We start from the raw sequence: 72089 nt of genomic DNA on the forward strand, positions 1-72089 counted from the left end.
GTCAGTACAGGATATGAATGAGAAATTCAATAATGAGATAGAAATACTGAATAAAAACCAAACAGAAATACAGGAAATGAGAGAGATGCAAAGAATCAAATAAAATGTACAGTTGACAGTCTCTCTAATGGAGTAGCCCATGCTAAAGACAGAATCTCATAACTGGAAAACCACAGTGGCCTGCCTTAAACATTCAGACAATATGAAAGAAAATGAGTAACCATGATCTGAACACTCAAAAACTCTGGAACAACATTAAGAGATTAAAATAATTAGAATCTAGGAGGCTTGTGAGATGCAAACTAATGACATGAATAACTTCTTCAAGGAAATCACAACAGAAAAATTTCCAAATTGTGAGAATGAGGTGGACATCCAGATATACAATGTATTCAGAACCTCAAACAGACAAGATCAAAAAAGAACCTCTCCAGAATACATTTTAATCAAAATGCCTACCATACAGAATAAGGATAGAATTTTAAAAGCCTCATGAGAAAAACACCAGGTCACATCTAGACATGAGTCTTAGAAATACTTGTGGTTTCTCAGGAAAAAAAAATGCTAAAATCTAGGAGGGTTTGGAATGATATATTCCAATTCCTGAAAGAAAATACCTGTCAACCAAGAACACTGCATTCAGAAAACTATTATTCAGAATGTATAATAAATAAAACCTTTCAAGACAAGGAGAAGACAAAAGAATTCATGACTGCTAAGCTGGCACTACAAAAAATACTGAAGGAAATACTATATGCATAAGAAACTGAAAACAAATCCCAGAGCTTACAAATGGACAAATCTCCTGTCAAAAGTAGCTAAGCAAATGAAAAACAAGACCAAATTAAACATTATAAATAAATCAGTATGGCAGGAATGAATAAACATCCCTCTACAACATTGGATATAAATGGTCCCAACTCTCCAATTAAAAGTCATAAGTTGGCAGAAAGGATTAAAAAACAAGACCCAACTATATGTTGTTTTTGAGAGACTCTTACAGGAGAATGTATTCACTGGCTGAGAATAAAAAGATGGAAATCAAAGACTCAGGCCCCAATAAAATAGTATTGTATGATTTCAACACACTTTTCTCATCAATAGATAGATCATCAAAACACAAACTCAGTAAAGATTCTTCAGATCCAAAAAAATATTATATATCAAATGGACTTAATGAATACATATAAAATATTTTATTCAACATTTGAGGAATTCACTGTCTTATGGAAACGTATATAAATTAGACCATATTTTAGGCTGCACAGCAACTCTTAGCAAACAGAATGATCAAAATAGAATGAAATTAGAAATAAACACATGTGTGTATACACACACAATCTACAGAAACCACATAAATACATAGAAATTGAACAACACACTTCTGAATAATGAAAAGTTTACAGAAGAAATAAGAGGAGAAATTTAAAAATTCATAGAATCCAACAAGAATAGTGATACAATATACCAGAACCTCCAAGAGGAGGTTGGCTTTAAGAAGAAAGTGTACAATTCTGAGACCCTGCAGAAGAAAATCAGAAAGATACAAATAAGCCAAGTAATGATGATTCTATAGGCCATTGAGAACCAATTTCAAAACAATTAAAAGGAAGGAAATAATTAAGATCAAAACTAAAATCAAGGAAATAGACAATTAAAAAATACAAAGCATCAATGAGTGAAGGAGTTGGTATTTAAAAATTTTTTAAATATTGATAAACATTTAACCAAACCAACTAAAAGAAAATGAGAGAAGACCCAAATTAATAAAATTAGAGGTGAAAAAGGAGAAATTACCAAAGATGTCATAGAAATTCAGAGGATCATTAGGGACTATTTTAAAAACTTATTCTCTGCTAAATTTGAAAACCTAGAAGAAATCAATACAGTTTTAGATGCATAAGACCTGTCAAAATTCAAGATAATAAAGAAAAACTAACAATCCAAAATGTAGCAATGAGATAGAAACAGTAATTAAAAAGACTTTCCACAAAGAAACACCTAGAACCAGAATTCTCAGCTGAATTCTACCAGAACTTTAGAGTAGAACTAATTTAACGCATCTCAAATTATTCCATGAAATAGAAAAGGATGTGACAATATCAAAAGTACTCCACAAAGTCAGTATCACCCTTCTATCAAAATCAAATAAGGACCCATTGAGGAAAGAAAACCACAGACCAAAAATTCTAATGAATGTAGATGCAAAAATTCTTAACAAAATATTAGGGAATCATGTTCAATGATATGTTAAGAAAACTTGTACATCATGACCAAGTTTATTTTATCCCAGAGTTTTAAAGAATGGTTTAACATGCACAAATCAATATAAATAGAATTAGGAACAAAATTACAGTTATCTCAATAGTTGCAGAGAAAATCTTCAAAGATTTTTCAGCACCCATTCATGATGAAAATGCTTAAAGAAAACTAGGAATAGAAGAAATTTACCTCAACATCACAAAGACTACATGCAACAAAACCAAAGCCATCATCATATTGAATGGGGAAAATCTGAAAGCATTTCCTTTAAAGTCCAGAACAAAACAAGATTGCCCATGCTCACCACTCCTATTCAAACAGTAGTAGAAATTCTATCCAGAAAATTTAAGCCAGAGAAGGAAACAAAAGGATAAAAACGGGAAAGTTAGGGGTCAACTAGTCACTATTTGCAGATCATATGATTCTATACTTAGAAGATCTACAAAGGTCCACCAGAAGAGTGCTAGAACTATTAAATTCAGCAAAGTAGCAGGTTACAAAATCAATATATAAAAATCAATAACTTCATTATACACCAATAATGAATCTGCTGAGGAAAAAAAAATCTGGAAAATAAACACATTCACAATAGCCTGAATCAAAAATAACTAGGAACAAATCTAATCAAGGAGATGAAAAACTTCTGCAATTAAAATTAGAACTTCAAAGAATGAAATTGGATAGGACATAAGAAGATGGAAAGATGCCATATTCAGAATATTGGATAGTCAGAATATTGCTAAAATGGCTATACTACAAAAAGCCACATGCAGATTCAATGCAATCCCCATCAAAGTACCAATGACATCCTTCACAGAACTAGAAAAATCTGTCCTAAAATAGCCAAAACCATTATAAACCAGAAAAGCAATGCTGAAGGAACATCAAAATGCGTGACTTCAAATTATACTACCAAGTTATAGTAACAAAAATTGTATAGTACTGGCATTTACACACACACACACACACACACACACACACACACCAATGGTACAGAGTAGAAGATATAAAGACAAACACAGTTACAATAATCTGATCCTCAACAAAGGCATAAAAAATGTCCATTGGAGAAAAGTTAGAATTTTTAATAAATGGTGTTAGGAAAACAAGTTATTCATATGTAGAAGAATGAGACAAGGTGCTTATATCTTACCCCACATAAAAATCAACTCAAAATGGATCAAAATTCTAGGAATTAGACCAGAAGCCATGCAACTTCTAGAAGAAAACATAGGATCAACATTCTGTCATATAGACACAGGCAACTACTTCATTAATAGGACACCTAAAGCTCAAGAAACAATACCAAGAATTAATAAATGAAATGCAATCAAATTAAAAACTTCTTCACAGCATAGGAAACAATTAAGAATGTGAAGAGAGAATCTAAAAAGATACTAAACAGATGTTTCTCAAAAGAATAAATACAAATGGTCAACAAATAAATGAAAAAATGTTCAACAATTATGTTAGCAATTAACAAAATGAAAATAAAAACTACATATTTCATCTCACTACAGTTAGAATGGCAGCCATCAAGAAAACAAGCAATAATAAATTCTGGAGAATATATGGGGAGAAAAGGAACACTTTTATACTACTGGTGGGATTCAAGTTAGTACAATGAGTATGAAAATCAGTAAGAAATTCCCTAAAGACTAGGAATGGAACCATCATATGGCCCAGTTATACCCCTGCTCAGTATTTATACTAATCAGTCACAATACTACAGTGAAATATTCATACCCATGTTTATAGCAGCATTATTTATTATAGCCATACTGAGGAACCAGGCTAGGTGTTCATCAATGGATGTATGGAGAAATAAAATATGGTACATATGCACAATGGAGTTTTATTTAGCCATAAAGAAGAATGAAATTATGTCATTTGCAGGAAAATGGATGAAACTTGAGAACATTATGTTAAGCAAGGTAAGCCAAACTCAGAAGGTCAAGGGTCATATGTTTTCTCTCATACGTGGAGGTTGGAAAAAATGAAAAGAAGGGGAGGGCAGAGCTCATGAAAATCAAAGGGATATCAGTACAGTAGAGGAAAAGGACCAAGGGATACATGTGGATAAAGAAATACTGGAGAATGACATGGGTCTCATTGTATTGTTATATTGTGTGAATGTACGAATATATAATAATGAATCCCACAATCATGTGCAATTTTAATGCACCCAATAAAACATGGGTAAAAAAACTCCTAATAGAAGGGAGGAGTAAATTTTTTTTAAAAAAAAACAAGCAATTTTATACAAAGTCTAGATTTGAGCAAGATATTTCTTATGATACATAGTAAGTTTTAACAGATATTCTTTTTCCTCTGATGCTCAGAGGAAGATTCATCAATTTGCTCTATCATTATGATTTTAAATGAAGTTTACTAAATGAGTTGATGATATTTTCAGAAATCAATGAGCATTTCATGATGTAGTCTTCAAATAGCATCTTCTTTGCAAAGGCTTCATGAACTCTCATAATTATTTACAGAGCATTTTTGTTAAATGTAAATAAATTATGAAAGAGAAAAATAAAATGATCTTAAAGCAAATATTCACAAATGGATGATTATTTTTTATAAATGGTAATTTCCTTGTAAGACTAGTAGAAATTCACTTACAATTATAAAGAAATGTGCTACCAATAAAAATGAATACATGAGCACTGTCTTTATTATCTAGCAAACACTGGCTTGATGTAGGTAACAGGAGGTTTAAATGAGAGAAGTCAGAAGTTCAGAAATATAGAAAATAATTTATTTTAGGTGATTTCTACTGTCAAATTCTCTGAGAAGAGATCAAGCAGTTGTAAGCAATGTTACATAAAGAAACAAATCTTTTAGACCTATAAACTCTATTATAACCAATCTGAAGATATAAGCATATAAAAATGAATATGTCAATCAAAATAGAGTTGGTAGTAGCACAGAAAGAGAATTATGAAAGAAAATATCCAAAGCAAACATTAAGACAACTGCCTTTGCATATGCAAGGATAATTGGCATTCCTAGAATTGTGTAAATAAATGAATTGAGATTAGCTTTAAACCATTGTACATTTAAATCTTATGGCTAATTATCCCTATTCTATGTTTGATGAAATGCACTTTACATTTTGTTTTCCCAGAATGGGCTGGTTCTGTCATCATCAATAGTGTGGTCCATGGAACAATTAATTTGCCTGTTACAAACAAATCACTTGGCTTTCAGGGTTTAAGTACTAGTTTCAAAGACTCTGATGAATTCATCAATATTAAATCTGCTCCATGTGAAGTTTGGTGAAAGCCAGGCAGCAGCCTTCTCCCTGATTAGCAAATTTTCCCAGTGTGTTATGATAAAAACCAAGCCTTTTAGATATTTAAATTACTTCATCTACAGTTTAATCTATCAAATCCTACAATAAGCTGTCTAAAATGAGAATAATTATAATCAATTAATCATTCTACTCTAAATTTAATGTATTACTTTACCACTCCTCTGAGAAACTATCAGACATCATTTTTAGAATTATAAAATAGACTTTATAAGAAAACATTTGTGAATTTTAAAATGTAATGGGTGACTTGTGAACATGTTTTCCATGCAGGAGGGGATGGGAATGCTAAAATCAATTCACATTCAGGTGCCTTACACACGCATGATCAAGCAGAAAATGTTTGCAGCCTATGTGCACATTGTCAACAAAATATGTTGACCCTTTGAGTGTCATTAGAAGACTACTAAAATCATGAAATGATTTTGGCAAGCTAGAAGGCTACTTAAAATTGCTCTGTCCGTGTGTAAGTCAGGATATGCAGGGTTATGCTACAACAACAAACAATCCTGAAAATCTCAGCACAGGCATGTTTCTTATGTTATTTTTCCATAAGTTGGCTGGGTTTCTGGTCTTCAGACTCCTCTTTCTTACTCCATGGCCCAGGCTGATGAAGCAGCTATTCCCAGTTTACCTGACAGAACAAAAGGCACATAAAAAAATATCCACCAGGGAGAAGTGAAATCCTACCAGGTATCCTGAAGGAGAAGAAAACAAAATGTTAACAGTATATAATAAAATGAAAGGCAATAATAATATCCGCAATCATATATAATAATTTCAAAAAGTCTATCAAATAGAATAGAAAAAGCTCTAGAAAAGCAGAAAGACGGTTGTTGTTTAAATAGAAGCAAAATAAACAGTGTCTTTCTTTTTTTAATTAATCAATTTATTTATTTTACAGTAGAATGCAATTTGAAGTATTGTATACAAATGGAACACAACTTCTCATTCCTCTGGCTGTATATGTTGCAGAGTCACTCTAGTAGTGTAATCCTACATGTTTATAGGGTAATAATGTCTGTCTCATTCTACCATCCTTCCCATCCCCACAATCCCATCCCTCCTCTCACTCCCCTCTACACAAACCAAAGTTCCTATGTTCTTCCCTATCTCCCCAACCAACTATGCATCAGCATCTGCTTTTCAGAGAAAACATTCAGCTTTTGGTTTGGGGGGATTGGCTTATTTCAATTAGCATAATATTCTCCAGTTCCATCCATTTATCTGCAAATGCCATAATTTAATTCTTCTTTTTTTAAGTCTTTTTTTGCAATTAATTTTTCTAATATATTCATTTTAATATAACACATCTAAAATATCACCTCAATATATAATAAATACATTATTATTAATTATGAATTCTGCAATCTGTATTTGGGGTAAAAATGGGAGTTCATAACCCACTTGAATCTAATGTATGAAATATGATATGTCAAGAGTTTTGTAATGTTTTGAAAAACCAATAAAAAAAAAGGACTTGGAAAAAAAAAGAGTTTATAGCCAATTCTTGGCCAGCCATGTGTGGCAACTGAGTACCTGAAATGTGTGAATAGGCATGTGCTGTAAATGTAAAATACACACTGGACACCAAAGAATAATCTGAAAATAATTTTAATGATTCATAACAGTGTCTTTCTTGATGTAAAACAATGTACCGGGTTAACATTTTATACTAGGTAAATGTAGCACAGGGAAGAGAACAGGCTTCATATGTATCCCAAGCCCTGTCAGAGTTAAGGCTATTTATATTCCATCCTTAGGATTACCCTTGATTCTTTTAATCTCAGTAAGGTAGACTTCCTAAGAAATTTAGAGACAGCTATATGGTTTCCCTCTCCTTTTATTCCCTGACACATCAAATGCCAACTCACTGTCCTCTCTGCTGTAGGTGCTCACCTGGAGTGGTATTCACTGATCTTCACAACTTCCCTGGGCCCCGTGCATGTCTTTTCTCTGGGCTTGGATCACAGGGGACATTGTCTAAGCTCCTGAGATGAGACACAGCCACCCCGACTTTCCAGTGATGGAAGACAGCAGGTGTTCATTCCCTTATTCTTATTTCTGCCAGAACAGAAATTATAAATGGATTGTAAGCAGCATCTAGTCAATTTTATTTTTGCCTCTATTTGAGATATCGAGGAACATGTGCCTTACCAATTTTCTATAGGGAAACAAGCAAACAATCAAGAGTCATTTCTACACAAAGAGATTCTCAGTGAAGAACTTGTAGGTATTGTATATTTTCTTTCATTCAAACATGTAGCTAATCTTTGGGAAGGTGCACACAAATCTGGACATACCTATCTAGGAAATAGATAATACTTGGAATCTGTATGTTACAACTACTGCCTTCTCACCATCCCCCCCCCACACACGCCAAACAAGCAACCCAGAAGAAAGAAAAAAAAAATGAACACTGTTATATAACATTGTGTTATGTGTCAATTACCACTCATAGAATTGTTCCAACACTCACTCTTAAGGTAGCTCAGGCAAATTTGATCAGTTGTAAAGAAAAGATCTCAGAGTCAGGCATGATGGTGCACTCCTGTAATCCCAGCAATTCAGGAGCCTGAAAGCCAGCCTCAGCAACTGAGCAAGACCCTGTATCAAAATAAAAATATGAAAAGGGCTGATGATGTAGCTCAGTGGTTAAGAGCCTCTGGGTTCAATGTCGAGTACCAAAAAAGATCTCAGAAATATTCAAAGAAAGGATGAAGTGGTCAACAATGATACTGTCTGTACATAAAGTTCAAGGTTCAGAAAATGAGATTTATCCCTGAAAATTCCATAAGGGACACTATAAAGCATAAAACACTCTCCCTGAGTACTAATCCGTGTGTGTGTGTGTGTGTGTGTGTGTGGACATTGCTCTTGAGTATTTACTAGGAGTGACTGCAGTTTTACATAGTGTACATGAACACTGTTCTATTCTATAGTATTTCAGCACACCAGTACCAGCTACCTCCTTCCATTAATGTAACAGTTTCCATGGCTTTTACATCCCCTTGCACACTTGGTATTTTTGGAGTTACAACAATCAAGAAGAGCATGCTGTCTACAGAAAGCAGAAATCTAAAACAGCCCCATAATCTCAGGCATGGCAAAACCCCTAGGATAGTGTTACATTACATGTTCAAAAGCATTTGGCAGACGTGATGAAGACAATCAGTTGACCTCAAAATAAGATTAGCCTGGTGGTCCCAAACCAGTCACATCAGCTCTGCAAGGAGACTTTAGAGAGATTGAAAGCATGATAAGGATTTACCATGACAGTAATGTACCATTATGGTCTTGGAAGATGGGGAGACATAGAGAAAGGAGCTGAGTAGCCTCTAATTGCTGAGATTCACCCCTGACAGGTAGCCAGCAAGGAAACAGCAGTGCTAGCCCTACAACTGAATTTTGCCACCAATCTGAGTGAACGTGGAGGCAGATTCTTTCCCAGAGCCTTCAGATAAGAGCTCTTCCTGGCTGATATTTTGACTGTGGTGCTGAGAGTCCCTTAGTAAGAGACTCCATCCATGCTGGTGAAATATTGACCTCTGGAACTGTGAGCAAATACATGGGTGCCGGCTTAACTTGCAATCTATGACAATTAATCTATAGCAATAGCAAACTGCCCTTGACTAACCAGGTCACATGAGACCCATCAGCAGTAACCAGCCTCTCCTCAGCTCCAGCTGATGGCATAGGCCTAATGCTGCCTTTGGTAAGGTGCTGGAAATAGCTACTTTTAGTTTGGGATTTTCTAATTTATAATCAGTTGGCAACAGATTCAATCAAAACAGAGAAGAAATTGCTGTGCATATCAAATGAATCTCATCTGCTTAAAACATGGCCTCAGTAATAGTTATGGTTCTTTTCAATTCCAGGGTTCCACGGGTCTACTAAATGAGTGTTATAAAGTCCTTTCATTTTGTTTTAAATAATAAATATTAGGAACATGGTAACACTCTAAGTGGCCTCTAAATTTCCTTCCAGATGAAAGATTTATGATTATTAATGCACTAGTTTTTACTGTTCTACATGATATCTTCCTGTGCAGAAGACTATGGGAATTGAAGGTTACACTGAAAATTTGCTACAGTAAATCATCAGACAAATAGTTTAAAAATAAAGAGTAAGGGTTGGGGCTGTAGTTCAGTGGTAGAGAACTTGCCCCTGCCCCATGTGCAAGACCCTGAATTCAAATCTTGGCACCACAAAAGTTAGTTAATTAATTAATTAATTAGAAATAAAAATTTTGCTTTGATGTATACCCTTTTCTTCTAATTAAAATATGAAAATGCTGTATATTAAGAAGGGAAACTATGTGTTTTTATTCCCATCCACACAGGTCTGTCCTTGGGCAAGTTGTGTGACCTTGGGCAAGTTCCCCAACTTCTTGGTGTCTAAATTCATTTTTAAGGGAAGCTGATAGTAATAAGCAACCAATAGGGTTTGGATATATCTGCAGCATTTAGAATGTTGACTAGACCATGGAGCTCAACAAATGTTAGTAATTTGCAGACAGAAGCATGGGAGTTCTAAAGCAGAGGAAAGATTATACATGTTGATTATACATGTTGTCCAGGAATGTCCAATAGCCAGTGTTACTTGCATGTTACTTTCTGTTTACAGTTTAGTCCAAGTCTACCTTCACGGTCCCTTGCCTGCTTTAGTCCAACTTAACTTCATAGGCCAATTATCTGACTGCTCAACATTTTCTAAACTTCCAATGCAAGTTCCTTATTTAAATCTTACCTATTTCCCTTTGTTTGTCCACCTTAAAAGGCAAATGTGTAGGGAGTTTCTCCACAGAAACTCCCCAGATTCTGCCAGAGAAACTTAGCTGCTTATTTCCATAGTCAGTGTTTAAATCTCAGGATAAATAATGTGACTGATATATTGAATTATACTTATTTACTTATCCATCTGCATTATTTGTAGATAAAATTCTTACAAATGTGAAATTCATTTCAGTTGTGCCCCCACAGAACTTAGTATGATGGCTTGTATGAGTTAAAAACTTAATAAACACTAATTGACTTTGAAATATGCAAAAATAATGCTTCAACAATTGTCAGTTCTGAATAAAAATAAAGAGAGAAACTATTTAACCGTTAAACGTTACAAATTTAAATAGGCTTTAGACTGCCTTTCTTTAGAATTTTGTTTTTGTTTTATTGTGTGTCCATGTGTGAATATTACCTTTTCAGGCTTATAAACAAAACAACTACTGGGATAAGAAGCCTGTCAGGTACCATGCCAGATAACATAATCATGCTTATATTTTCTCAAAATTAGGAAAGTTTCCTATTCATATGTAAGGCAGATTTCCATTGCAACACAATAACTTAGAGATCCATTTATAAAACACACATAGACTTTTGGCAACAGGAGGATACAAAAAAAAAACTAAAACAATAAATAAAAAGGAAGCTTGACAATTTATTTAAGAGTATAATACTTATTATAATATAAAATGCTGCATTTATTTACAAAAGAACAAGCTCGAAGTTTTCTTTAGCATATAGACCTGCTGTATAAATAGAATCTCAAATTCTACAAAAACCCTTAAAACAAATGGGCCAAAGACCTGAACAGACACTTCTCAGAGGAGGACATACAATCAATCAACAAGTACATGAAAAAATGCTCACCATCTCTAGCAGTCAGAGAAATGCAAATCAAAACCACCCTAAGATACCATCTCACTCCAGTAAGATTGGCAGCCATTATGAAGACAAACAACAACAAGTGCTGGAGAGGATGTGGGGAAAAGGGTACTCTTGTACATTGCTGGTGGGACTGCAAACTGGTGCGGCCAATCTGGAAAACAGTATGGAGACTCCTGGGAAAGCTGGGAATGGAACCACCATTTGACCCAGCTATTGCCCTTCTTGGACTTTTCCCTGAAGACCTTAAAAGAGCATACTACAGGGATACTGCTACATCGATGTTCATAGCAGCACAATTCACAATTGCTAGACTGTGGAACCAACCCAGATGCCCTTCAATAGATGAATGGATAAAAAAAATGTGGCATTTATACACCATGGAGTATTACGCCGCACTAAAAAATGACAAAATCATAGAATTTGCAGGGAAATGGATGGCACTAGAGCAGATTATGCTTAGTGAAGCTAGCCAATCCCTAAAAAACAAATACCAAATGTCTTCTTTGATATAATGAGAGCAACTAAGAACAGAGCAGGGAGGAAGAGCAGGAAGAAAAGATTAACATTAAACAGATACATGAGGTGGGATGGAAAGGGAGAGAAAAGGGAAATTGCATGGTAATGGAGGGAGACCCTCATTGTTATACAAAATTACATATAAGAGGTTGTGAGGGGAATGGGAAAATAAACAAGGAGAGATATGAATTACAGTGGATGGGGCAGAGAGAGAAGATGGGAGGGGAGGGAGGGGGGATGGTAGAGGATAGGAAAGGTAGCAGAATACAACAGTTACTAATAGGGCATTATGTAAAAATGTGGATGTGTAACCGATGTGATTCTGCAATCTGTATTTGGGGTAAAATTGGGAGTTCATAACCAACTTGAATCTAATGTATGAAATATGATATGTGAAGAGCTTTATAATGTTTTGAACAACCAATAAAAAAAAAATTAAAAAAAAAAAAAAAAAAACTAAAGGATTAAAGTGAACAGTTTCTTTTCACCATACCCAAAGACGAATTCATCAATCTTCATTTAACTTAGAATGCTAATACACCGATTTAGCAAATAGCTGTTGCTTCTAAATTTCTACTTCTACAAAGCAGTCATGTAGCAGAATTGTCTGACAGTTGAGGCATGAGTGGTTAGTTCTTCACTGATTGTCTTTGCTGCCTACCCACCACAGGCATGAGAAATACTTGATTTTCACTTGTCAAGGATTTCTAGTGAGGACTCAGACACAGACTCACCATTCAGTGCTGCTCAAGGGAACTAGACATGAGTTTGCAGAGGATTTCTAGGAAAGTTTTTCATCCCTGGCAAGATCTACTTCTGCTTCTGGATGTCTGGCATGAGGATATACCTGTGACCAGCAGTTATTTTGTAGCTACTTGAAGACTAAAGACAACTTACTAAAACTGGAAGATGAAAGAACAGGGAGATAACCCAGTGATAACATTGATTTGATAGAAGTTAAAGTCAAGGCCATTCAACTCTGGATTTCTTTTCATGTCAGAAAATGAACCCATAGAGTTTAAGTCATTTTAAGTTGGTTATTCTTTGTTGGCAGCTACAAACATTTCTGAAATATATCCATATTTACTTTCTCTACATAGGATAAGTCTCAATCAATTTGTTCTGCTAAAACACTCTATTGTAGACTGGATGGCTTCAACAACAAACATGGTTTTCTCATACTTCTGAAGGCTGAAAATCTGAGACCAGGGTGCCTTCATGATGAAGGCTTTCTTCCTGTTCACTGATGATCATTTCTTGCTTTATTCTCTCATGATGGAGAGAGATGAATCTTGCGTCTCCTCCTCTGTAATAAGGGAAATTAATGTCTTCATGAGTTCTCAAGACCTCGTCTAGCCCTATTACCCTCTGAAGTCCCCACTTCCAAATATCATCACATTGAGGATTCGGTTTCGAACTACTTTGGGAAAACATAAACATCCTGTTTACAGTATTGCTAATTTTGCAACAAGAAGATCATGTCTAAAGTATTTCCTGAATAGAACAATTATAAATAGAGGGCTCAGTCCTGTATTTGTCAATTGGCATTATTTTCTATGAAGTCTCAGTTAAGAGCAAGATTAAGTTATAATAAAATGATGACTTCAGGGACATTCCAATTGAAATTATGTGATCATTTTCATAAACTAAAATGCTTGAGAGACAAAGCTAATGCTAATCTTGTACAGTTCAAGATTCATATCATGTGAATTCTGGATCCCTCATGATTTACTGCTAATAAATATTCCAGTGTACTGCATGTTGATAGTATGGACTGTGTGAGAGGAACTGTATTAGCTTACCCCAAATCAAATAGCCAGAAATCTTTCAATTATTCTATGACAAAGAAATAAAAGAGTCCATTTCAAAAACTTACCTGATGTGATACCCAGTTTGGGATTATCTTCCCTGAGGATTTACCAAGTCAGACTAAAAAAAAATGAAGACCACTTCTTAAGTATAGAGTAAGGCCTGTGCGCTCTGTGCCACTCTAGGTGACATAGTAAGCCTTCTTAGAGTCAAGGACACATACCACTGGCCTGTACCAAAGTACACAGTGTGGATATAAGATTCAAGAGTGCTCAGTATATATCTGTCTTAAATAAAAAACAACAGATGTGTAATTAGCACTATCAGGGTTTTATGTTTGTGTATTTTGCCTATTAACACACCTCACTTCACCCTTTTTATAAGGAATGTAATGATATAGTTGATCCTGGTGGAATGTGAGAACAGTGGCTAATTAGATATATACAGTGAGTGGAATACATGGAGTTTGTGTTTGGGAAGGGATGGGTAATGAAGAATTTAATCTCTCCCTGAAAACAAATGCAATTCTGATGCACTAGGAGCCGGAATAGATGGTTTCTGCACTCAAGTGTATGAACTGAGAATAAAAGACTTTTCCCCTAAAATAAAATTGTGGATTTATTACTAGAAGGAGAGAGAGAATAGATGCTGGGCACCAAAACCAAAAATGTTCATTATTATCTTTTTTTTCCATTATCATTGAAATAAAACTAAACTGACATACATTCTTTGAATACACAAAGAAATAGTCATTAAGTTGTCATGTGACTAAAATTACTTTGTTAAATGCTGATTAAAATCACTCTTTATTCACCAAAATCTTAAGGTAAAACTAAGTATGTATTTTGCACCTGTGATTTAATAGTTTTACTCATTTTCAAATAACAAGTTATGTTTTTAATATGAGAGAGTCTATCATGACCCCACTTGGAAAGGCATTTTCATAGACGTATGGAATAAAGGGTTCTCGATTTCAACCTAAGGGAGAAAAAAATTATAAACTGGTGTTTATCAGTGGAAAGGTAGATAAAAAACTAAAATTGTATTCTTGCTATGGAATAAGAGAATTGAGAATGGAGCTGGGTCTTCAAGAAATATTAGGATATAAGTAGATGAGGTTGGAAGGTATTCCAAAGGAAGGAACAGAAGCCTCTTCAAACAAAAGAGTGACTAAAACTGATTTTTTAGTAAAACAACAAGTACACTCATTTTGTAAGAGCAGAAGAACACGTGAGACACAAGGTTCTATGTCAGAACACTGTACGGTCCTGCAAACCAAGTGAAGGTTTGCAGATAATCATACAGACGTGGGTTCTGGAATCACACAGAAACTTAAACCCAGATTCTGCTGTATGCTAGGTATGTCACCTTGAGCCAACAACTGCATCTCTCTGTGCCTCAGTTGCTTTATCTATTAAGAAAAGTTATTAAAACCTACTTGAAAAGATGATAAGAATGAAATGTCACAATATATTTAAACTTAGCATGGTCTCTGGGACTTGGAGTATATATGATCATTCACATTGAAGCATAAATTAATAAAATGAAAAGCAAAACCCTCAAGTTGTGGTCTTCTAGGAAAAAAAATATATATATGTATATACACACACACACACATATATATCCTCCTCATTTCCTTCAAGTAGAATGGAATTGCATTTGTTTTCCATTGTTGTTTATTTGTTTTTTAAGATTAACTTTAGAAATGAAGATATAGTACAGCAAGAACTGAGGGACCATCCCAGATGATAGAAACAAGTCAACCTGGCTTCATAGTGACCAGATCCTAGTACCCAGATGTAGTACAGATTTCAGGGCTCTGGGGAGACAAGGCTACTGTGTCCTCGGCTCAGTCACAAGAGTTAATGTGCTTCCTTCTCATAACTCAAACTAATCCTATTCTCTGACTAACATTTTTATGAACTTCTCCACTCTGTTCCTACCTTCCCGGAGCTGATGAGTACATTCCTGAGAGAGAAGCTTGTTTTGGAAAAGCATTCTTTGGGTGGCAGTTTCACCCCATCACCCCTCCAGTTGCTAACCTCCTGTGTATTGCCCATCCTTGGATCAGACGCCCATCCAGTCAGCACCTGCCAGTTAGATTGGAATTTCAGGATCATGCAGTCATAGCCTGGAATAATTTTCAGAAAGAATCCTGTAGATGGAGACTGTGCATAGAAATCAGGCCCAAATATTTGAGGTTTAGCCTATATAGGACACAATAATTAAAAATAATAGTTAAGAAACTGATAATAAAAATTACAAATTAAAACAATTATTCAGGTATCAATATGCTGAATGCATCAAAGAGATGAATGCGTGGGTAAGGCAAGTCAGCAAAGAAATTGTTATATTTTTTTTGCCCTTATGAAGTTCAAAGGCCTGATTAGGATTAAGAGAATAGAAATAGAGACACTCAGACCTGCAATGTATAAACCACTTTAATAGAATTTGATAACCAACCAGGAAAATGGAAAAGAAATATTAATAGCAGAGTAGTGAAGAGCATATACTTAGGTGTTTTGGAGATCTGAAAACCTAACTGTGAGTTGATATTTTGTCACGTATTAACTGTGTGACCATAATGTTAGGTATCCAATCTATCACCTGTAAAACAGGGTTATTTATAGCATCTGCCACAAGTGTTTGTACAAGAAGTGTATGAGATAGAGTGCAGCATGTAGGTGAGGTTCCCTGCTTTCATTAACTCTACAAAAATGGGCCTGAGATCTCTAAGAAGTATAAATTGAATCTATGAAAAAGGCAGAGACCTCAGGGGGAAATTGATCTGAATGCGCCAGAGATTGGGTTCTGCTTTAGATGTGTCGGGCAGATTGTGGTACAAAAGGGTATCCAGCTACAGAGAGAGATGATATAGCCAAGAAGAGAATAGAGGAGATTTCGTGAGACATGTTTTGTGATTCATTTATAGGAACACAAAACCTAACATAATTTAAATCATGTTTAATACTGTTTGTCAGTAGCATTTTACTGAATATAATACTCTGAAATTAACTGGAAAGTTCAACAGAAATGATTTTGATTATATAAAAATAAATCCTGCATAATTAATTTTCCTGAAGGGTTGCTTTGTACATAGGACTATTTAGGGGACTCCAATATGATAATACATCTTTTGAATGTACTTACTTTCATATGTTATGTCATATACTACTATACCAGAAAACAGAATTCATTCTATTTTGGAATTTATCTAAAATTTTATAATACTTGATAAGGCTCTTGCTTTCCACCTAATTCCTCAAACTACAAATCTAATCTTTCTTTTTTCTCAATAACTTCACCCAATACACACACACACACACACACACACACACATGCAGTCTTAATCCTTAAGACTCACTGTTTCTGTAGCTTAATTATTGCTCAGAGTTTCTCACATATCTCTATTTCCATTACCATTTCCCTAATCCAAGTGAAACCACCATCTTCCCTTGTGGGGACCCCTGTGTGGCCTGTCAATCATTTCCATACTTGTTGCCCAATTTTTCTCCATGCTGTTATCCAGAGACAGCTCATAAGGCACAGATATGATCACAAATGTTCACTAATTAAAAGTAACAATTACTTTCCACAGTCTTCAGTGAAGTTGGATCCCTTTGAGGCAGCTGATGTGGCCTCCATGTCCGTCCCCCATCTATATCGCCTTCCACTGCTCTCAGAATGTCCCAGCCATACTGGATTCTTTTGGGTTTGTGACTCATCCCCAATGACCTTTCTCACCTCTTCACCTTAAACACACTAAAACAAACTGTTCTATTTAGGCATTATTTGAGTAAAATCTCTTCAATTTCACCTTTCCTCCAAGAAACTCAGACCCTAAAATAGGTCTGTAGTGCTATATATTCTATTTTTGCTTCTTATGACACCCAACAAGTGCATTATTACCTACAATTGTTTTTTTTTTCCATTAAGCTGCAAATTCATGGAAGCCTGGGACCATGTCAGTTTTATTTGCTGCCAAAGCTGCAATAGTGAAGAGTTAAATTTACTGTGTAGAAGGAACACCATAAATATTTACTGAATAAATTGAATTGGAAGAACTCTATCAAACCAAGTAGTAATTATTTGTATTATTGCCAACTAAGTCTATCAATTATTTCAATTATTTGTCCATAGAGTTCATTTGCATTATGCAATATGACAAATACTGCAAATTGTAAATTCAAGAGCTCTTATAATATGTGCACTTCCAATCAGTTAATGAATATTTATATTCTATAAAGCAGAGATGCATCTTTTTAAGATAGTAATTTCATATGTTCATTAGCTTCATAACCATTTATATGATAAATTCACAAGCCTCTTTTCCACAAATACATCCTCTTTGTTGCTGATGTCTTGGCAGGACAGAAACTTGGTAGAATTTCCTCTGGATTCTTTCCCTAGAACCTCTCCACCATCCAAATACTCTTTTCATGTTGAATTAATATGATGTGTTCACTATGGAAGCAATTTCCTAATAGGAAGAACAAACTGAGAAATTGAGCTTAGACATTCCTACTACATAGAAAAACTGAGATGGCAAGAGAAAGACACAAATATAAATGATGTTTGTTGTTAGAGACAAGCCACACGGTGTAGGATGACATGTATGAATGCGTGAAGCTCAGAGATACGAGGATTTCCAAGGAAATACATACTCCCAGATAGCCAAAGATCATTTCAATTTGACTCTAAAATAATGGAGTCTAAATTATTAAATAGAATCTATCTCAAGCACCCAGAATTAAGCCAGAAGCCAATTAAATGTTTAATGCTATTGGGTATCATGAACTAATTCTCCCAAACTCCAGGGACAAGTTTTATTCTAACCCAGTTCTAAAAATAAGAAGCCAGAGAGAGCCTCAGAATATTTTATTTCATCTCAGGTTATTTATTGACTTGGTTCCTGTCCTTGTATGGGGATGAGGGCAATGGAATGTAGACCATAATGGGGGGGGGCACTTTAAAGTTATGACTTTATATAGCAAACTGTGGAGCATGTTTTTTTCTTTAGAACATTCACTTCAAAAATTAGCTCTCAGTAAATTTTCTTAATTAGTGAGGGGGGGGGGGCGGCGAGAAAGGGAATTAGAAAGAGAGAGAGAAAGAGGAGAGGTAGACCAGCCAATGACCACTGCCACATGACTAATGCAATGCAGGTGGCACACAGGTAATTCCTTGAGCCCCAAGGTTTCTCTCATTTCCTCTCTGTGATCCCAGGACTGTGGAGTTTGTTGCAAGCTCTGCTGGGCTGTTGGCTCTATCTACCGAAGAAGTTACCCTTTTCTTCTTCTCTTTTTTCTAGAACCTCCATTGCACTTTATCCTTTCTTCAAGGAATTAAATATTCTTGTCTCAAAAATATGTCCTTATTTGGCTCATCTAGCAACTTCACAGGAGTGCTAAAGTCTTGAGCAAAGGCAGAGAAACAACAGGCATTGTCTTCTAAAATGGGGTATTTACTGTGGCTTCTGACTGGAGAGTTAAGAAAATCTATCTCCTCTATAGTCCAGAAACTGTCTTGACCAAAGATGCCAATGAGCCCTTAACATTAAAACCGAAAATACAGCTTTCATCTTTCCATCCTTTAGCTCTGATATAAACTCCTTCCTTCTTGAATTCTTTCTGATCTCCATGCTCAGGTACCTTTGCATTCTCCTTTTACTTCACAGAACAATGGGTCACTTATTCCCCATTGCAAGTGAAGATGCTCCTCTCTGCCACACCCATGAGTGATCCTGAGGCTTTACACTGCTTTATCCTCTTTCTACCTGATTAATTGTCCTTCACATCTGCTATCAGTTTCAAGGATAGCTAGAGACTTCCTCATCTCTACTTTCAGACAGCTCTGTGATTGTATGTCCAACTATCTGTTCAATACTTTTGCCCAATCGTGTTTCAGGAAATTCATCCTCCACATGTCCAAAGCACAAGTGCCTTCCTTCCACACCCATGTCTTATGCTTGGTGCCACCATCCTGCTCTAAGTCATCAAAGGTGGAAATATGGATGCTATCAGGTTCTTCCCTTTCAATTGAATAATGATTCCACCTCTTTAAATATATTTTACGAGGCTGAGGATGTAGAACACTTGCAACATTTTTCAAGGTCCTAGGTTTTTTGTTTGTTTTAAAGAGAGAGAGAGAGAGAGAGAGAGAGAGAGAGAAATTTATTTTTTATTTATTTTTTTTAGTTTTCGGTGGACCCAACATCTTTATTTTATTTTTATGTGGTGCTGAGGATGGAATCCAGCGCCCGGTGCATGCCAGGCAAGTGCGCTACCGCTTGAGCCACATCCCCAGCTCCAAGGTCCTAGGTTTTATCCCCAACACACACACACACACACACACACACACACACACACCCCTCTCTATTTCTACTCTAGCTCTTGCTCTAGCTCTCTCCACCTTCCTGATCATATGGGCATGCTTTTGTGGTCTCTTGACAATGTACTATTACTAGCCTCCCTGTATATCATCTTCTCTCTTTCCAATCAAACCATCACTGAAATAATCTTTTAAAACATGATCATGAGCACATTATTACCCAGTGTAATCCCAGGTTTTGGGTTCTTTTAGCCTAGTGCTTTTTAACCTCAGCAAACATAAAATTACCTCAAAAGCTGGTTCAAACATGGAGAGTTGGGCTTCCCTCCCCAGCATTTCCAAATTGGTCAGTTTGGAGTGAGCCTGAGGAGTTCCCAGGTGGTTTTGATACTACCAAACAGAGACCACTCTTGGAGAACCATTGTGTTGCCTGTAGTATACATTTAGAAGTCCCTAGCAGGGCATGCAGAAGATCATCAACCCATCTCCCCAGCCACAGCTCCTTACCACCAATCTCTAGGTCAAGTAAATGGACTCCAAAGGCACTGAAGTCCCCCACTACTTCTTGCCTATTTGCCTTTTACCTATTGACACTCGCACTCTGTTTTTTCTTTGCTTGTAGGTTTAACATCCACTCACCTTTCAAGTTCTAGGACAAGTGCCCACCATGTCATTTAGGTATTCTCCATATTGTCTCCTCTCCCATCTCCACAGCTCACACACAAACGCTGGTAGAACTGGTTGCTCCCTTCTGGACCTCACTTAGGACTTTGTCACAGAATATGTGTCCCTCTAGGTATGACACTTGACTTCCTGTCTTCCTTCAAGGCTAAGGTCTGTGGGCAGAAATTCTCTTATTAGTATGTATGTTCCTTGTTTGTAGCATAACATCTCTCTACATATACACATGCAGTATTTGATTATGGAATGTAAACAGATGAATATATTGCTAAATCATTTTAAAGGACCACTATGCTGATGCAGCTATATTATTCTTGCATAAGGGAAGCTTATGAACTTGAAAAAAGTATCCAAGGACATTTTACCTTTTCAGTATAAGATAAAATGTGGAGAAGAGAAGCAAAGAAGTTTAAACCTTCTTCTTTCTACTTAGTGAATATAGATACCGAGAATAATTTGGCTAATGGTGTATTAGGCCACAAAAGATCGTACACTGCAATTCCATGAGAAGAAAGAGACTCTAGTAATTCTATTGTATTCTTGGCTACACTGAGTAAAGCCCATATTAATTTATAATGCATGTGCCATGCTAAATAGAAAGGATCCAGGCCATCTTTACAATGGAGAAGAGCAATTCACTTTAAATATGGCAAGGAGGGGAAGGAGGGATTGGCTACGAATATAAATTATTGAATGGTCAACTAAAATAAAAGCTTTTTATTTCTACTCAGCCAGTCAGAGATACAAATCTCCTCATGTTTTATAGTATATTAACAAAATCTTATATGTGGTTCATTTATTGATATGTTCATTTTTTAATAAAATATAACAAAATGTGACAGTGTCGTTTAAGGTACTGAACTAAGTATGGTGGGTATTTGAAAGAAAGGGGACATCATTCCTGCCTCATATATGCTTGCTGGGCTCTTCTAGTATTTGGGGTAGGGCAGTTCTTTGTGTAGGATTATACAGCATAGGGAAGAATGATAATGATTCCTGTTACCTATACACTAAACGCTGGTAGCAACCCCCAGTCAGAGACCAAACACTTCCTAGGGCTAAGACTATCCACAGTTGAGATTTTCAGAACCAGAGGTGCCCTGATGAAGAGACTCCCTGTAAAATGTGTGACTGTTTCTGGCCATCCCACCCCACTGAAGGGAAGAAGGAGCGATGAAGAAGGTACACTTCAAATTTCCCTTAGTATGGTTAGCACTCATATTTTACTCTTGTAACTCACTAATTAAGAAGCTTGCATGGGACAGGTAATGGTAAGACCCAGTAATTAGTTATCAAACAAACAAATATGTCTTGAAATGATGTCAACTCTTATAAAAATGGATAATAATTTGTATTATCTGGTCTGGAATCTTGTTAGACTACGGGTATACAAGAGAATGCTTAATTTTTCTATCAATGTGTAGGATATCCACATACAACATGGTTTACAGAGAACTAGTTTATATTTACTTATTGTAGACAAATTAGGAAAGGTGAATAGATTCAGGTAATGCCTCCTGGTTGTTTCTTAATTGACAAATAGAAAACTTATTTTTTGTCAGTTTATTCATATGTGATAAAAGCTTGACTTTTTTAATGTAAAAATATTTTATTTTATTTTATTTTTGGTACCAGGGATGCTTAAACACTGAGCCACATCCTCAGCCTCCTTTTTAAATTTCAAGACAGGGTCACACTAAGTTGTTTGGGGTCTTGTTAAATTGCTGAAGATAGCCTTGAACATGTGATCCTCCTGCCTCAGCCTCCCAAGCTGCTGGAATTATAGGTATGTGCCTCCATGTCCAGCTCTAAAAATATTTTAAAGGTAAAACATTGATAAATTAGAATTTCAATTTGATAATTTAGAGTAAGGTCTAGACTTTGCTTGAGACCAAAATGTTTGTTTTCTCCTTAAGGCTGTTTAGTAAGCAGAGCTGTATTTAGAGGCTACATCTCCATCTCCACTACCTCCATCCTGTCCTTATCTAGCCTATGGTAATTACATCCTGATCTGGCTTCCTGCATCCTCTTGGCCCATCTGTGCTTAAATATTTATCCCTGTGATGAGCGATCTCAAAAAATCAAAGACAATTATACTCCCTTGCTTAAATCCTGATAAAGGCATCCCACTGCTCCTAGGATAAAAAGTCATAAAGATATTTTTCTGAAAATCAAAGACATAGTAGCTAGCAGGCCAGGGCTCTCGAACAATTCTAAAAGAAGTTTTTCAGACTGAATAGAAAAAACAAAGGGAAACTGAAAATAACATAAAGAGATTAAGAATACTGAAATAAGTATGTGGAGAAATATAAAATTCCATCTACTTTTTCTTACTTTCTTTAAAATATACTGAATATTTAAAGCAAAATAATAACATTGCATCACGGATTTTATAAAACATACAGAAGAAAACTGTGAGATTTAAATGGCAAAATAAACTAGATTTTTATGAAATTCTTTTTACTTATGTAATGTGATTCAATTTTCAGTCCAAATAAATGGAGTGCTTTGTTTTACAAAGCAGGTTTTGTTCTGTAAATGTTAGTTAGATTTTAGTTTATACTGTTAAACTAACATTTGAAGACTATCATTTATTTAATAAAAAGAGGTATAACAAATTCATGAAGAAATTAGAATAATAAAGTAATGTTTGTATGATAAAAAATAAAGCAGAAGAACAAAAAAATCAAACAAATGGAAAAAAGAGAGACCAAATAACAAAACTAAAGACTAATTTGCAATGATATCAATAGTTATATTAAATATATATTGGCTTAATAATTTAAAGGAAATTTTTCTCAAACTGGAAATCAAGTAAGAGTCAATTATATTTTTATCTACCAGATACAAAAAGACAAAGATTGAAAGTAAACCCATAAAAATTATGAACCATTCAAACTGTAGCAATAAAAAGATAGTACATTTATAGAAATATCAAACAATGTAGTTTCCAAGAAAGAGATATTACCAAGAATAACAAGTGCAACCACTCATCAAAAACGCCTAACAATCCTAAAAAAATGATGTACATAATATAGAACTTCAAAATATAAAACAAAAAGGCAATCTGACCAAACTAAAAGGACAGATATGCAAATTCAATGAAACAATAACAGATATTTAGCTTTCACTAACAAACAGAATGAGTTGCAAAATAGTAATAATGATGATCATAATGCTATTTAAGTCTGGACTATTAAATATGTGTAACTAGTATTTATATACTATTGACTAAAGAATAAATATTCTTTTAAGTGATAAGTTCATCAGATTCATCATATGCTGTGGGGAAAATAACAAAATAAAGTTCAAAAAATTGAATCATTGAATATTTATCTGGCCCAAATCAAACTAATTAAATAATAAATATCTAAGACAGATTAAAATTTCAAAAAGTAAATAAGATGCTATTGAAAATTATGAATCAAAGAACAGAAAGAAAAAATAAAAAATTCTAAATGAAAATGTACATCAAAATTTGTGCGATATAGCTAAAGCAAAGGAAATTTTACAGCCTTAAATGCTTACATTTAAAAGAAGATTTAAAAAGTCAATGATCTATGTGTATCCATCTTAGTGAATAAAATAAAGGAGCAAATTTAAGAAAGAAAGTAAAAGAATGGAATTCAATGAAATATAAAACTAATAACAAAGAAAATTTCCAGGCAGAATAGCATCTTACAGTCCCTAAAGAATGTGAATCTTATTTTATGTGGCTAAAAGGCCTCCATAATTCACACAGTCCTACTAACATCTAGATTTTGCCCTCATGAAACCAAGTTGAGAACCAGATGATTCATGCTATACCCAAACTTCTGCCCATAGAACCCGTGAGACAATAATGGCTGAGTAATCTGCTGTCTGTGGTAACACATTATGGCAGCAATAAAAACCAATACAATCAATAAGCACAGACATTGTATTTAATAAAAGATCATTATATTGTGTGAAATAAGCTAGGCACAGAAAGACCAGTACCTTGGTGGTCTCAGTCATGTGACATCCAAAAGAGCTGATCTCAGAATTGGCAGTGACAGAGTGGTGACCAGAAGCCAGGGAGAGCTAGCAAGTGTGGGAGGGACAGAAATAACTTGAAAAGAACAAGGGGATCTGAGGAGAAATAGAAAAAAGTATTTATAAAGTTTTCACCATACTAAAATGAGTAAAATTTTGAGGAGATAGATATGTGGAACCTGATTTAAACATTATGCAATGTGTACATGTATTGAAACATAACTGCTACCCTCTTAATATGGACATTTTTTTTGTTTTTCTGTATAAGTTAAAAATTATAAAGCTGAGAAATAGATTAGTACAATGGACAAACAAGTAAAACTGACCAAGAAAAAGAAAAAAAATAGCAAATGGACAATAATAAATGTAAAAGAAGGGACACCAGTATAAATCCTATAAACATTAAACAATAACAAGGTAAATTTATGAAAAACATTATGCCAAGGAATTTTATAAACTTAGGTGGAAATATAAATTCCTTGAAAAATACAACTTTATACAAGTGATCAATGATGCATGTACACACACACACACACACACACACAACACAGAGGATAGTCCTATATCCACTGAGGAAATTGAATTTGTTGTAAAAACTTTCCAATAAGGAAGTTCCAAGCCAAGATGATTTCAATAGAGAAATAACAGAGTTTTTTAAAAAAAAAAAAAACTACAAATAGGAAAAAAGTCTTTGCCTGATACTCTTCCAACAGAGGATTAATAACTAGAATATATAAAGACAAAATAACTATAACTAGAATATATAAAGACAAAAAAATCCTAACCCACTGAATATGTGGACAAATGAACTAAACAGTCACTCTCAAAAGACAAAGTACAAATGATTGATAATTAAATGAAAACCTGTTCAACATCTATAGCCATCAGAGAGAAGCATCAAAACTACACTGCGATTTTACTTCACTCCAGATAAAATGGCAGTCATCGGGAATATAAAGAGGAATAAATGCTGGCAATGATGGAAACAAGTAACCAAGTAACTTTTTAATATATATATATATATATATATATTTTATTTTTTGGCATTGGGTATTGAACTCAGGGTGCTTAATCACTGAGTCATATCCCAAGCTCTTTTTATATTTTAACTAGAGACAGGATCTTGCTGAGTTGCTTAGGACCTCATGAAGTTGCTGAGGCTGGCTTTGAGCTCACTACCCTCCTGCCTCAGCTTCTTTAGTTGCTGGGATTATAGCCATGCACCACTGTGCCCGACAACAAGTAACTCTTATACACTGTTGATGGAAATAGTAATTGCTACTCCTGTGGAAATAAATATGGAGATTCCTCAAAAGACCAGGAATGGAACCACCATACGACCCAGCTAACCCACTCTTAGGCATATACCCAAAAGAATTAATATCAGCTTACTATAGAGATACATGCATACCTATGTTTACAGCAGCACAGCTCACAAAAGACAACTGAGGGGATGAGCCCAGGTGTCTGTCAATAGAGGAATGGATAAAGAAAATGTGCATACATACACAGTGGAAATTTATGTAACCACAAAGAAGAATGAAATTATATAATTTGCAAGTAAATGGATAGAACAGAAAAGTACCATGTTGTAAAAAATAAATCCTGTCCCAAAGTTAAAAAAAAAAAATACAAAAGGACTGGGAATATGGCTCAGTGATTAATCACCCGTGGGTTCAATCCCCATTACCAAAAAACAAAAAGTGAAAACAAAAACAAACAAACACTACTGAGACATATTTTAAAATACTTGAATGGCAAGTTCTATCATGTTCATGAATAAGAGGAACAAAAATCATGAAGATGTAATTCTCCACAAATTGGTCTCTAGACATAATGCAACTAAAAAAAAGAATTCTAAGTTTTTGTTTTTGTTGTTGTTTAAGTCTATAACATAGCAGGCATGTTGGCTCAGGAGGCTGAGGCAGGATGACTGTAAGTTCAAAACAAGGCTTGGCAACTTAGCAAGGCCCTAAGCAACTTCATGAGAACCTGTCTCAAACTAAAAAAATTCCTTACTACCCTATTTTAGTTCTTCAAAACTATAGTAGCCAGGCCTCACGGGGCATCCTGTAATCCCTGTGACTACAGAGGCTAAAACTGAAGGATCTCATATTTGAGGACACCCTTAGCAACTTAGTGATACCCTGTCTCAAAATGAAACATACAATAAAGACACATAATTAAAACATTAAAAAGTTTGGGGATGTGGCTCAGTAATAGAGTACCTCTAGGTTTAATCCCTACTACTACTACTACTACAAAAAAAAAAAAAAAAAAAAAAACTTAGTAAGTAAATATAAGGAGAAGAAAAAGAAAAAGAAAAAAAAACAGTCATTTAAAAACAGAGTAATAAAGAAAAGAGCTCAATGATGACTTTTCATTTGTATGATCAATTGATATTCAAAATGAGGATTCCATAGAAATTCAAAGGAAGAAGCAAAGTTTTTCTTAATTTTTATTTTTATTAGTTCAGATTTGATGGTAGAAAAAGTAAATATCTGTATCAAGGGTCAAAACTCTCCCAGTGCCCCATCATCCATGAAATGTGTTCTGCGCTCACTGACACGATAAACAATATAAAAGCTAAAATCATGAAGCATTCAGAGGAAAATGGTGTATTTTTATAATCTTGAGATAGGTAAATACTAGGAATAGTGAGGATCCAGAGGACAAATGGAAAGTGAGAGATCAAATGAAACAGGATAAATAAGTAAGATCTGGACTGTACCCAATAGGAAACTTCTGCTTATCAAAGGCCCCAAAATGAAAAGTGAAAATATTCTCAGTAGGAATGTTCAGCAAAATATTTATACCCTGAATACAATCAAGACACATAATTAAATAAAAACTAAAACAGTTTCAAAGTAGGTGAAACTCAGACACTGCAAAATAAAATATATAAACCTTAAACGTTTAAAAAAGATGTTGAACATCATTAACCATTGGGAAAAATGGAAATTGAGTTCAAGATGATAAACCATTTTGGACACTGAACACCAAATATTGACAAAGATGTGAAGTAGGTGAAACTCCTGTGTATTCAAATGTCAGTGAAATAAGATTAAAACAATTTGGAAAATTGTAACTTTCTTATAATGTTGAACATGTAATTAACATATAACCCTACAATTCTGATCCTAAGTATTTACACCCAAAGATTTGTAAAAGAATGTTCATAGCAGTGTTAAATGATAAAAGCCCCAAACTGGAGACAACCCAAAATTTCACTAACAGGAGGGTGGGTAAATATATTGTAGTTTATGTATTCAATGGCATGTTTCATTGCAATAAAAAGAAAACACTGATACAACAGTGTACTTGAACCTTGTAAATAGGAATCATAGAAAAGAAGATCTAGACAAAGGGGGTGAAGGGTGCAAAGTTTGTAGCTGCGTGTGGTGATGCAGGTCTCTAATCCCAGTAGCTCAGGGAGGCTGGGGCGGGAGGATCACAGGTTGGAAGACAGCCTCAGCAATTTAGTGAGGCCCTAAGCAACTTAGTGAGACCCTGTCTTTAAGTAAAATATAGAAGGACTGGGGATGTGGCTTAGAGGTCAAGCACCTCTGGTATAAAAAAAAAATGTAGAATTTGAGATTCCATTATATACAGTTCAACGCAGACAAAAATAAATAATTTATCCACATGAAAATCACTCCTGTGCATGTCCATGGAGCAGGAACCTCAACTAGAAGTCAAGGAGAAATAACTTTCTGGAGCAATGGAAATGCTCTACATCTTGGTTGGGATAGTGACTAGACTTGTCAAAACTCATGATTAGATAATTAAGATCTGTTCATTATAAAAATCTGAGTAAATTATAATCCTTTAAAAATCCAGAAGTAGGGGATGGAGTGGGAAGGAGTTTTTCAGTGATGAGAATTAAAATTGGCAGAAAACACTTAAAACCCACTTGAAAATCATGATCATCAACTTTTAGATTCACCCTAAAGGAACAGTGCACCAAAGGAATATAAGTATCAATTGCATCTCGGTGGATTAACGCATAAACATCTTAGCTGATTCTCCAAATAGGACATTGTAACCTGTTGGTTCCTGTGACTGATAGCCAAGACTTTTAGTCATTTAGACATATGATTTAAAGTATTTCCTCAAATTAACTCATTAGTCCTATAATAGATAATGAATTGATATAACCCTAAAAACTGAAATGTCAAACCTATCAATGTTTTTCCTCTAGTAAATATATTTCTAAAGTTTAAATCTCCTACTGGTGTTAGTGCTGTGCATCTATAGAAATCTAGGCAGACTCTGTCGTGTACTAATTTGTAAAACATAATTCACATTTTAAGGTAATGTTCAGCTCATTTTGACAAGCATTTCCCTGAGATATTTTACAACACTCTACTAATGAAGCATGGCTCATAGAAATAAGCTGAACGGCATGAGTTATTTTGGTGCAGAAATCAAGATTTTCAGTTTTCTGAATATGGCAGGTTAGAAAAACTAAAGGGCTTCATGAAATGAGATTTGTTCTGTAAGATTATGTCCGTGAGTAACCTTTTAGTGTTGATTTTTTTTACAGACACGAAAGAGTACAGAATTGCTATACCAGAGGCCTTGATCATGTACAAAGAACTCTTTCTGTTTATGGAGGTTTAACATCCGGCATAGGAAGCCAAAAAAAAAAAAAAAAATCACCTTCTAATGACTTCCAAGACTAAATGGCGATGGTGGCTGTAGATGATCTGAAGCCCAGGCATTCACCTTTATCCAGTGGGGTCAAAAATTAGTTTTGCTTTTTCTCTAAAATTGCTTAGCCTGAAACAGCCTATAGAACATAACAACTTCTCAGTAAACATTATCTAGCTGTGGGTAGGGGCATGCTCCTGTGAACCCCGGCTACTCAGAAAGTTGAGGAGGGAGGATTGCAAGTTGGAGGCCAGCCTGGGCCAATTTACAAGAACCTGTATTAATTTGAAAAATAAAATAAAATAAATAAGCATGGCACTTCCTCTGCCTCAAAATCAATAAGTGGATTAAGAATGAACAAACACATGAGATAAAGGGGATCGTGAATATAGAAGACTAAAAAGGAGGCATCAGGGCAGGGCTCTAGGAAACTGGGATGTTAGCAGCACAAGAGAGAAAGCTTTGGCTGGGGGTGCAAGGGTAGGTCCTGGGGGAGCAAGGGTAGGTCCTGGGGGAGGGGCAGCAGTCCTGGATGGATAGCTCAGCACAGCCTGCAGTAAGCACCCAGATTAGAGAAGTAAACTCTGCCCCCAGAGGCCCCACCACAGCACCAGAGCTGATTCAGTTGGTAGCTCTGCCTCAGAGCTCAATGTTGACAATGCTCAGCTGCAGAAGAAATTGACAGTAGGAGAAGGTAATGGCAATAAATAATCAGCCAGCAAAGGGAGATAGCAGGTGGGAAGCCTCAAGTTCCAATTGATTAGGGACTATGTCCAACCTTGTGGAAGCTGCACCCATACTGACCATCCATCACTGCTCAAACTGGAGGAAGAGGTGTGGGGTCAAAATTGTCCCTGTTATGACTTTGAAATTAAGTGTCCCCCAAAAGCTCATGTGTAAGACAATGAAAGCAAGTTCAGGGGTGCAATGACTGGTTTATGAGAGCCTTAACCTAATCAGTGTATTAATTCAGTCATAGGGATTCACTGGGAGGTAACTGTAGGCAGGTAGGGTGTGGCTGGGGGAGGACCATAGATAGGGACATGCCCTTGGGGCTTATATTTTGTCCATGGTGAGGGAAGCTCTCTCTCTCTGCTTCCTGGTTCCAGATCTGGAGGTGCTTTCTTCTACCACACCCTTCAGCCATGGTGATCTTCTTCATCTCAGGCTGTGAGGAAAGGAGCCAGCTGTCTATGAACTGAGACCTCTGAAACCATGAACCTCCAAATAAATTTTTTTTATTATCATTAATTATTATTGTCAGCTTTTTGGTCACAGCAGTGAAAAAAACTGATTTAAATATTCCCTGAAAAAAAATACCATTTTCTGAAAATTTTGCTGTATAAATCTCTACATATAAACAAACCTAAGTATTTCATGAAAACCAACTGCACGAAAATTCACTGACTTCCTTCTCATCTCAGTACTGTCCTATTTTCTAAAAGAAAGAAATCTTCAGTTGTGAATTATCAAAAAAATCCTGTAGTTTGCGAGATATTTCATAACTGTACTGCACAAGAAAAATTTTTAAAAGATGCTGATAGAATGCAAAAGTGTGTGTATTTTCAATCCACAGAAGAAAATCAATTTAACCTCTTTCCCTGACTGTGATTGTAATACCGCTTTGGTCAGTAAGAGGAAAGTTCAAGAAAGCAGTGTGACTAGTGGACATGGTGTTGGAAATGAAGCCTTCCCTTGCAGATCTGCAGGGACCTGTGACCAACCCACAAACAGATGCCTCCAAAGTCCCTGACAGTGCTCATTTCACATTTCTTCATGAATCTGTTCAACATACAATCAACCTCATTTTTTTTGTTGTTTTTTTGGAGATATATATATGGTAGAACTTTTGGAGAACTGTATGGAAAAAGAAAATTCTTCCCAGATCCCTCCAGAGACATGTCTTTCCTTTTCCAGCTTAGAAACTCATATTTTGGTAAATTTCAGTTGGAGTATATGCAGCCCATCAATGTAAATGACTTCAGCCTTTGAGTGGTAGACTCACTTTCTCCTTTAAGTTGTGAGATTAATTTTTGTGAGTGTGATTTTAAACAAATGGAGGGTTCTCCTTTCAAAGTGACAACTACTCCTCAGCAGAAAGGCATTGTTTACTTTGAACAAATGACTCATGCTTTGGTCATGTTTTTGACATCTGAATAAAGAAGTGTTATTGGAATCTGGAGGCATTTCTCAAGATAGATTCTGTAGATTCTAGAGTGGTGTTGTTAAAAAAAAATAAGGATGCTATTGTCAGAATTTTGTAAAAGATGCTGCCATTTTTAAGACCTGTATTACAGAGGGCAAAGGGTAGTGGAGAATAGAGAACTCACATTCCAGTTCCTGATGAATCAGAATCAGAACTCTTCCATAGGTTAATTCCAATCTTAAACCTCTGCCTATGGTCTGTAAAAAAGACTCAACACTCAGAAGCCGAGGGGAAGGTGGACTTTGTCATCATTAGTCAGGAAATTACAAAAAGCTATTTAGAACAAGTCTTGCAACATTCAGTATTTGTACAGAAAAATATTCATCCGTAAATTGACTGGTGGGAAGAGAGGTCATGGTATTTCTAAGGGATAACCACCTCTTTGTTGAGAGTATAATGTTTTGAATGTGTGACTAAAGTACTGTTGACTTTGGAAGACACTAATATCTTCAGTGATTCTTTCAGTTTCAAGGGTCCAGGGTCAAAGAATTCTGGTAAACATTGCTTCCTACCCCTTGCAGCTTCAAAGGGTACATTAGCACATTTAAGTTTTTCCTCTGTTAACTGTGTTTAACTCTATGCTTCCCAAATATATTCGACTGTGCAACTTATAACATGTACTTGTATCTCAAAGAAATGTTATCCTTAGAATACATGGAGAATATTAACTTCAGATGATTTCCAGAATCTTTTTTTTTTAAAGAGAGAGAGAGAGAGAGATTCTTTTGTGTAGATGGACACAACACACTGCCTTTCTTTTTATATGGTGCTGACAATAGAACCCTGGTCGCGCCTGTGCTAGGTGAGCGCTCTACCGCTGAGCCACAATCCCAGCCCCCAGAATCTTATATATGTATTCTGAGAGGTGTTGAAACCTGAAAAACCTTTGATTTGTAGCCTTCCAAACTAGCACAAAAATATTAGAATGGTACTTTAATGATTATTTGGACTTTTCATATTACTCCCTCAAATGTGTTTTAATAGCTCATTACAGCTCCATAAAATGGGTAATGTAACTGAGTTTTACCATTCCAACTGACACCAGGAAGCCACACTTCAAAGACCTCTGCATATAATTTCAGTGGAAAATCAGCTGACCAGAACAATATTCACAACTTCTCAGTTTGCAACCACCAGGAAAGCACCAACCCTCCCCTGTTAAGTCCTTCAGATATCCATTCTTCAAAAACCGTCTTCCATATTTCCCACAGATTCTGTGCAAAGGCACATTCACTGAATGACTTCCGCTTTTCTCACTCCTTCAGGATTTTAAAGAAGTGCTGAATCATGAAAAAAATGCTGGTTAGAGTAAGAGACTCCTGACTTCCAATCCTACCTCTGTCAGTCCTCAGCTTGAGAATCTGTACAAGTCACTTTTTATAATTTTATTTATTTTTCGTGAATAGGGACCTCTGTGTCTGCCAGGGATAACTGTTTTTAATACAGAGATACTCAATACATTTTATTGTCCCCTTATTCTCCTCTACTCTCATTTTCTTAACAATATTACCAGGATTGCAAACAATTAAAATGAACATTTTAAAAAATGATATTTATTGTTACAAAATTGTTTCTGTGAGGAAAAAGAAAAACACAACTAGGAGAAAGGCGAGAGGTGATGATCTCAAAGTAACTATCACCTTCAGCCCTTTTTTGCAGATAATCTTTCCTCTGGGACACAAAAGCAGTTTTTTCCCAACAATGCAGATTTTGTCTACAATGGTAGAGGGCTTTGCAATGGAACCCCATTTCTCCGGCAATGAGGCCCTAGTACTATTCTTGGAAAGAGGCTTTCAAAAGAACAAAGGCCAAAACTTCACAATACTTCTTCAATGAAGCCCAGCAGTGTTGCATGGTGATATTTTTTGGGGAAACAAGGTTACTTATTCATCCACTTTAAAAAGATTTTGTTGACTACTTCCCAAGGGTCATAGTAAACAAACAAACAAACAAATAGTGTGGTTTGTCCATCTGTCCATCTGTATCCTTCAGTTACTGCTAAATCAGGAGATGCCTCTCTCTGTTCCAGGGAAACAGTGGGACAGCCAACACTACAGGGAACAGCAGCTCATGGTGGTCACTGGACAGAGAAGGAGCATGTGGGCAGGGACCAATGTGAGAACACTTTCCTCCATGCTAAAGGGGCCAGAGAGGCCATTACTCCTCCCGAAAGAGGGGCTTAATATCCCAGAGGGAATTTTAATGAATGGATTTGGGTGCCATGTGCTGGGGAGAAAACCCAGGGGGTGATTGATTTATTTTAAGTGAGATGTTTAGATTTTATTCTGAAAGCTAAGAGTAGATTTTAAATGACTTTAATCAAGGGAATAATATGATTAATTTTTTATTTTGTATAGAATACATTCTATTTGTTCTTTTTAGTTACACATGACAATAGAATGTGTTTTGACATAATTATAAAAGCATGGAACATAATTTGTTCTATTCGTTTTTAAAAAACAAAACAATGCTAGAAAGTAAAGCTCATGTACTATGAATGATTTAACAATGGATAGCTACACTTTAAAAATCACTTGGGTAGACATTGTCCTTAAATTTTTAAAAATAACAAACCAGAATTATGGGGCATGGCTCTGCATATTAGATGTTAGAGAAGCAAAAGTCTCTGTATTATTTAATCTCAAACTTCCTTGTCATCCAAGTCAGTTTCTGAAGGAAAAGATTCATGGTTCTTTCTTTCTGAAATTGCATAGAAATAACCTTCCCCCAAATTATGTTTGGCTTTGTGTGTAGGCAGTTCAGTCATCGGTGTTTTAGTTAATGTATGGTTTGTTTTGCAAAGAGTTCTGAACATTTAAAAGGAACGTTCATGAATTGCCAAATGCTATGTTTGCTGTAGCAAGACATTCAGAGTCATCATTACCTCCAGCTGCGATTTCCATCTTCCCCACCGCTGCTCTCCATGTGTGCTGCTTTGAAAGTTGACAGACATTCTACATTTTTAGCTTTCCTGACAATAATTAGGTAGCTGGTGAGCAGCAGCCATTTCTGCTTAGGTGCATTTAGTTCCTCCTTGTTCCCAATTATGTGATCATAAAGCACTTCAAGAGGTAACATGAAGTCAAGCGTGATGACTGTATGAAGCTGAAAATTTAAATGAGAAAGGGGAAAAAAACGTTATTTTGAGTGAAATAGAAGATGAAGCACATCTTTTCATGAAGGTTCTTTTTGAATATAATAAATTGCCTTGTAACAAATTATTCAAAACTAATTTATGAAATTGCCACTAGAAAGTAGATAAACTAGAGCAAAAAGAGCAGAACTGACGTGAAACTGTGAGATCTTCTGAATGTTTTCCTTTCTTAAGTATTTAAACATTTTTACCATACTTTCCTCAAATAGAGTTACTACCCAGTTTCTCCATAGAAGTTTTTTTGTTTTTTTTTTCCTTTAGGACTCCAGACTGCATATTATCACATCATAAGACTATAACCAATATATTCTTTCTAACATCTTATAAAGAAATGCAACGCAATTAATACAAAATTGTACAATGCAATTAATACAAAATTGTATCTAAATTATGTTCTACTTGAAATGTGCAAGTAAAGCCAGAAGTTTAGCATTTATAACAGCATAGAAACACTGTTAGCATGTGTATTACGTATACACAAAATTTATCATACATATTATATATGATGTACACACATATTTATTTTAAAAGCATTAGACCTATCACTCTAGTATCAAATGAGATGACAGACTCAAATTATTTCCCACAATTCCATGTGTTAAGGATTTATAATTTGGTGATTTAAAAGGTATTTTTTTCCTTTTGCTTCATATTTTTTATCAGTGCATTATAGTTGTGCTGGGATTCATTACCTATACATGCAAAGAGGAAAACAATTTAATTTGGCCACTATCATTCCCCAGTATTTTTTCTTTCCCTCCTCTCCTATCTCCTTCTCGTCCCTTTTCTCTTATCTACTGATCTCCCTCTGATTTTTATGAGATTCCCCCACCTTTCTTTTCCCTTTTATTCTCTAGTTTCCTTGACTTTCTGAATTTGGTTTATTTCTCTTAATATAATATTCTCAATTTCCATCCACTTTCCAGCAAATGACATAATTTCATCCTTCCTTATGTCTAAATATATGTGTGTGCGTGCGTGTGTGTTCCGTTTTATTAATCCATTTACCTTTTGATGGTCACCTAAGCTGGTTCCATAGTTTTGGCTACTGTGAATCATGCTACTATAAACATGGGTGGGCATGTATTTCTGTAGCATGACGATGTTAATTCTTTACTATAAATACTGGATTATATAGTTGTTCCATGTCTAGTCTTTTGAGGAACCTTAATACTTATTTCCATAGATCAGTATTTTTTCCTATTAGCAATATCCATAAAAATAATTCTGCCAAAATATTCAGTGGAAAGTTAAAAATTTTTCACTAGTAGGATCAACTATATATTGCTCACAAAAATGGAAGCTTACAAAGAAGTTTGATTGTGTCTTATAGAATAAATTATATATAACTCAGATATCATTCAAACAAAATTTAAAAATACATATTTTATTATTTAGGATAATAACTAGATAGCATAAGACAAAGAAGAGTGAAAGGTGAAAAAGAATAAGTTGATATCTTAGCAGTTTAAAATTGTGGTGATATTTGTGGAAACAAATATGGTTTTGAATTTTGTATTTCAATTAATAGCAGAATTTATATTTTCTTGAAGTTTGGGATTAGGGACAAGACAAAACATAAAACAGAGAGAAGCTGATTCTCTCTGTATCAAAAAGCTTGTTACTTACTGGGCACCTTTCCAACCATGATACAATAGAATTTACTTCTCTTGAGCTGCTCCTCCAAGACTGCTGGAAATTGGCCAAACAGAAAAATAATGGGAAGCTCAAATCAGTTCATATCCAAGCAATCATAACAGAACCACTTTCTAGTAAGAGCCAGCATTATACTTAGTACCTTTATCTTTGATCCATGATGATTTCTTTATATTAATATTTCTGTCATTCCTTATTATCGATATCATATTTATAATTCTTGTGGAATCTATTTATAGTTGACCTGTAATCTATTTTAGATATGAAGATTTCCATTTTCTTATCAGTCCCATTTTCTTTATGTTGATTTTGTATTTGAGAGTAATTTTTTCAGAGGACAATAGGCACCATTCAAAGCAGTGTAAATAAAATCCTTATCTTCTATACTTGTGATGTTATGAATTGGGGTGTTCACTATTAGAAATCTACTTTACACACACACACACACACACACACATACACACTCCAAAATCAATGTCCAAAAATAGAGAGAACAGTTTAGAAATATAAGGTTTGTGAACATTTTTTTTCAAGTATGTAAATCAACCTCAACACAATGAATCCGTGACCTAGAATGCTTCTTGTTTTAGTCAGTTTCTGCATCACTGTGACCAAAACTCCCCAAAGAACAACTGAAACAGAAAAAATTTATTTGGGTCTCAGTCGATAGATGGCTGACTCCATTGGTATGGCCCAAGGTGAGGTGGCACATCTTGGAGGAGAGACCCAGCAAAGGAAAGCTGCTCAGCTCGTGGTGGGATAGAGAAGCCTAGATAGTGAGGGGAGGGGCCACAGGGTTGATGCACCCCTGCAGGTCACACCTCTGTTGACCCACCTCCTCCAGCCACACCGGACCTGCCTGCTATGGCACCCAATCAGTCCATCAAACTAGAATGGACTGATGAAGTTACAGCTCTCACAATCTAATCATTTTCCCCTTTGAATATTCGTACGTTAATGGAATATTTTGAGGGACGCCATACATCCAAACCTACCATATCCATATCACAAACTCACATCCAAACATTCCATAACACTTTTTGATTTTTTTCCTTATAATTTCTAGAAAGTAAATACTACATTTTTTTCTTACTTTGAAGTGCATTCACATTTTGGGTTGTTCATTTTAAGATCTCTATTCCTGATTTCATATGCATAAAAATCTCAGAGGTTTGGTGTGTGGATCACTAGCAAAGCACTTGCTTAGCTTGCATAAGAGCCCTGGGTTCCATTCCCAGTACAGAAACAAAACAAAACTCTTCAGGAAATTTCTGAATGCAACACTACCAAGTTTAGTTTCTCTAGCGCTTTTTGTATTGTTAAGAGTGTGAGAGAAACCTCTGACAGGTTGGTTGTGAACATCACTTGGGAGAGTTAGTTTCAATAAATAACCCTCAAAATGGAGATGCACAAGTCAAACCACCTCAAATCTCTATATGTGATAATAAAAAATACCTCGTGGCCCACAGAGCCCTATTTAGGACTCCTCCAGATGGCCAGGGCTGTAAAAACCAGTTAAAACATTACTTTTTTCCAAAATGCATGGAAATCCAAAGAAAGCTCCAGTCAATAGATGCTGAATTCAGAGTCTGTTTATCACTATGATCTCTAGGACTTTCTCAGACACCATTCTAAGGGCATGTTTATGAAGAGGGACCATCACCAACTGCATCAAAGGATAGCTAGATCTCTTCATAGATATAACAAAATCGCCAAGAGGAGAGATCAGGACAGTATAGCCCTCCCTGGCCTGTTGACATTGTCCTCAGCCTTATAAGCAGAGATCAGAGCAGGTGGAACCTAATTGAACCCCATTTTCCAGGTGAGTACTTTGAGAGCCACTGTGGGGAAGAGACCTTCCATTTGAAGTCAAGAATTTAATCCTAAACTGGTAAAAATTCATACCTGACTTCTCTTTGGAAAATCTGTGCTAGAGTCAGAAAGAGATATATACCTAACAATAAACAGTTCCATTTGATCTCTCCTGTCTAAAAGAAAAGCAAAGGTCCCATTTTTTGAGGGCTACAATGATTTTTTTCATTGATATATTTTTCAAAAATTTTTCATAATATTTTCTTAGAAAAGTTTTACGTTTGTTTATGTATCCTACTGAAAACAAGCAGCTATGTTGTTGAGACATAAATGTACATAAAGTGTTGATTTGTAAGGCTCAGTATTTCATGTTCCAAGTGAGAAGGAGAGCCACAAAACATGAGCTGGTAAGATATGTGTTTTGTTCCCACCAGTATCAGAATGGAAATTCTTATGTTCAGTGAAGTACCACAAGACTCTGTAGAAATGTCTTATAGTGTGGCTCTCTTAACCAGCCTTTTAGAGAAATGGATCACAATGCAGACTCTTATCAGTAAAATACATTTCATGGCAAATTTAGAAAGAATGTACCAAGTGGAACTGAAGCATGCTCTTTAGGGACTATTTATTGCACCAATCCTATTAAACAAAATAATGCAGCTTCTCTCTCTTCATAATATTTTATCCTTCCTGATGCTGTACATAATGCCATAAGTTAATACTTTTACATGTAACTCCATTTCCAGGAAAATCCTATTGAAGAGCTGTAGAACAGTAAACTCTAATCACTGGAAGAGAAGAAAATAGCCAGAGGGATAACAGTGTCTACCCCTGTTTAAAAACCTGGGGGATTTTTTTGGCATTTATTACAGAAAATAGAAAAATAAAAAGGGGGGGGGCACCTTCAAAAGCTTATTTTGGATACTAAAGCAAAGACAAGAAGGAAGGATTATTCTCTCAAACAAAAAAAGCAAGCCACCCATGTTTTTGGGATAATAAAAGTTAGACATCATCTTTTTCAAATGAATTCTAAGCACAAATATGGCACATGATATGATGACACATAGCTCTAAATAAAGAATATATATTTATGAATATGTATATATTCATACAATGCAATTATCTGTCAATGTTTTTCCAAATAATTTTATAACTTCTTCCCACACATGCATTCACAGGGCACAGATGAAAGAGGAACCACTTTAACTGAAGAAAGATTGTTACAAACAAATGTTAAGTGTAGTTTTCTCTTTCTCCACCCCAACTCTTCTAAAAGGGATAAACAAGGAGACAAAACTCTTTCTAGAAAGCAGGAGCTGGGGAAATCTCGGTCTCCACGCCTCCCTCTCTGTCTCAATCATTCATTCGCTGAAGGCTTACTGGTTGCACATGAGGCAAGCTGTTAGGGGCTCAGGGAAAATAATAAGCAAGATACAGTTCCTCTCTTCAACTAAGGTATTATGGAGAGAAATCCACAGGCTGCTGTAGTACTGCGCCCTAAATTCTCCCCTCTGAATGTTATAGTCTGTGATAGTAAGTCCAAATACCGAGAATGCCTATAATCAGAAGAGACACAAAGGGCGTGTGCGTGGAAGGAAGAGAGAGCAGGCATCAAAGTTGATTTCACGTGTCTTTCAGATCAGGAAATGGAACAGGACGTTCCACAGCTACCCACCGCCCTGGGCTTTCTCTGACTCCTGAATTCCTCCTGCCCATCACCCACCTGTCTCCACACTTAAGGCCCAAGACAGCTGCCCTCATTTTTGGTGTGTTACTGATAGTTCTCCAAAAATAAGCAGATAAAGTCATTCTGGGAAAAACTGGAGTACAGCATGCCTGCAAGGTAGTGCCTCTCAGTCACCTCATGTCACCTGAGCCAAAATCACAGGCTGTTACAGTGGAAGTTTTATCTGAGACATTAGGATGAATTGATGTCAGACTAAGAAATGATACATTTAAAATAAATGTTGAAAGGCACTTAATAGAATATCAGCTTTAAATCATGATAAATCATGTTTTATCTAAATGGAGGAAAGGGATAACAAGGAGACAAAGCTCTAAATGGAGAAAAATAAGAGACATGGGAGAATTTTGTGAGAGAATTCATAAGAAAAATTTCTGCGGTGAAAGGGATGCACTAGGAACAATCTTCCCTCCAATGAGAAGGACTTGAAGACTCTCCTTTTTTAAACCAACTCAAGAAGGAAGAGGTACAAAAGGACCACGTGTTCTATTGAAGCCACCCAGTGGGCCCATGTCTGCAGCCCATGTAGGAGGCTTCGTGTGCAGAAGAGAGGGGCTTAGGATCCTGCCACTTTGGTGGCTGATACAATGTGTTGCTTCTCTATTGGGACTGGGCTGTTTTCCCAGAGTTTGTAAGCGCAGAGCAGAGCACAAGAGGGTTTCTTGTTAACAGATGTGGGCCCTACAGAAGAGAAAGCTATCACGGAGCCATAGAAACTGCTGAAGAGGACCACCCTGGGGACGGCCATGTCATAAGGCACTCACACCTCAACATAGTGACTGGGTAGAGGAGACCTCTGAAACACCGGAGCACCAAGATAAACAAGAGCAAAACTCAGCACTCATATCAGGGGAAGACCAGCCATATCCACAGAGCAGGGTCCCCTAGAAACCCACTGAAGCACCTTTCAGAGAAGTCCACCTTGAATAAGCACCAAGCCACAGAGTATAAGGCCAGCTTTTGACATTACTGATCAAGGAAAAGCTTTCCTGCCCACTTCCTCTTTTTTCCTCAGCCTTCAGGGGCAAAAGAAGATGACTAAATACAAACCCTGGAAAATATATGCTAGGGGGAAAACAACAACAACAAAAAAAGATCAAAATTTAGACAACAGGAGATAAGGATGAATTCCAGTGTCACATTGGAACATGGTCTAACAGGTTTACCCCAGGGGGGATGAATCACTATTTGACTTACTCTCTCTACTGATGAGGCTCAAACTCTGGAATTTCTAAGTAACTTACAGATTTCTGTCCAGGAGAAAATATAACCCTTAGGGTTATAGTTCCCAGTCAACAGCCACTAAGGAACTTAATTCAGCTTTCTTTTCCTGAGTGACCACACCTGTTCTTCCTCAGGTGCCCTTAAAACAATTTGATCATGCTGCTGATGTTTTACTAAGTTACATAGGTTTTTAACATATGCTGGCATGCTAATTGCATGAGATTTATGCTTTAAGCTTCTTCAAAAATTACCTGGACAAAGAGAAAATCTTCCTCTCTCTTTCATTGCCAACTACAAACCTGCAACAGGATCCCAGTCAGGAAAAGGGAGATGATCCAATGTCAATTCAGCTCCAAATGGACATAATGTGGTTCTTCAAATTGTTGAACTGAGGTCATATTAGCAATGTAAAACAACTTTAAAGTTTAAGCTACATGAGAGAGATTATGAATATGATACAGCAGTCAAATCAGTTTTCCAGTGATTGAAGAATTCTCCCATCAGTATATTATATTCTAAAAGCAAATGAACAAGAGATAATGTGTTGTTGTCTTTGGTAAAAAGCTCATGAGTTCTGTTTTTTCAGCTTATCTTTACTCCTAGTATCAAAAAGCTACAGAGGAATGACCGAAGAGTTTGCATGCTCCACTGGTACTATCACAGGGCTTTGTTCCTCTTTCTATCCATGATAAGTCTCAATTTTACTGAAAAAAGAAAAAGAGGTTTTGATACAATTGATCTAGTTTTCTGTTAAAGATATTAAATACAAATTCATAAGCACAGTGCATGCTAGAAAATATATTGAGTATTCATAGAATATAAAAAGCAAAATGTGAAAGTAATAATTTCAGCAAGACAATTTTATTTGAATTCCACTTTATCCAAATGATACCAATAATGTACTTTTCTTCAGCAATTATAAAAGCAGATGGGATCTTATTATAGATTTTTGCATAGCAACAGTAAGATTAACTCCAACCAAAGTTGAGATGACCTATAAAACCTGGCACAGCTTGTGCTATACAAGATGTTAACATTTTAACATCCAAAACACAGAAATTCAAATGAAATAAAACGCAGAACTACAAAGAAATAAATGAAACTTGTTAAGACACCGTTTCACTAAATATAACCTTTCAACATAATACAAAAAAAAGACAATCTAATAATTGTACTGCATAAATCCTTCACAACCAATGTGATTCACATTTTACAAAGGAGAGAGTAGCATCCCAGGAGTCAAATTGAAATTTTAGGTTCTGAACCCCCTGCTTACTGGCTATGGTAATTTGGAGATAAAAATATCCATTCCATAATCTACCATTTAATCATAGAGGTTTATTGCAGAGGGCCTTGCAATAGTGTACTCAAGTACCCTATACACTTTTAAACCCTTTGCTTGTGTAGTAATTATTAAAATTATCATTGCATGCCTATTTTTCTCTCCTTGGAGAATGTCGGAATAACATGGAACATTTTCCTGGAGATTGTAATCAATTATATTGCAAAAATAATGTGCCATTTTTGAAAGCTACAATCTGATTAACCAGAGGACACAGAAAACTGTAAATGGTAGCTGCTCCATGGCTGCCTCTCCTATGCACAGCTTCTGCTTATTTCAGGCCAACAGAGTGAGGAGACAGATCCCCAGATGGCTTCTAGCACTAGAAAGAGCCAGTGCAGCACCTTTTACCAATCCATGGCCTTGGATCCCAGAGAGCAATGCTCCCAGCGAGACATTTTCTGAGTCTAAAGCCAGACTAGTTCTCAGAGTTTTTCAAGGAAAACCCTTCTTCCCTCTTCTTTTGTTTCCCTAAATCTACTGAAGGCCAATGACAGAAGAGACAGAAATTTAGGAACTGAAGACCCACCAATCCACAGGACTGCCACTGCTGAGGGTGACAAAGTGACAGAGAACAATGATATAACATTCAGCTTTCTTCAAACTGCATGATCTCTGAGTTACACAGGGCACAGAGAATACAGGGAGAGAGAAGTTAAAAATCAGAAGGGAGACAAAAAAGTGAACACGAGTTTTCTTGTATTTTTAAGAATATATCTTGTTCTTTGGAGATACATGTTAGAGGGAAAAAGACATAAGTTGGATTAAAATTATTCCTTTGCATGACAAGAGAGTCTAGTGCTTCTGGAAAAAAAATGGCTAAAGCAATAATACATGACTACTTACAAGTAGCAATGGGTAACAAGTAGCATAAGTGACTTATTTTGTTAAAACTAGTTTCTTCTACACTTTTTTTGTACAGTCTGAGAAATATAAAATCCTGAAAGGTAAACACAAAATAATATATCAGATGACAAGCTCCACACAGATTTATAACTGCTGCTTACAATTTTGGAAACCAGTGGATATTGCCACTTACTCAGATGCATAAGATGATGTTCAAGGAGCCAGTTTTGTGCTATGCAATTAGCCTTTCAGCTCTGGAGAATGATGACACAAATCATTTTAAAAGCAGCTAATCAACAATTTGAGAAAAATGCATACATAGTATCTAGCTGTTCCTATGGTTTTTGGTATAAAACAAGGTCATATGAAAGCAATAAATTCCAGCCTACAGTTGCTATATTAATAAAGTTGCCAATGAATCCGTTTCTCATTTCTAATACAGTTACATTTACTCGGATGACATCAATTATCTTAAAGTTAAAGTATATTTCTTCACACCCATAAAAAATCAGAATAAATTATATCTTTAACAAACCCCTAATGTATTCAAGATGCCCAGGATAACATACAGATTTCATCTAATAGGACAGCTTCTGGGCACTAATGTGCCCTGCCATCAGCCCTGGGAACAGAGTTTTTACCGTGCAATAGTGAGGGTTAGTGTGGAACTTTATTTCTCACAATTTTGATGATCAACATTAAGAAAAGATATGTTTGATCCAAAATGTGTACAAAACTGTACTCGTAGATCCAAGGCAAACATTATTTTCACTACTTTTTTCAAAATAATGATACTCTATAGTCATAATGATATCTTCCTTTGCTTTTGAATGAGGATTCAATATAGGAAGAAAAATGTAGAACATGGGCCCAAGACCACCTCGGCCAACCAGCGGACCCACTCCGGATCCCAGGTCCAGTCCTAGGACTGTGCCCGCATCATGCAGGACCCCAGGTCCATGTTAGGTCCAACACTAACCCCTGGTCCACCTGGGAGCCCTTGCCTATCCCACCACCATATTGAGATACTGCAGCCCAAATTGCCATAGCCCTCCCCAAGCAGTAGCCTTCATCTGTGACAACAGACGGCTACATCTGGAAACAGACAGCCCAAAGCCATTGTAAGGCCCACCCTTTCAGCACCATCTCTGAAAGTGGTTGCATCCATCTTGGGACACCCCCAGTGCTATCTCCAGTTACCTCCATTATTGCCACCACCACCTTTAGTTGCAGTAGCATCCATCACAGGACAGCAGCAGGTTCTGGAAACCCAACACCAAGGTGAGGTACATATAATCTGCACAGACACTATAAGATTTTTAGAGTAGAAATTGTAATACCTCACATCTGCCCTTCAAGAAAGGAAGACACATAGACAATATGAAAAAACAAGGGAAGAAAGTGCCCAGGATATTACACTAACAGAATCTATGGACAGCAAAGTTGATGAAATGTCAGAGAAGGAGTTAAGAATGTACATAATTCAAATGATCTTTTAATTAAAGAAAAAACTTAAATGAGCAAATACAGTCAAAAATTGATCATTCCAATAAGGAGATAAGAGAAAATACAGGCAACCATTGATCACAACAACAAAGAGATAAGAGAGCAAATACAGGTGGTAAAAGGTTACTTCAAGAAAGAGACAGAGGCCCGCGCCTGCCAGGTAGGGGAACTGTGACCACGGACAGAAAAGGCCCAGTGGCCCGCGGCGGGACAGAGCTTCCAATCACTCCTGCAAGGTAGGCGGGCCTGCGACCCACCAGCAGAAGAGGAGCAGCGACCTGCTGAGAGGCAGAGCCGCCCCCCACCCCCCGCGCCTGCCAGGTAGGGGAACTGTGACCACGGACAGAAAAGGCCCAGTGGCCCGCGGCGGGACAGAGCTTCCAATCACTCCTGCAAGGTAGGCGGGCCTGCAACCCACCTGCAGAAGAGGAGCAGCGGCCTGCTGAGAGGCAGAGCCGCCCCCTCCCCCTGCACCGGCAAGGTAGAGGGAACTGTGACCACGCACAGAGCAGGCCCAGCGGCCTGCTGAGGGGCAGAGCCGCCCCCCACCCCCTGCGCCTGCCAGGTAGGGGAACTGTGACCACAGACAGAAAAGGCCCAGTGGCCCGCGGCGGGACAGAGCTTCCAATCACTCCTGCAAGGTAGGCGGGCCTGCGACCCACCTGCAGAAGAGGAGCAGCGGCCTGCTGAGAGGCAGAGCCGCCCCCTCCCCCTGCACCGGCAAGGTAGAGGGAACTGTGACCACGCACAGAGCAGGCCCAGCGGCCTGCTGAGGGGCAGAGCCGCCCCCCACCCCCCGCGCCTCCCAGGTAGGGGAACTGTGACCACGGACAGAAAAGGCCCAGTGGCCCATGGCAGGACAGAGCTTCCAATCACTCCTGCAAGGTAGGCGGGCCTGCAACCCACTGGCAGAAGAGGAGCAGCGACCTGCTGAGAGGCAGAGCCGCCCCCTCCCCCTGCACCGGCAAGGTAGAGGGAACTGTGACCACTCACAGAGCAGGCCCAGCGGCCTGCTGAGGGGCAGAGCCGCCCCCCACCCCCCGCGCCTGCCAGGTAGGGGAACTGTGACCACGGACAGAAAAGGCCCAGTGGCCCGCGGCAGGACAGAGCTTCCAATCACTCCTGCAAGGTAGGCGGGCCTGCGACCCACCGGCAGAAGAGGAGCAGCGACCTGCTGAGAGACAGAACCGCCCCCTCCCCCTGCACCGGCAAGGTAGAGGGAACTGTGACCACGCAAAGAGCAGGCCCAGCGGCCTGCTGTGGGGCAGAGCCACCCCCAACCCCGTGCCTGCCAGGTGACCACCGACAGAAAAGGCCCAGTGGCCCGCGGTGGGACAGAGCTTCCAATCACTCCTGCAAGGTAGGCGGGCCTGCGACCCACCGGCAGAAGAGGAGCAGCGGCCTGCTGAGAGGCAGAGCCGCCCCCTCCCCCTGCACCGGCAAGGTAGAGGAAACTGTGACCACCATCAGAACAGGCCAGACCTGCAACCGAGAGACAGAACAGGCCCAGTGGCCTGAGGAAGGGTAGAGCCGCCCCCCCCCCCGTGCCTGCAAGGTAGGCGGACCTGCGACCCACTGGCAGTACAGCCCCAGAGGCCTGCAGAGGGGCAGGGCCGTTGCCTGCACCTGCAAAGTAGACAGAACTGTGACCACCGACAGAACAAGCCTAGCGGCCCGTAGAGGGACAGAGCCGCCGCCCGCGCCTGCGAGGGAGACATTGCAACTATACAAGACCAATATAAATATATAGGGGGAAAATTCAATAGCACAACAGTTTCACCAAGTAGAAAGGAACGCGAACAGTATGAAGAGACAAGGAAAGAAAGGACCACAAGCAATGCAGGTCAACTCAACGGTAGAAGAGGTAATAGCTGCAGCAGATGGAATGTCAGATAAAGAATTCAGGATATACATGCTTCAGATGATCTGGAGTCTCAAGGAAGACATCAGACAGCAAAATCAGACAATGAAAGATCACTTCAACAATGAATTACATAAACAAATCCAAGAAGCAAAAGATCAACTATACAGGGAAATAGAGGTTATAAAAAACAAACAAACAGAAATCCTAGAAATGCAGGAAGCAATAAGCCAACTTAAAAACTCAATTGAGAATACTACCAGCAGAGTAGAACACTTAGAAGACAGAACATCAGACAATGAAGATAAAGTATTTCAACTGGAAAAGAACATAGACAGCTCAGCAAGACTGTTAAGAAACCATGAGCAGAACATCCAAGAAATATGGGATAACATCAAGAGACCAAATTTAAGAGTCATTGGGATACAGGAAGGGACAGAGTTTCAAACCAAAGGAATGAGCAATCTATTCAATGAAATAATAAGAGAAAACTTCCCAGACTTGAAGAATGAGACAGAACCCCAAATCCTAGAAGCCTACAGGACGCCGAATGTGCAAAATCATAAGAGACCCACACCTAGACACATTATGATGAAGATGCCCAACATACAGAATAAGGAGAGAATTTTAAAAGCTACAAGAGAAAGGAAGCAGATCACATTTAGGGGTAAGCCAATCAGGATAACAGCTGATCTTTCAACACAGACTCTGAAAGCTAGAAGATCCTGGAATAACATATTTCAAACACTGAAAGAAAATGGGTTCCAACCAAGAATTGTGTTTCCAGCAAAATTAAGCTTCAAGATGGAAGATGAAATTAAAACCTTCCACGATAAACAAAAGTTAAAAGAATTTGCAGCTAGAAAACCATCTCTTCAAAACATCCTTGGCAAAACATTACAGGAAGAGGAAATGGAAAATAACAATGAAAACCAACAGTGGGAGGTAGGACACTAAAGGGGGGAAAATAATCAAAGAGGAAAACAAACCATGTTTAGTAACATAAATAAACAAATATGGCTGGAAGAACAACCCATATCTCAATAATAACCCTAAATGTTAATGGCTTAAACTCACCAATTAAGAGACACAGGCTAGTAGAATGGATCACAAAACAAGACCCAACAATATGCTGCCTACAGGAGACGCATTTGATAGGAAAAGACATACATAGGCTGAAGGTGAAAGGTTGGGAAAAATCATATCACTCATATGGACTTCGGAAACAAGCAGGAGTATCCATACTCATATCAAATAAAATAGATTTCAAGCCAAAGTTAATCAAAAGGGATAAAGAGGGACACTACATACTGCTCAAGGGAACCATACACCAACAAGACATAACAATCATAAATATATATGCCCCAAACAATGGTGCAGCAATGTTCATCAAACAAACTCTTCTCAAGTTCAAGAGTCTAATAGACCACCATAAAATAATCATGGGAGACTTCAACCCACCTCTATCACCACTGGACAGATCTTCCAAACAAAAGTTGAATAAGGAAACTATAGAACTCAATAACACAATTAATAACCTAGACTTAATTGACATATATAGAATATACCACCCAACATCAAGCAGTTACACTTTTTTCTCAGCTGCACATGGATCCGTCTCAAAAATAGATCATATATTATGTCACAGGGAAACTCTTAGACAATATAAAGGAGTAGAGATAATACCATGCATCCTATCTGATCATAATGGAATGGAACTGAAAATCAACGATAAAAGAAGGAAGGGAAAAGAATACATCACTTGGAGAATGAACAATAGGTTACTGAATGATCAATGGGTTATAGAAGACATCAAGGAAGAAATTAAAAAATTCTTAGAGATTAATGAAAACACAGACACAACATATCGGAATCTATGGGACACATTGAAAGCAGTTCTAAGAGGAAAATTCATTGCTTGGAGTTCATTCCTTAAAAAAAGAAAAAAACAACAAATAAATGATCTCATACTTCACCTCAAAATCCTAGAAAAAGAAGAGCAAAACAACAGCAAAAGAAGTAGAAGGCAAGAAATAATTAAAATCAGAGCTGAAATTAATGAAATCGAAACAAAAGAAACAATTGAAAAAATTGACAAAACTAAAAGTTGGTTCTTTGAAAAAATAAACAAAATCGACAGACCCTTAGCCATGCTAGCGAAGAGAAGAAGAGAGAGAACTCAAATTACTAACATACGGGATGAAAGAGGCAATATCACAACAGACACTTCAGAAATACAGAAGATAATCAAAAATTATTTTGAATCCTTATACTCCAATAAATTAGAAGATAGTGAAGGCATAGATAAATTTCTTAAGTCATATGATCTGCCCAGATTGAGTCAGGAGGATATACACAACCTAAACAGACCAATATCAATTGAGGAAATAGAAGAAACCATCAAAAGACTACCAACTAAGAAAAGCCCAGGACTGGATGGGTATACAGCAGAGTTTTACAAAACCTTTAAAGAGGAACTAATACCAATACTTTTCAAGCTACTTCGGGAAATAGAAAAAGAGGGAGAACTTCCAAATTCATTCTACGAGGCCAACATCACCCTGATACCTAAACCAGACAAAGACACTTCAAAGAAAGAAAACTACAGACCAATATCTCTAATGAACCTAGATGCAAAAATCCTCAATAAAATTCTGGCCACTCGGATACAAAAACTTATCAAAAAAATTGTGCACCATGATCAAGTAGGATTCATCCCTGGGATGCAAGGTTGGTTCAATATACGGAAATCAATAAATGTTATTCACCACATCAATAGACTTAAAAATAAGAATCATATGATCATCTCGATAGATGCGGAAAAAGCATTTGACAAAGTACAGCATCCCTTTATGTTCAAAACTCTAGAAAAACTAGGGATAACAGGAACATACCTCAATATTGTAAAAGCAATCTATGCTAAGCCTCAGGCTAGCATCATTTTGAATGGAGAAAAATTGAAGGCATTCCCTCTAAAATCTGGAACAAGACAGGGATGCCCTCTCTCACCACTTCTGTTCAACATAGTTCTCGAAACACTGGCCAGAGCAATTAGACAGACGAAAGAAATTAAAGGCATCAAAATAGGAAAAGAAGAACTTAAATTATCACTATTTGCAGATGACACCATTCTATACCTAGCAGACCCAAAAGGCTCTACAAAGAAACTATTAGAGATAATAAATGAATTCAGCAAAGTGGCAGGATATAAAATCAACACGCATAAATCAAAGGCATTCCTGTATATCAGCGACAAATCCTCTGAAATGGAAATGAGGACAACCACTCCATTCACAATATCTTCAAAAAAAATAAAATACTTGGGAATCAACCTAACAAAAGAGGTGAAAGACTTATACAATGAAAACTACAGAACCCTAAAGAGAGAAATAGAAGAAGATCTTAGAAGATGGAAAAATATACCCGTTCATGGATAGGCAGAACTAACATCATCAAAATGGCGATATTACCAAAAGTTCTCTATAGGTTTAATGCAATGCCAATCAAAATCCCAACGGCATTTCTTGTAGAAATAGAGAAAGCAATCATGAAATTCATATGGAAAAACAAAAGACCCAGAATAGCAAAAACAATGCTAAGCAGGAAGTGTGAATCAGGCGGTATAGCGATACCAGACTTCAAACTATACTACAGAGCAATAGTAACAAAAACAGCATGGTACTGGTACCAAAACAGGCGGGTGGACCAATGGTACAGAATAGAGGACACAGAAACCAATCCACAAAACTACAACTACCTTATATTTGATAAAGGGGCTAAAAGCATGCAATGGAGGAAGGATAGCATCTTCAACAAATCGTGCTGGGAAAACTGGAAATCCATATGCAACAAAATGAAACTGAATCCCTTTCTCTCGCCATGCACAAAAGTTAATTCAAAATGGATCAAGGATCTTGATATCAAATCAGAGACACGCCGTCTGATAGAAGAAAAATTTGGCTACGATCTACATACTGTGGCGTCGGGCTCCAAATTCCTCAATAGGACACCCATAGCACAAAAGTTAATAACTAGAATCAACAAATGGGACTTACTCAAACTAAAAAGTTTTTTCTCAGCAAAAGATACAATAAGAGAGGTAAATAGAGAGCCTACATCCTGGGAACAAATCTTTACTCCTCACACTTCAGATAGAGCCCTAATATCCAGAGTATACAAAGAACTCAAAAAATTAGACAATAAGAGAACAAACAACCCAATCAACAAATGGGCCAAGGACCTGAACAGACACTTCTCAGAGGAGGACATACAATCAATCAACAAGTACATGAAAAAATGCTCACCATCTCTAGCAGTCAGAGAAATGCAAATCAAAACCATCCTAAGATACCATCTCACTCCAGTTAGATTGGCAGCCATCATGAAGTCAAACAACAACAAGTGCTGGCGAGGATGTGGGGAAAAGGGTACACTTGTACATTGCTGGTGGGACTGCAAATTGGTGCAGCCAATTTGGAAAGCAGTATGGAGATTTCTTGGAAAGCTGGGAATGGAGCCACCATTTGACCCAGCTATTCCCCTTCTCGGTCTATTCCCTAAAGACCTAAAAAGAGCATGCTACAGGGACACTGCTACTTCGATGTTCATAGCAGCACAATTCACAATAGCTAGACTGTGGAACCAACCTAGACGCCCTTCAATGGATGAATGGATAAAAAAAATGTGGCATTTATACACAATGGAGTATTACTCTGCATTAAAAAATGACAAAATCATAGAATTTACAGGGAAATGGATGGCATTAGAGCAGATTATGCTAAGTGAAGCTAGCCAATCCCTAAAAAACAAATGCCAAATGTCTTCTTTGATATAAGGAGAGTAACTAAGAACAGAATAGGGTCGAAGAGCATGAGAAGAAGATTAACATTAAACAGGGATGAGAGGTGGGAGGGAAAGGGAGAGAGAAGGGAAAATGCATGGAAATGGAAGGAGACCCTCAGAGTTATACAAAAGTACATACAAGAGGAAGTGAGGGGAAAGGGAAAAATAATATAAGGGGGACAAACGAATGTCAGTAGAGGGAGCAGAGAGAGAAGAGGGGAGGGGAGGGGAGGGGAGGGGGGATAGTAGAGGATAGGAAAGGCAGCAGAATACAACAGACACTAGTATGGCAATATGTAAATCAATGGATGTGTAACTGATGTGATTCTGCAATCTGTATATGGGGTAAAAATGGGAGCTCATAACCCACTTGAATCAAATTGTGAAATATGATATATCAAGAACTATGTAATGTTTTGAACAGCCAACAATAAAAAATTTAAAAAAAAAAAGAAAGAGACAGAGACTCTGAAAAAAAATCAGAAATCCTTGAAATGAAGAAAACAATAAAACAAATAAAAAACGCAACAGAAAGCATCACCAACAGATTAGATCACTCAGAAAACAGAATGTCAGATAATGAACACAAAATATACAATCTTGAAATTGAAGTTGACCACACAGTGAAGATGGTAAGAAACCATGAGCAGAACATCCAAGAATTATGGGCTAACATCAAAAGACCAAATTTAAGAATTATTGGGAGAAAGGAAGGCACATAGATTCAAATCAAAGGAATGCACAATCTCTTTAACGAAACATCAGAAAATTTCCCAAATATAAAGAATGAATTGGAAAATCAAATACAAGATGCTGGGACCCCAAATGTACAAAATTACAACAAAATTGCACCAACACACATTATAATGAAAATGCCTAGCTTACAAAATAAGGATAGAATCTTAAAGCCTACAAAAGAGAGAAATCAGATCACATATAGGGGGAGATTAATTCACATTTCAGCAGATTTTTCAACCCAGACCCCCAAAGCCAGAAATCCTAGAACAACATATACCAAGCTCTGAAAGAAAATGGATGCCAACCAAGAATCTTATATCCAGCAAAATTAAGCTTCAGGTTTGATTATGAAATAAAAACCTTTCATGATAAGCAAAAGTTAAAAGAATTTACAACTAGAAAGCCTGCACTACAGAACATCCTCAGCAAAATATTCCAGGAGAAGGAAATGAAAAACAACAATGAAAATCAGCAAACAGAAGAACTACACTAAAGGAAAGGCAAATCAAGGAGAAACAAGTTAAGTTAAAAACCAAAAATAAACCAAAATGTCCAGGAATACAAATCATATTTCAGTAATAACCCTGAATGACTTAAACTCATCAATTAAAAGACATAGAGTGACAGACAGGATTTAAAAAAAGAACCAACAACCCTGCATTCAATGGAAGAAAAAGTAGGCCCTAATCTCCATCATGTGGAATTAGGCCCCAACTTTCTTAATAAAACTCCTTTGGCACAAGAATTAAAATCAAGAATCAATAAATGGGATGGACTCAAACTAAAAAGTTTCTTCTCATCAAAAGAAACAATATGTGAAGTGAATAGAGAGCCTACATCTTGGGAGCAAATCTTTACCACTCACACATCAGATAGAGCACTAATCTCTAGGATATATAAAGAACTCAAAAAGCTAAGCACGAAAAAATAAAAATTAAAAAAATAACCCATTCAATAAATGGGCCAAGGACCTGAAGAGACACTTCTCAGAAGATATACAATCAATCAACAAATATATGAAAAAATGTTCCTCATCACTAGCAATTAGAGAAATGCAAATCAAAACTACTCTAAGATTTTTATCTCATGCCAGTCAGGATGGCAGCTATCAAAAATACAGACAGCAATAAATGTTGGTGAGGATGTGAGGAAAAAAGCACACTCATACATTGCTGGTGAGACTGCAAATTGGTGCAACCAATATGGAAAGCAGTATGAAGATTCTTAGAAAACTTGAGATGGAACTACCATTTGACCCAGTTATCCCACTCCTTGGGCTATACCCAAAGGACTTAAAATCAGCATATTATAGTAACAGAGCCACATCAATGTTTATAGAAACTCAATTTACAATAGTTGAACTGTGGAAGCAACCTAAATGTCCTTCAGTAGATGAATGAATAAAAAAAAACTCTGGTGTATATACACAATGGAATATTACACAGCATTAAAAGAGAATAAAATTATGGCATTTGCAGGTAAATGAATGGAGTTGGAGAATATCATGCTAAGTGAAGTAAGCTAATCCCCGCCCCCCCCAAAAAAAAAAAAACAAAGGCTGAATGTTGTCCCTGATGGTGGAATGAGCTGGACATCATTACCCTAGTGACATGTATGACTGTACATATGGTGAGATGCTGCATCATGTACAACCAGAGAAATATAAAGTTGTGCTGCAATTATGTACTACGAATCCAAATGCATTCTGCTGTCATATCTACCTAATTGAAATAAATAAATTAACTTAAAAAATGTAGAACCTAAGAAATTGCTGATGATTTTAGTGGGATTTAGGAAAATCCTGAAGATATCCATAGGAAAATAGCCACTAAATATAGGAATTGTGATTCTGATTTGCAGGTGGTTACATCATTTACAAAACATAACAAAGTAGAAAGAGCACAGAGCTAAACCAGACTGCCAGTGATGCAAATGGGTATGTCCTGACCCACTGGGTGTCCCTGGGGTTTGGGGTTTTGTTTATTCACCTGGAATCTCGGGAGTTTAAAGTAGGTCATTTCAAAAGTCTTAGTTCTAAAAATCTGTATTTGGGCATATAGGTTATGAAGTTATGACTTGCAAGGTGTTTTAAACAGCTTCTTATTGCTGCTGTGACCAAAAGAACTGACATGAACAATTTTAGAGAAGCAAAAATGTATTTGGTGCTCACAGTTTCGGAGGTATCAGTCCATAGACAGCTGGTTCGATTGCTCTTGGTCAGAGATGAAGTACAGCATCATGGTGGGAGGAAGAAGCAGCTCAGAACATGTTCACCAGGAAGCAGAGAGCTCTGCTCACCAGGGACAATATGCAGACCCCAAAGTCACACCCCCAATGAACCACCTCCTCAAGCCATGCTACTGTCCCACTTAATCCCTATCAGAGGATTGATTCACTGATTAGGTTAAGGCTAATCATTTCATTTCTAAACTTTTTGCATTGCCCCACACATTTGCTTTTGGAGGATACCTTATATCTAAACCATAACACAAAGTAACAATTCTTGTTCCTCTGTCAAAGGAGAAAAAAAAATCAACATTTACAATATATTTTCTCTCTCCTGGTTAGCTTGAAAATAGGAAGGATGTATATCTGAAAAAAAAATGAAAGCTTTCCTCATATGTTAAATTATTACATAGACATGAACATAATTTTAAAATCACATTAAACCCATATAGTAATTTTACATATATACATATAAAATTTATTATTTATGTATGTATATACTATGTGTAATATAGAATATGCTATTTGTGCATATATTCATTTGTGCTAGATGTCATCCTAAAGTCACATGTTAAAATTAAATGCATTCTGATCTAATGAGAAATAGATGCCCAGACAAATATTTCATGATACAGAATATAGTATCCAACATAATGATACACAACTATTTCAAAAACACTTTCTATTGAGACATGATACAAATCCCTCCTCTTGTTCACAGGACCTACCACCTGATTATGAGTTATAAACTTGAAATATTTTAATGTCTAAGCTGCCTGAATTTAAATGTAAAACACAATCAGAATAACTAAGTGCATCAACCATATTAATTTGCAGTGCTGGTAGGAACTATGAATTCAGAGAAAGTAATCAATTCACCAAGAAAATAATGTTGATCTCTTAGCCTTATATCATATTCACCCTGGAATTACTCCATTACCATCAATCAGCAAGAGAAATATAGCATATGTAGAAGAAGAAACCATCAACCACTCTTTAATCGAAAACAATCTTTGCATATGGTTTTCTAGAAATAATATTCCAAGGACTCTAAAGTAAGAAAATAGTCTACATACTGTGTACTTCCCAGTATGGGAAATAAATGTTCTGTTCTCTTCTCTCTTCTCTCTCTCTCTCTCTCTCTGAAAAAGAAAGCCTACTTGTGACACTTTATAAGTTACTAAAATAGAAATAATTTTGTTTTCTTCCAAGAAATAGACTTGGATACATACCTGGAAGCCACATCACTCTCTCCTCCACCCCATAATTCTTCTCCACTACTGAGCCCATCGATGCTCTGAAGCATGGATTTCACATCTTGCAAGCTAGACAGATGCAGTGTTCAGTGAGCTTGAAGCAGGCATGCTGCTAGAAGGTGCAGGAGAGAGAATCCCATTGTACAAATGCATCATGACTACTTCACAACTCTCCCATGAGAAGCAGGAGGGGATCAGCTTCATTCAACCTTCTTTGAATACATGCCCTTTGAGGATGTCTCTGATGGCTTTTCAGCCTTCCACATTTCCTTCAACATGCATCCTGCTTAGTGAGAATCTGGAAATGGTTTCCTTCAGAAAGCACTTACAGGCTTTGAAAGAGTTGAGTTTTAAAGAGCAGAAAATCTCCCCAAACAAGTTTGATGATCAGGAAGTAAATCCTGTAGGAAGCTGGGTGTAGTGGCACATGCTTGTAATCCCAGTGACTTGGTAGGCTGAGACAAAAGGATTGCAAGTTCAAACCCAGCCTGAGCAACTTAGTGAGGCCCTAGGCAACTTAGCAATACCCTTTCTCAAAATAAAAACTAAAAAGGGTTGGGGATGTGGCTTAGTGATTAAGCACCCGCTGGGTTCAATCCCTGGTACCAAAAAAAAATCAAGCAAACAAAACAAGCAAAAAACTGTGGAAAAACTTATAATGTGGCTATTTATTGAAACGGAGAGAAGACCAAGAAGTGATGAGGCATACTTCAGAACATTTTTCTTGTTTTAAAAAGTTGGATGTGAAGACCAGATGGCATGTTCTCCATATTTAGCTATGTTGTAGAGAAAACATGAAAGTTGTTGGACACTTCAGTGGGCAGCACAAAATCCCAGGCTCACTTCACCTTGGCTTCACCAGAATTAGGCTAGATAAACCAACAAAATGAAGATTTAGAGTGACAGAGAATGCATTTGAGTGGATTTTTCTTAAATCAACTACTCATCTATTTTCAACTTACCCATGTCAGTTAACACAGGGGAGGCATAACTGAAACAAGGTGAGGAGAGAATATATATAAATATGCATATAACATGAAGTTTTTCACTGAGTGGCTCCACTGACCAGAAATTGAAAAGATACACTCTCAAAATTTATGGCTTATGAACAATTGGGGAAGAGTGGATCCTACAAAGTTCATGATTGCCTAAAGAAAAATTCATAATACCTACCTAAGAGGAAATACCAAAGTGACTGCCCACCTCATCAGTTTGTTACCCCACTAATGAGAGGGCTGTCTGGAAACAATCAGGGGATGCAATCATCTCCTTTGACTTTCCCTTTCTTCTTCTTTCTTAATCATTTTGCTCTCTTTGTGAAAGTTGGTTCTTATCCTTTAAGAACCATATTTGTATATGATTAGAATTAGGGATGAGGTCAGCATTTGAGAATAGGTTTAAGATACTGTTAGGAAACCTGCCTTATATCAACATGGGTTCCAGTGTCTGCAATAACCTGGAAGATGTCTCCATGAGCATGCTTTTCCACTAGTGCAGAAGTCTCAAGACCTAACTCATGATCATTGTAGCACAGAGACCCTCTTCCCAACTTAACACAAGAGCTTCACCTTTATCTTGTCTTCTATCTAATAAGGAGTTTGCCTGTCTCCTTCTATAATTTGTGCATCTCTAAGTCTTGTCAATAGTTTGACAATAAATGACTGAAAATGTCTCTTTATTATATTCCCACTACCAATCTCCTTGCTTTGAAGGTGATTAGATCCTTACCTCATCTCCAGGACAGCAAGTATAGAGTTTTACTATCACAGTAAATGGTGATGCTCTGAATCAAAATCTGCTAAATAAGATTTTCATTTTTTGTATTCTGCTACCCAAACATGGCTGTATAACCAATGTGATCCTGCAATCTGCATACGTGAAAAAATAAGATTACGTACCCCATTTGAATCAAATGTATGATGTGTCAAGATCGTTGTAATGTTTTGAGCAACTAATAAAAAATTAAAAAAAAAAGATTTTCATTTTTTTCCTAGCCCAATGTCTTACTCAGCTTTTCATCACTATGACCAAAATACCCTACAAGAACAACATAGAAAAGATTTATATTGGCTCACAGTTTCAAGGGCTTCAGTTCAGAGCAATTCAGTCCATTGATCTGACCCTGAGATAAGACAGAACATCATGGCAAACAGGTGCAGCAGAGGAGAGCTGTCAGCTCATGGCAGAAAGGAAGCAAAGGGAAGAAGGGGATTGAGAGAAGACAAACCCTTCCAGGGAACATCCCTCAGGGACCTACTTCCTCCAATTAGGTCTCACCTCCCAGTAGTCCATTTAATTATTAATAGATTAATCCACTTAGTGAATTAATCCATTTAAGAGGTTAAAGTCCTCATGATCCAATCACTTTCCAAAGCTCCTGCTCTGGACATTGCTGCACTGGGTACCATGCTTTCAACATATGAGCTTTAGGGGTAACATTCCAGATCCAAATCATAACATCCCATTTATTCTACATATGGCCGATAAATTAAAGATCTTATTTGTGCACTTTTTCCTGATGAAACTATTGTATCTTCTTGCCGTTTTTAAATCAAAGTTAAATCTCACTTAGTTTTGAAGCCCTTTATAGTCTACATCTTCCCTGCCTATCAAAGACCAAGGCTCTCTCACATACCTTGTGCTTGAATCACATCCTGGGCTCATGCAGAAGGATCTCATTTTATCATAGCTGTGTATGTGCTGTTCTGATTCCTGTGTTTCCAAGCATCACTCTTCACCCCAGAAGGCACATCCTTTTCTAGCTACTCTGTCTACTAAGTCCAATTCACCTCTCTGGCTTTAAGCCACCTTGCATTCATCATGTCTTCTTAGATAATCATAACTTCTTAGAGCCTCTTTCTTCTCTGGGATTCTGGTGGATTTATGGTCTACACTCTGCCACTTCACACTTTATATACTGTGCCTAGATTCTAATTGCTGCCTGTGTCTCCATATCCCAATATCAACCAGTTTAATATGCAAAAGTAATTCAATATATGCTTAAACCACATATTAATACCTAAAGTGCTCTAATGTATGCTAAGGTAGAAGCTCAAGATTTGGATAAATATATAAAGAGAAATTAATCAAATTTACAATTCTTAAGGTCTGGGACATTTGGATTTCTGTAGCTGTTATGTGTTTACTTTGGAAATTAAACAAAAAAAAATTGTTATTTCTCCAATTATCCTTGGGCCTAAGTGCCTAGTTTGTCTAGGAATAGCACTGTATAGATGCTTATTTAATTTAATCCTTATTTAATCCTTACAGTGACCTTAATAGAGAGATAATTGACTATATCCATCTCTTAATAGAGAGATAATTGACTATATCCATTTGACAGCAAGGAAACTAACTTCAGGAAAGGCCAACTTTCCCAAGACTGTTCATCTAGTAGATGGTAGAAACAACATATATATAACCAGGATTGACTGAAATCTAAATCTAGTGTTATTTTTTTCCTACCCAATAATAGAAACAGAATATACTCTTCAAATGGAGAAGATATATAAAACTTAGAATATGAAACCCTAGCCTCTTTTATTCTTTTTGTGTGAAAGAAAGATAGACACGATCATTGCTAGACACAGAGACTTCACCCTGTCACCACCCACTCCAAGGTGTATGCCTAGACCTAAGAGTGTGACTCTCTAGCTGCCAGCCAACAAGTACTTCACAGGGACAGCAGCAGCAGCAGCAGTTGCCTGCAAAGGACATCTTTGCTATTTCCAAATCAGCCACTTCTAAACGTACACGTGGACAAGACAGTTTCCACTTCCTTGTGGCAGATTCCTTACCTTCCACATGGGGACTGAAGATGTCCCACCTCATGCATTCTATGTCATCTTTCCTGTCTCATGGCTCTGGGGGTAGAGAAGGGGACACCACACAGAAGCTAGGGGCTAGGTGGGTGGGAGAGTAGAATGGGTGGGCACTAATGAGAATGTGTGACCTTTCAAGCCCAGGCAGAGGAACATGGAATTTGTTTTATAGGAATCCCAGAGACACTGAATTGATCATGCAGGAGGATGGCATTATTCTAAAGGAAAGTCCCAAAGCTCCAAGCAGCCATGAATAAAACCAGCATGTCCTTATTGCAAGTCAATATTGCAGTTGAATAGAAAACCAGATCCCAATTTTAAATGTAATAGGCATCATACTGAATGCTATGCATTTGACAAGAGACAAGACACTTAAAAGATGCTGGTCTTCAAGTTTCTCCATCTTAAACACGCACATAAACATAAACAGAAATAATAAGGCCCATCTTCCACCCTCTAGGGGTGTTATGGAAAATGTGTGAAACAAGGTGGTGAAAATATATGTACCATAAATTTAGTAAATTTAAAGTCATGAGACTCTACTGAAAGGCTGGCACTCTGTAGTGAATTTTTATTATGGGTCACATGGCAGGGAGTGGTTCTGAACCAGTAAAAAAAAAATCTCATATTTTGGGCATTCAAATACTTTCAGAGTTGGTGTATCACTTCCGATAGCTATGAGGGTCTTTGACAGATTCCGTCATGCTGCTATAGTTGTTTTTATCCACTTTCTCTTTTTTTATCAAGTTGCAATGGTTATCATCTTCCATGTAATTAACTCTTCTATTATTGAGTAATTTTATTAATAACTTTGTGCTTTGTACCCTCATTTGTTCTAGTTTCCTTAGCCTTTTCTTCTAATATAATAGTCTATAGCCTTCATGATTTGCCTAACCCCAAACCAGAAAAAAGAAAATGTGTTCCCTGACAACTATTAAAAAAACAAAGAGAAAGTTTGGTGATCTCTCTAAAGCATACTTCTTTTGTTTCCTGTGCTGGGGATCAAACCTAGAGTCTCACCTATACTAGGCATGTGCTCTACCATTGAACCACACCCTCAGTCTCAAGCCTGCAGTTTTGCAGTTTCAGATTAAATGAAAACGAAGCACATGCTGTTCATTCTGATTGACAATGGTGAACAGATTTAATGTTTTCCATGGTGATTTTATGTAACCACGAAACCTGTTAATATTCTGCATGTGCTTTTCATGGATTTCAGTGATGGAGGGAGGAGGGCAATTCTGACAGGACAAAGAACACTCAGTTGAGTCTAGTGATTTTTGCTGAAGCACCTTCACTGTCAGAACAACACCCTTGGTCAGAGGATGCAGCATGGAATCTGTAATGAGCTTTGCTTTTCCAACCAAATTTTTAATTCCCTGTGCCTCAGGGATAATGCGTCTAATTCTCTTTTAGGTTCTGTTCTCTTTTCTTTCTGCCTCCAAATTCTGCCTCTGGCTTTAAATTTTATTTTCCTACCAGTGTGTGCATGATCTTGTCCTAAATTTCTGTCTTCACATTGTACTTTTGTTCCATTTTTATTATTAGTAAACTGCTCCTAAAGTTTAAAATAAAAGTATCATCAATCCCTGTCCCAAGTCACAGAGTCTAAGCTCAGTCAATGGATCTCTCTCCACGTACAGGATGGAAGGATGCCCTACTGAAAGATCACCTCTCCACTTGCTTTGGACTTCTTGGGGTTCTAGAATCTACTGAGAGTAGCCAGAGAGGAACTAGGCAAAAAGTATATGGTGGAATGCTTATAAAAATGACCTTAATTTTTTCCTTCCCCATAATCTCTTGGGTTTTGCAGCTTTTCTCATCAAATAGCTTCTTTTCCACACCCCTTGAATCTGGACTGACCTCCTGAGTTGCTTTGACCAATAGAATGCGACAGAATTAAGAGTGTCAAATAGAAGTTCAAGTATCAAAATGTCTTATGTACTTCCTCACTTTCTGATTCCTGTCACCACCATAAATACCAGCATGGGCCAACCTGCCAGAAGATCAGAAACCTCTTAGCAGCAAACTCATTGAGCCCAGTAGGGGCCATTCTAGACCAGCTCTCCCTGAGAGGACCTATTAGCTCACAGCCAAGTGTGTGAGGGTGCCCAGAGGAAGAGCCTTACTCATTCAACCATGAGAAGTCATAACTGGGGTGATTTGTTCTGCAGCTGCATTGTGGCAATAGCTAACTAATACAGCATGGGTAGGCATTCTTCCTGCAGAAAGGCCAGAAAGTCAAGCGCTGTGTGCAAATTGAGTCTTCATGAACACGAAGAAGAAAGAATTCAATCTGTGATAAAAATAGAAAATCCCCAGCCAGGTCATACTAAGCTGCAGGAAATTTGAACAATGTCCCTCGGGATTCTTCTTCCCAAGCTCATTCAACTAGTTCTAGTTGGGTCTCTTTCCCATCTTGGAGTCTCCCTGAAAAGCAGTTCCATAGATCCCAGAATCTTCCTTGGTAATCCATCATATCTATGACTACTATTTGGAACATTCTTACCCTTTCTTTCTTTCTTTTACCTTCTCCAGTTTCTTCTCTCCTACTTCATTAACAGTAGGAGTTAATGGCCCAATAGTACCAACCATTAAACCACTGAAAAGGGCAGGGATGTTTAATCTTCAGATGTTGGGACTCTATCTACAGCAAAGATAGGAAAGAAAAAGAAATGTATTAAAAGATTCCATGTCGTATCTTGCCACTTGGTGTTCAAAGCTGTCCCCAGAGAGTACATCAGATAACTCTAAGATGACATCACTAAAGTCAGCCTTCTCAACTTTCCTTGGCACACACTTGCCTTGAAGACCATAGGATTGCTCTTTGCACTCCTTCAGTAGAAGTAAAAGCACCCAAACACGCTAAGCTTTCACTGCAAATGCGTGACACTCGGATAATACTTCTATTGCACTCTTAAGTTTTCTGCATCGCAATTATGAATCAGTTTCTTTATCACTGGATAGTCCTTCAACAGGACAGTTTTGACTTGTTTGTCATACTCAGGGTTTGATGCAGTACCTAGAACACACTGTTACATATAGCTTCATCTTTATAGAGTAGATACTTGGATTAAGAAAGAGGTGTTTGGTTTGTCAAGTGTGTTTGTCAAGTGTGTGCATGCTGTAATTAGCCAATTTGTTTATGTTTTTAAATTATCCCTCTCTCCACTATTCTTGGTATCATACTGTAATTTTTTCCTCTATAATTTTTCAAAACTAGATTTGTCTTTTTTGTTTTCCATTTATACTTTCAGTTAAACTTGATTTACCATTTCTCTTCTTTTTAAGAATCTTCCCTAGATCAAGAACAAAGTTAAGTTCCCTGAAAGCATTTTGGATAGCATTTTGTATACCTACTGGGCCCATAGAACAATTCTGAGCAATATAGATAAACATTATGTTTCTTTAAAAACATTGATAAAATGGCATTTTGATACAGAAGTTTACAGATCCATTAGTTACATTCAAGCTGAATCTTCAAGAAGAGAACAGTAAATCATTCAATTTTCCCAATATAATCATAACAGTTATGCAATATTTCATAAAATTTGCCTTCTTCAGAATGCAGTCTAAATTGCACTGCTCTGGACTACTTATTTTATTAGCTGTCCTAAAGTTGGATTCAGGACACACATAACAATGAAGTATTTTCCATAAATGCATGCCCAGCAGATTTCTCTGTACTTCTGCATCCTCCTTACAGAACAATGAACTCCACAGATTCAGAGATTAGGGAATGCATCAAACCAGAGAAGGGAGCTCAGAGCATTGAGAAAATATAGTTTGTATGCAACGTTATATTCTTATTTTAGAATTTTTATTCTCTAAAAGTTTACTTTAAAAGACAGAGATCATAAAAGAAGGTTGATCATTAAATTATTTTTAAATTCTCAGATCTTTTGTAGAAATTGGGGTACTTTAATACTCTTATCCACTGCCTATAATGTTTAGCACTTGCCATTTGTATCTCCTTATCCTTCTTTGAACAATGTCATGGGTTTGTGTATTGTTTTGATTGAATGAATTAATGAATGATGGTGACATCATTTGTATTAACATCATACATAAAGCTGAGATCTACCTATTTATTGCTGATAATTACAAAAAAAGTGGAAACTCAGTCTCTGAGGCATTTCATATCTGTGACAACAAGTGTTGGGGCTGATTTATGTCCCTCCAAACTTTATAAAATGTTGAAGACCTAAAGTCAGAATAACTCAACACATTACTATATTTGGGGATAAGGAATTGTCTTAAGTAGTGTGACTGCATCCTTATAAGAATAAAGAAACACTAGGAATGCACACACACAGAGAGAGAAAAGGTCGTGTGGGAACAAGAGAAGGCAACCATCTTCAAGTCAAGGAGGCAGCCTCAGGAGATACCAAACTTGGCACACCTTGATCTTGGACACCCTGAGTTCACAACTGCAAGAAAATAAATTTCTGTAGTTTAAACCACCCAATCTGTGGTATTTTGTTATAGTAGCCCTAGCAGACACTTGGTAACAGAGATAAAGTCTTTGGACTAATGTAGCAAACTAATACATCAAGTAACTAGGAAATTGCCCAAACATTCAGGTAATTGCTTGGACTTTTTACCCTTTCTTAGACACTGATAAGAACAGAGAACCTAGAATGAGAGAGTGAATTTAAGGATGAGGCTCTCTGAAGGAGTTATTTAAAATCTAAGACTCATCAGGCAGAGGACTCCAAGGAACACAATTCAGAGTACTGTTGTGAAGATTAAATGAGATGATAAATGTAGGAGTATTAATTGAACACAGTTCCCAGGAGCATATAATAAGGACTCACTATATGTTACCTATTGTTAGTATTATCATAATGCTAGCAAATATAATATTATCATATTACTATGATTTAATAAAAACAGAATATTCATCTCTCTTCTGCATATTCCCATCTTTGTAAGCCTTTTGAAACATAAAGTGGCACAAAGCCCCAGATTTAGACTGTTTGCTCCTTCTGTTATAAAGCTGAGAACACATTTATTAGAATAAAATTGCTAAAAGTTTAGAACCCTTCTGAGGATTGGCAGGGAATGGGAGAGGGATGACATTTTCCAAGCTTATTGTTAAAGTTAAACTCTGATATTTGCAATTGTTGACCAATGAAGAGTTGACAATTATTTGCAAGGTTTTGTGATCAGATAGCCTAGTATCATTTTGCAAATAACCTCTGAGGATTCCCCTGAATCCATGACACACTCCAAAGAGGCTTTATGAAGGCTTACTGCTCATGCCCTGCTTTGCCACCCACTTGTCACCTTCACAGGGAAAGCAAAAAGGTCACTCTCTGAACAATCGTTGAAACTTCAAATTTCAGAGTTCTGGGATCAAAGGGGAGGCCAAGGCAATAGAGAATGTTAGTCAGGGAGCTAGCAACTCTTCTCTCAGCAAGAGATTTTTCCCTGGTATCCTGGAATTCTTAGCAGAGCCTGTTTAGTACTAGGTGAAAGAGTTTTCAAATCAATGCCCAAATTTACACACAAAAAAAGGAACAAAGCAGAAAAACAAGAGCACATAAATTTGAAGGCTAAAATTACACAATAGCTCATGTATTTAAATAAGGGCACTTAATAGATTTATCTTAGAGACATTGATTCATTCAATTTTCACCAATTGCTCAAGAATCCTAGTTTGCAATTGTATTTGCTGCCGTCCTTGTGCTGTCTCTGCTATACTGCAAACTCCTAATTTGAAACTTAAGAATTTGGATTTAAACTATTTGAATTTAAATCACTAACCACCATTTACCAGCTGTGTGACAACAGGCAAATCACTTTATACCTCCATCTCTCATTGTACTCACTTAAGGAATAGGAGTACTAATTATACTGCTACAATAAAAAACTAATATTGCCTCATGCATTCAAACAGTATTGGGCACACTGACACTATGAAAATCACTTAATAAATGTTGGGGGTTATTATATTATCAGTAAGTCTTTCCATCCAAATCTTTATCTTTGAATCTATCATTCACTTCTGTGTATCTTCTTCATTGTGGTAGTTTATTTAATGTGTGAACTTGGCTGGGCAAAGAGATGCCCAGATAGCTGGTAAAACTGTGTTTGGGAGTGTTTTCTGGAAGAAATTAGCATTTAAATCAGTAGAATGGGTAAAGAAGCGTGCCTTCACCAAAGCAGGTGGGCAGTACCCAATGTGTTGAGAGCTTATTTAAATAGAGGAAAAAAGCAACAGAAAATTAAATTCACTGTTTCTGCTTGAGCTGAGACATCCGGCTCCTCCCATCTTTGAATATCTGTAGCTATACTACTGGCTTTCCTGAGTCTCCAACTTACAGAGAGCAGATTGAGTGTCTTCTCGGCCTCCATAAGTATATGAGCCAATATTTCATAACAAATATAAATCTCTAAATCAGGAATTTCCTACTGAATACGTTTCTCTTTCACTGGACCAAGCCAAATACACAGCACATTTGCCCACATCTGTGTCTCTCTCCTTCCCTTTGATTTCAATATATACTCTGAAATTAGGAAGAAAATTGATATTTGTATATGGTCACATTTTGTTTAGCAAATTATTTGGTTAGACTAGAAGTAACACATGGACTGCCTGTTTCCAAATAATTAGGATTTAATTGTTCCAAAGGCAATTCTAATTCTTTATTCTATTTCTCTAATTCTGATTTGAGGGTTCAGAAGACATGTTAGCATTTTAGTTATATGAGAGAACACAATAGAAAAAATCAATTTAATGCATAATCATAATTGAGTTAAGGATTTAAGATTACTTGCAACTAAGATTATTTGGTTTTTAACAAACTGTTGTTTGTGTCATCCTTTACTCTTTCTCCTTTTCTGAAGTAAAATGCCTTTTATTTTTTTGTGCATGCTAACATACAAGGAAACATCTGCTTTCTGGTCCTGCTGATGTATTTTTAATCCCATATGTAATGAATGTGTTATGGCACAATACGTGTTGTCAAAATCCACAGAGACAGACAACAGCTATTTCTGGAGATGATCATTAATTTAAAAAAAAAAACTCATCATAATGTGTAGAAAGAGTGGCATTTTGCAAATACTGCATTGTACTTTTTAATAGAGAAATGACCTCTATCTACTCAAGGGTCCCAGTTCTTCAAATAAGCTTCTCTTCATGCTTGAGAGCTAGACATTTTGTCAAATTAACCAAGAAGTTGATGTATTCTACTTTTTAACTGCTTCACATTTTATCTGCCCAGCTTTGTTTTTATTTTTCAACGTTTATAAGATATTTTTTGTACATGGAAGATAATTTTTATTCCTGTTTTTTTCCTTAGAAGAGGACTAATATTTCACAGTTCTATGAATTAGCAAGAAATTACTTTCACAAAACACCTACACTTTTAAACACTCCTTCAAACAATCAATGTAGTTAAATAACTAAAGATAAATAATTGGTTAGTTTATATTGTATAATTTCATAATATCTTTAAAATTTCTGAATAGATTGACTGGCTGTTATACTCAATATACAAAACTTTTCACATAATTAAAATTGATTCTGGCATTACTGGATTGATCTTGGTGCCTGCCACTGACTGTCTGAATTTTTGCCTCATATCAGTAATGTGTGAACAGTTTTGTGATGAGTTAATGGACTTCACCGATTTTTGAACTCTAATTTTATGTTGGCTTTATTGCAGAAAAATACTTCCCTCCTGTTAGAATATCTTTATTTTATTTTCTGTTCTGTAAGTCTTATTTTTTCCCCCAAAGTCAGAGAACGCTGTGGGTGTTCTAATCAATTTTTAAATTCTTAAAAGTGACTTCCCACTGTTAATAGTTCTAGGGACAAATGTACTTCAGCAAACCATTTATTTAAAGTGTCAAGTAGCCAGTAACAGCAGTTAACAAAGGAACTAATGAACGACCTCACACTGCCACTGAGACCAGAAATCCGACCAGTGAGACACTATACATGATCACAGGGTTGGGGAAAGGACAGGTAGCAGCCACCCTCGATCTCAGCATCTCAGCATCAGATGAGTAGAGAGAGCACATCTCAATACCTAGTCTCCTGTCCCTGAAAATTTTTCTTCCAGATGCCATGGCATCCTTGGAATTTGTGGTGAGATTTTAATAAAGAAGAAACTTCATCAATTAAAAAAAAACCTGCAGGCCAGTAAAATAAGTCACTTATGAACAAACTGCATGAGAAGTAATTGAAGAAAGTCTTGTTACTATCACAATATTAGAAATTGAAACAGTTTCCCTTTGCAGGGTATGTGTGTTGGAGAGTGGGACAGATAGACTAATTTCATCAGAAATGGCCTGAAAATATCTTAAAAATCAACAAAGAGATGTACTGGTTCAGTATCTGAGGCTGTATTTTTGTGAAGGGTAGTGTCTTGGGAAGGTTAGAAGGAGTTAGTAGGATGCAGAATATACAAAGCAAAGTAAAGAAGGAGGCGTCCATAAAACAATTGAGAAGAGGAAGAAGAGACTATAGCTCTTTACATAGCACACCTTAGCAATGCTGAGCAAAACCAGCATTAAAACTGGTGGTGATGTGCAGGATGTCCTGGAGAAGCCGACTTCAGGCTGATGCTCCTGAGGGGAGGTTTCCTCAAGCCACCTGCTCCTCAGGAGAGGATCATCAGCACCCTGGAAGGGCAGGAAAGGGCTTGAAGATAGGAGCAACACCAGGCCAGAGGAGCAGAACTGGTGTTGAAGGAGCCCAGGAAACAGGATCAAAGCTCTTTGAGAAGCTAGAGTGCACATGGAACAGGATGAAGGATACCTGATCCTTCACCCACTACAGGGGTGTTCTGGACACATTCGTGACTGAGAGAAAGAAGAGCTTCTCTACGTGGCCTTCTGGCTTCTGTGTATATTGGTCAACTAAAAGTAACACAGACTTTTTAAATAATTAACTAATTTTCTTTTTCTTCAATCTTGAGAGCTTGGTTAGGATAGCACCTGTAGAATCACATCAAAATGACCTCAGATTCACCATGGAAACCAAACAGTGCAGAGCTGAGAAGACTGAGCACTCCCCGGTGCCCTGGTATCCCAGTCCCTCAGACCTCATTCTCATTATCTGACTTGTCTCAACATTTCCTTTGCTCAAAATCACATGTTAACATCCATCATATATCTCCATGCATGTGGGTTTGTTGGAGTATTTATTATTATTATCATCATTAGATTTTGGAACTTCATATGATAAAGGTTGGGGGCTGAAATGGCAGCAAAGTCCAAATGGAACAGCTGGAATGGATGTTGGCCTGCAGTTGAGAGTTGAAACAGAACATCTGTTTCCCCTCCATGGGGACCTCTCCATACAGCTCCTAGGGCTTCCTCACAGCATGGCAGCTGGCTTCCAAGAAGGAACACACCAAAAGAAAGACATAGAAAGCCCTCTATTTTCTTGAGCCCTAGGCTCAGAAGACCAAAATTGCCTCTTCAGTCACATTCTATTGATGCAAGCAGTCCAAAGCTAGGCCAGGATGATAAGTAGAATTAAACTTCATATTTGGAAGGAGTGGCAGGCAGGTACAGGAAGAGAAGGACCTGGGGGCATCTTTGAAGACCACCATGCAGACTGAATTCCACTTCACCTCTGAACAGTTTAAGAAAAAACAAGAATTTTCAGAATAACTATGCTATGCTGGTTCTGTAAATTTTGAATAAGCACACATTCTTACTCTTTGTACATTTTCTTTTGCACATTAAGTCAATTTTTCATTTAGTTCTTGAAACTAAAATGAATTGTGCTTCTTCTTTGATTTAGTTGTAGGATTTTGAGTCAAGTAAAGTATTAAAAAATCCTAAGTAAATGTTTAGTTCCCATTCTTATTCTTCATGCTACTATACCACCTGATTAAATATTGAGCAGAAATAATTTTCAAGACTTTAAGCTAAAAATACTTGGAGTTAGACTCAAAAATGAATCTTTAAGGGCAAAAGAAGTTGCCTGAAAACTTATTTCTGAAAGAGAAATACTGACCCATTGTTGTAGCTAATAAATAACTATGAAAAATAACAGCTTAATATTTAATATTTTCATCTTATTTTGAGGCTGAAAGAAATGTCTCCTTGAGTTAAAATAATATTGTAGGCAGAAAAAAAGAAAACACATAAGAAAAAAAAGAACTACCAAGGGCTAGCGTAAAAAAAAGTAAAGCCAAAATTGGTAGAAATATGACATTTCAGAGAGAATCTTAATGTCAAAAAATAATTGAAAAATGTTTATCCATTAGTAGATCACTGTTTTATTTATCCAAAATGAAATATGGATATAACATATGTCAACTCCAAAATCTGTTGAGTTAAATATGCCCAAAAATCTATTTAAGAAATTAGAAAAGCACTGAACTATTTGTCTTATTTATTAGTATTACACTCTGACACTGCACATCTCCAACTGGAAGAAAACTAAAAACCAACATAACAAGGTGCCAGACTGAGAAACATATGGCACTTTCCAATAACTCACGCCTGGTTATTTGTACATAGTGAAAATCTATTTGGGGACCTCCTTACAGCTTGATGACAAAAAGCATCGTATGTTTACTTTTTGGGGTTTTCAGGAAGAAGGAGTTTCAGATTTATTTACAGTATAGAGGAGAAGGTATTACCTTTATGCATGAAACGTGGGAATCTGCTAGAGACTCGAGGGAATTCTTTTAATATGTTTCTTTAGAAAGGCTTGGCAGCTCAGAGGGGGAAAAAAACTTTGTGGGATTTTTAAATATTTAATATCCCACTGCTGCTTTACAGCTTGAGGAAAACTTGTGGTTCTTTATTGGCAAATATTTCAGAGCTTATCTCAAGTTGCATGGAATTAAAAAAAAAAAGGTTTAATATTCCTAAACTAGGAAGTTGGATGAAAAAAAAAAAAGAAACAATAGCTTAGGGCAACAAAGTAATTCTTTGCAAAATTAAAAAACTAAATATGAAGATTTTTAACATCATAGATTTTGACAGCTAAAAAAATGTTCATGTTATTGGGGTTTAAATTCATTATCTTCTAATTAATATGTATTGGTTGCCCATTCACGTGAATTTTATGAATTAAAAATGGGTGAGTCAAAATATAATGTGGGCCTCGGTTATTAAGAGTAAATAATTTAGTATTTAGAAATAGCGAGTAGACAATAGATAAAGTGATGGATGGGCCTATTGGAGGACTCCACTTCACATGAGGATGGAGACAGAGGTAATTATAATGGGGTGAAGGAGGAAAGATTACAAAACTGTTGGAAAGTCCCTCTTAAGGGTCTTAGGGTACATTTTGAACCACATATGTTTTTAACCTCATTAAGTTAGGTCACCAATGATATGTATTGCCTGGAAGATGAAGCATATTATTTATTTATTTTTGATCCTTTATACATGAATTATATATTAAATTATTTATACTAAAACCCCCACCTACTGTCCTGTCAGAAAGGATTGTTCAAAACAACTTGTGATAAAAGGCACAATATAAAGAGATTTCTGAGCTACAGTGGATTTTTTAAATTAAATATTTAGTTCCATAAATTCAATGTTGGCAGTGGTGAGACTATCTGAGTTTACACCCTTCTGCTGCTTGATAGCTGTACTGTTAGGCTTTTGTCGATATCATTGTACTCATTATGGCTCAAGTATCTCATCTTTAAAATAGAGGTATTCCATGTTTCATCTAAGATGACTTTGGTTGTAAGACACAGCATTGTTTTATGTATCACTACAAAAAAAAAAATCACCAAAAGTAGAAAGTTGGAAAGGAAGTCCTGTAATAAGGGGATATACCAAAGGACCGTGAGGGCTGTGACCTCAGTGCGAAGACAATGAGACAAAGACCTGATGCAAAGAAAAGGGTACCAGAAAACCTGCTTGCCAAATGGAACAAAGAGAAAGATGTCCACTGACAGTAGAACAATAAGTCAATATCACGCAGCTTAGCAGACTGAATTCACGCCACCAATGTGATCTAAAAAACCCCAAGAAGAATAGAGGCTGGTCCTGCTCCAGGTGAGTAACCGAAGGCAAACACAAATTGTCTCTGGGTGAATCTGATGGAAATCCAAGCTGAAACTAATCTAAGACAGCATCAATTATAAGAATCATTTCAGAGATGCTACAGTGGGTCAGGGTGGGATGTGGGCATATTGATTACCAATATGGCCCCAACTTTTCCTGTCTATGAATCCACCTACTCCACAACACGACTTGCAGCCTCTCACATCAAAATGACTATTTCCCTAACATTTGAATGTCAGGACTTATTTGGCTCAATATAATATGACATGCTTAATGTTGTGCCTATTTCAAATCTAAGTTAGAGAAGGATTCATCCCAACTTAACCACTGGAAATATGAGTAACCTTGGGTGATACAGCCAGCTCATCCTAACCAACATATTGCTAAATCACATAGTCCCCAACCTACCTGCCAGTGGACCACAGATCCATGAGAAAGTTTATCTGTGATCACCAGAGACTACCCATGTCAGCAGAACCACCCTTTATAGTCATGGAAAAGAATAAATGTTTAATATTTTAGACCATGAATTTCGGGAAGTTTTGCTAAACAGCAATAGTAAAACAGAAATATATACATACAGATGAAATACAGTAGCAGTA

General features: G+C 36.9%; 2 long non-coding RNA genes across 3 annotated transcripts; both read right to left on the reverse strand.

Moving 5' to 3' along the window:
* Positions 1-5832: 5832 nt before the first annotated feature.
* LOC131423725 (uncharacterized) lies at positions 5833-8185 on the reverse strand. The gene is made up of 3 exons (XR_009225645.1): positions 8061-8185; positions 7481-7645; positions 5833-6215 (listed from the first exon to the last, which is right to left on the reverse strand). It is a non-coding gene; the product is annotated as an uncharacterized LOC131423725 (long non-coding RNA).
* Positions 8186-11644: 3459 nt separating this feature from the next.
* LOC131423710 (uncharacterized) lies at positions 11645-36388 on the reverse strand. 2 transcript variants are annotated; one of them, XR_009225621.1, is made up of 5 exons: positions 36240-36388; positions 34341-34561; positions 20542-20738; positions 15615-15779; positions 11645-13069 (listed from the first exon to the last, which is right to left on the reverse strand). It is a non-coding gene; the product is annotated as an uncharacterized LOC131423710 (long non-coding RNA). The 2 variants fall into 2 exon arrangements; XR_009225622.1 differs by lacking the exons at positions 34341-34561; positions 36240-36388 and adding an exon at positions 24562-24685.
* Positions 36389-72089: the final 35701 nt, after the last annotated feature.

The sequence above is a fragment of the Marmota monax genome, unplaced genomic scaffold (assembly GCF_021218885.2).
Source record: "Marmota monax isolate L192 unplaced genomic scaffold, Marmota_monax_Labrador192_F-V1.1 WCK01_AAM20220418_F8-fsc00022, whole genome shotgun sequence".
Lineage (NCBI taxonomy): Eukaryota > Metazoa > Chordata > Mammalia > Rodentia > Sciuridae > Marmota > Marmota monax.